At 39.2% G+C, this 72,089-nt stretch overlaps 1 protein-coding gene across 1 annotated transcript; it reads left to right on the top strand.

Annotated features, from left to right (window-relative positions):
- Window positions 1–24,763: 24,763 nt before the first annotated feature.
- Window positions 24,764–49,179, top strand: LOC129766226 (uncharacterized). Its single transcript, XM_055766743.1, has 3 exons — window positions 24,764–25,246; window positions 45,515–46,353; window positions 46,410–49,179. Exons 1-3 carry the CDS (start codon window positions 24,764–24,766, stop codon window positions 49,177–49,179), a joined length of 4,092 nt encoding a protein of 1,363 aa, XP_055622718.1.
- The last annotated feature ends 22,910 nt before the right edge of the window (window positions 49,180–72,089 follow it).

The following is a 72,089-nucleotide window of genomic DNA, read 5'->3' on the forward strand; positions in this document are numbered from 1 at the left end:
GGTACCTTGATTTATAACAAAGTTGGACGCAACGCAACGAGATGACTTTTGTTGGAGGCAGTTATTAAGCGAAATTTTGAGCGATTTGAAGAGTTTAAAGTATTTGTTCCAAGTTATGTATGACCATAATCAATTTGCCGATCGTATATTGATTCATTTAAACGACCCTATGAATAAACCGATTATACTGTTCCTAAACTTTGTTCTACCGCTCATCAATAATGTCAATCACTCCTTTCAATCAGAAAGTTCTCAATTTTGCGGACTTTATAATGAGAGGAGCCTGTTATTATTGATCATGTTGGGTAAATTATGCTTGGAGAGCTACGTGCAACGATTTGTTGATGCTGACCTTGATGTGAAAGATTTTGAAGACTTTCTGAAGAAGCCTGAGGATGTTTGCGTTGATATCGATGCAGAAGAAGCTGAAAAAGGATTGGATGCAGCTAGGAAGTTGATATTTAAATTGTTTTGTCGTGACTTCTATATTGGACTGGTGAAACATAGTTGCAGCCTTGATAAACCCTCAAAATTTCGTCAAGCTACCAAACCTTAATGATTTGATGCTACAATTTCCTCAATTCATTGAAACAGGTAATAAAAAATGCTTGGGTTACGAATTTAGGCTACTCAAGTCGAATATAAATAATTCCATGAGGCAAAAATTGAGTGACTCGGATATAACTTGGTCCCAGCTGTTGGATATCAAAAGGCCTGATGGGAAATTTTTGTATTCATTGATAGGGTCGTTTGTAAGAGATTTTTTGCGGCTCCCCAAAGCTTATGCCTTACAAATAAATTAACAAAAAAAGACATTTGGTGGCATTCATCGGCAAATGTTGAGCGAATATTTTTGCTTTACAGTGCCAACAAGACAAAGTCCGTTAATCGGTTGGTTCACACAATTATGGACTCTATTTTGAGAGCGAGGAACCATGTATCGACTCAAGGAGGAGCGTCAAAGATGAAGTTGAAGGAATCTTTGAAGGCAAAGTACAACAAAACCATGTAAAAACATCGTACAATTTAAAGGCGAAAAACTATCCTATGATTTATTTTGTTGTAATGACATGACTTTAACAACCCATAAATAAGAAAAATAAGTTCAAAGTGAAAATAAACTTTTATTTTCATTTTTTTTCCTCTAACTTCCTAATACAGATATTTTATACAGATTTTTTGGCTAAAAATACAGATGTACAGATGTACAGACCCTGGTCGCAAAGCAGGGAAACAGAAGGAAAATGAACGGTGAACGGCGTGGATTTGAGTTATTTTCTTGGGGGAAACTTTGTTTATGCGTTCCCCATCTACCGCACAAAAAAAGGTTTTTTTCAAAATGTGTACCGAACACGATTTTTTAAAGCTACTGGTGAAGTCTTGCACGATTTTTTATGCGGTCCCTATCCCTCGCACAAAAAATGGTTTGCCAGTATTTTCAAGTGGTTGGAAAGTCTTGAACGAGAATTGTGTCTGAGAATAATCTGATATTATAATGATGAGTTTTGGTAGAAGTACTACGATTTTTTTAGTAAAAGGTAAATTGAACGGGGTTGATTACAAGATTAATCAATGAACAGTGAGATTGGACTCATGAACTTGCGCTTAGTAAAAAAAACTGAATACTTTAAGTTATTGATAACAAAAAACAAATTTTGGGCGGGACAAAGTTTGCCGGGTCAGCTAGTATAAAATAAAAACAACAATGAAATATTTTCCAATTGTCAATTTATTAGCTGAAATCAGAACCTACTCATTGAGACTTCTGTTGACTGTCGGGATGCAATTTCACCTCGATCTTTCGTTCGCATTTGTCCCTCTCAACAGCCTGGTCCTGATTTGCGCCACCGAATGGTTTCTCACTAGCCCGTGTAGTCACACTGAGTCCCTCGCGTGTAACGCGGATTTTTTCCTCCAACTTCTTAAGAGCATCGTCGATTAGTGTTGCCATCTGGAAGTAACGTTTCTGGCAGAAGAAGTCCTTCACTGACAACAGGAATCGGCCACAACATTGGAAGAGTAGGTTAACTTTCTCCGCTACTCTGTGCTCCTCGGCCAGTGCCAGCGTCTTATCACGCACGATTACAATTTGGTTGAAAATCGATTGCGATTGAATAACATTCGATGAGTTTAAAACTTTCCCTGGTGCGCTGGAGGTAGCTCCTGTCCTGAATCGTTCGAGCTTTGGTTGAATTGAGGTCCACAATTGCTTGTAGAACCATTTCTTCTCCGGAGGAGGCACGGGAGGCATCAGAGATTTTCGGTCGCTAAAACAACGATATGTACCTCTGCGGATGATTAGTTGTAATGCCGCTGAACGCCCCCACTGAACTGCTGACATTCCGTTTTTTCCTGTCACTTACTGATTTGGGGTGATGATAGTTTGACGACCGCTTCAGTTTAGCGCAGGTTGCTGTGTTTGATGTTCCATAAAAAGTGTGTTTTGTATTAATCTGATTTATCCTTTAGTGTTTATCCACATCTTTTTCATATTGCTACCAAAAATATTAACACACACACTAAGGTGCCAATGAATGTATGGGAAAAAATGGACCCTAAAATTTCAAAAAGTTACACCATACAAAATGTTTACCATCTCGAAAAAACGTCCTATGCAACATTTCAGCTGAATCGGACTTAACGGAGAGTGGCGTAAAGCGGTCAAAGTTTGAGTTTTTTGAAAATCAAAAAATCACCCAAGGCGGGAGTAAAGGAAATCGGGGTTTAGCAAAAAATTATGCCAAATGTCTTAAAATTGCATAAAACGTCGAGATATACTGTCATCTCAAGAAATTTTCTTTTTTTCGTCGAAAATCGACACTCTGAGATTTTTTTCGGAGTGCGAGGCAAAACTTATGGTTTAGGGTGCCAAAAAAATAGTTATCTCGATTTTTTATTCGGAACTTTCTGCGGAATGTTGGTTTGCACGATAATATACTCAATGCAAACTATTAGCTCAGTCTGACTTCATTTTTTAGGGTCACATACGTTAAAATATGAGAGATTTTTTTTATTTTAGTGCCAAATGTCTCAAAATTTCATGGCACGTCAAGATTTACAGTTATCTAAAAAAATTGTCAAAAAAGGACCGAAAGCCAAAAAAAATTTTTTTACATTTTTTTACAAACAATAAAAAAATTGACGTTTCAGAAAAAAAATTGAAATCCCCGGTGATTTTTCGGTTTTTAAGAAACTCAAATTTTAGCATCTGTGACACTAAAAAATGAAGTCAGATTGAGCTAATAGTTTGCATTGAGTATATTATCGTGCAAACCAACATTCCGCAGCAAATTCCGAATGAAAAATAGAGATAACTATTTTTATTGGCACTCTAAACCATAAGCTTTGCCTCGCATTCCGAAAAATCGACTAAATTCCAGAGAGTCGATTTTTGACGAAATAAAAATTTTTCGAGATGACAGTACATCTCAACGTTTCATGCAATTTTGAGACATTTGATATAATTTTTTTTAATATCCCAATTTCCTTTACCTTCCCCTTTGGTGATTTTTCGATTTTCGAAAAATTCAAACATTGACCTTTGCGCCACTCTCTTAAGTCCGATTGAGCTGATATTTTGCACAAGGCGCCTAGAAGCAGGTATGGGCAAAATCGCATCGAAATTCGTTCAACAACACTCATCCACAGATAAAACTCACCATTCTATTCTCCGTTTATGTCTCACTTTATTTGAGACAGAAACCATTCACCTATCATCTTCGCGGAGTTTATTCTCGATTTGAACGGAAAAATACTGTCTCGATTCCATCTATTCTCAGAGAATTTTGCATTCCCTCATTTGCCTCTCGGAATGACGTTAGATGGTGATAGAATCAAATTGGAAACTGTTGCTTGAGTCAGCGAGTGTCTTTGTAAAATCATTCGTTTATCACTCAAAGAGCAATCATTGAGCCTCGATCGCGGCAGTATTGCAATAACATTTTTCTGTTTATAGTATGGAACGATCTAAGCCAACGCAAAAGAGCATATTAACGCAAGTTATTGGTGAGCGGGAAGGTGGATTCATGTACACTTGAATGCTGACAAGGGAAAGAGTACAAGGGAAAATAAAATCATACATACACGCAGCTTCAGTCTATTTTGACTCATTCGTTATTTTGTTTCGTGCGATCCTTCCTTGAATGTTTTTTCCACTCTTTGTTTTGTTATGTTCACTCTCAGTCCCGAAAGAAGATGGTCGGGGAGTGTAAAATGATTCATCGTGCAATCTCACGATTGCTTGCTGCATTCTTTTCGCCATGATTATTCCAAGCAGACACAAGAGTGACTTATAATAAGGTGTGGAGAAATGAGCGAATAAACTTTTCCATACTTGCCTAGAAGTATATGCTAAGGTGGGTCAACTTGCTAGAACCACTCATCAGCCATCTTGGAAGTCTACCGTGTTTTGTCTGTAAACAAAACATAATACGCTTGTGCCCAAGCTCGTTCGTGATCAGTCTGCCTCTTTCAAGCTTCAAGTAAATAATTCTCCTTCTGCTTTCCGTACTGTTTTCATTTAGCGCTCCCTTAACCAACTTAGTGACGCAACGGCCTCACCTTAGGATATACTTCTAGGCGCCTTGATTTTGCAAAGGGTCCTTTTTCGAGGTGGTGAACATTTTTTATGAGGTAACTTTTTGAAGTTTGAGATTTTCATTAGCACCCTAACACACGCACACACACACGTTTTGTCTGTATTGGTTGGACGAGTTGTACTTTAGTTACTAACATATGGGGGTAGCAATAAATTCATAGGTAATTGAACGCGAACAGTCATGTACTACACTCAAAGTATCACTAGCCAGTGAACATTCGTTTCCGTGAATTTGAAGAAAGTCGTTCAAAAAACGGTGCACATATCGTCACACTATATTCCATTGCGTCCCCGAACACGAAGCCACCGATTCCACCTGCGATAAGGGTGCTCCTGAACAGGGCTACTTAGATACATTGGTTTCAATATCACCAGTGCGCACGCGAAAAAAGCATTTTGGGAGCCCCTTTTAACCTCGTAACAGTCATGTCTCCAGCCTCGTCAAACTACCAACGTTATCCATCCTGCCGAAGTCGTTCTGGTCCTGTTTACGGCGGCTTGGAAGGGCTCTTCCAGCCTGCACTCCCAGGCAAGTATGCGTGTATTAAGGAATATTCTGTCTCTGATCGTTTTCAAATTGTAACTCCTCGTCAAGCGACAGACCACAAATTTGCCCTGTTGCTTTCAAATTCAGTCAGCGCCTTTCTGAAGACGTGAGGTATTCAAGCTCCCCAGCTGAACTCAGTAACACCAGGACGCAATGTGTACAGTGCTTCGGAAGCCCTGGAGCCACCCGACCCAGTCGCGCTGTTAGCTGTTTCCTGCAATCGAAGTCGTCGTGGCCCTGTGGTCGGGGTTGGTGATAGGGTTTCCCAGCCTGTGTTGACAGGCAAGTACCATATCATTCGTGATGTTCCTTCTCCTGATGCTTCGTCAAGTTGCAACGGGATACCGCAGATTATTCGCGGAGCTTCTATGTCCGACGTCACCAATGCCATCAATTCATCTGTCCTTCTCGTGTATTATCAAAACCTTTGCGGAGTGAACACCTCGTTAGCAAAGTACGCGATTGCATGCAGTGACGACTGCTACGACATCTACGCGTTTACGGAAACGTGGCTCAACACTATTTCAAGCCAGCTCTTCGATAGTAACTACGCCGTTTTTCGACAAGATCGATCAGCATCCAACAGCAACAAAAGTTCTGGTGGCGGAGTTTTGTTGGCTATTCGATTTCGCTATAAGTCGCGGTTACTGTCTCCCGAAAGCTCGTCGGTTGAAACATTGTGGGTGTCGGTTAACGCGGGCGACTCAACGCTCTTTATTTGCGTGGTATACATTCGTCCGGATCGTGTGAACGATAATACTCTCATCGAGAAGCACTTGCAGTTGCTTGACTGGGTTGTTTCTCTAATGGACGCAAAGGACAATTTTATGATCCTGGATGACTTCAACCTTCGCAACGTTAGATGGGAGCTGAACACCCACGGCTTTTATTTTCCCTCACACGACTCGTCGATTGGACTCGTATCTCGCAATCTATTGGACGCATATCGCACTTCAAGACTCGGACAGAAGAATGGAGTTATCAACCGTAGCAATCGAATGCTAGACCTCTACTTTGTAAGTGAGGAAATGTGCTACAGTTGCTCAGTAATACCAGCTCCAACTGCGCTCGTCAAACGTGGCGTGCATCACCCACCTTTGTTGGTCAGTCGAATTCTTCTGAATCTATAAACATGGCATATGACCTCACAAGACACATTGACTGGAAAAAATATGCGGACGCGATTACTCTAGCCATCAATTCCAGAGATGGTTTACCTCCATTGGAGGAGTATAACTTCCTTTCTCGTTTGATCCATGACAGCGCGGTTCGCGCTCAAACGAAACCCATCCCAGGTTCCACCATTCACCGAAGGCCTCCAATCCATGGTGGGATAGCCAATGTTCAAAGCTTTATGTAGAAAAATCGATTGCATTTAAAGCTTTTCGGAAACGAGGAACCATTGACAATTTTCAAACGTATTTAGACCTTGAAAATTAATTTAAAAACTTGATCAAAGGTAAAAAACGTGCTTATTGGCGAAATTTCGTGGGAGGTTTGTCACGAGAAACGTCAATGAAAAAATTATGGAAAGTGGCTCGAAACATGAGACATCGCTCTTCATCGAATGAAAGCGAGGAACATTCACATCGATGGATTTTTAATTTTGCGCGAAAGGTTTGTTCCGATTTCGCTCCCGTGCAAAGAATTGTTCGAGATATACCACAAGATAGGTGCGATCTTGATTCCGATTTTTCGATGGTAGAATTCTCTCTTGCTCTCCTTTCAAGTAACAATTCGGCTCCAGGATCGGATAGAATTAAGTTCAACTTGTTGAAAAACCTCCCCGATGTGGCCAAACATCGCTTGTTGATTTTATTCAATAAGTTTCTGGAGCATAATGTTGTTCCGGATGATTGGAGACAAGTACGAGTTATAGCTATTCAAAAACCCGGAAAACCCGCGTTCGACTTCAATTCGTACCGCCCAATAGCAATGCTGTCTTGTATACGGAAATTGTTGGAGAAAATGATCTTGTTTCGCCTTGATCGTTGGGTTGAAACGAATGCCTTACTCTTAGATACACAATATGGGTTCCGCAGGGGCAAGGGGACGAATGATTGTATTGCGTTGCTTTCTTCAGAAATTCAAATGGCTTACGCCGAAAAAAACAAATGGCTTCAGTATTCTTGGACATGAAGGAGGCCTTCGATTCTGTTTCAATAGAGGTTTTGTCAGACAAATTACACTCTCGGGGTCTCCCGCTCTATTGAATAATATGTTATATAACTTGCTTTGTGAGAAGCATTTGAACTTTTCTCACGGAGATTCGGCAGTAAGTCGGGTCTCTTACATGGGCTTCCCCAAGGGCTCATGTTTAAGCCCCCTTTTGTTCAACTTCTATGTAAGCGACATCGACAATTGCCTTACACAAAATTGCAGCCTAAGACAACTTGCAGATGATGGAGTGGTCTCTGTCGTAGGATCAACAGAATCCGACCTACAAGAACCCTTACAAGATACTTTGAACAATTTTTCAACCTGGGCCATTGGGCTAGGGATCGAATTCTCCACGGAGAAAACAGAGATGGTGGTTTTTTCTAGGAAGCATAGACCAGCAAAACCAAAGCTTCAACTTTTGGGTAAACCGATCACTCATGCTATGTCATTCAAGTATCTTGGGGTCTGGTTCGACTCCAAATGTACTTGGGGGGCCCATATTAGGTATCTGAGTAAAAAATGCCAACAAAGAATAAACTTTCTCCGTACAATTACCGGCACCTGGTGGGGAGCCCATCCCGAAGATCTTATAGTGTTGTATCGAACAACTATTCTCTCAGTGATGGAGTATGGCAGTTTCTGTTTTCAATCAGCTGCCAAAACACACCTTATTAAACTCGAACGAATTCAGTATCTTTGTCTCCGTATTGCTTAGGGATGTATGCCCTCAACGCATACCATGAGTCTCGAGGATTTGGCAGGCCTACTCCCACTAAAAGATCGCTTCTATTTATTATCTCTTCGGTTCCTCATCCGGTGTAAGGTTATGAACCCATTGGTGATCGGAAATTTTGAGCAGCTGATCGAGCTAAATTTTCATTCTGGATTCATGAGCTCATATCATGAATTCATATCCATGCAGGTTGATCCTTCTTCGTATATTCCCAACCGTGTTTGTTTTCCTGACTACATCAATTCCTCTGTGCATTTTGATCTGTCCATGAAGCAGGATATCCATGGATATTCAGATTATCAACGATCGAGGATCGCTCCAACGATCTTCGATGAAAAGTATGGGGGTATCAATTTTGAAAATATGTACTTTACTGATGGGTCCTCTATGAATGAGTCCACAGGATTTGGAGTGTTCAACGAAATTTTTAGCACCTCCCACAGTCTTCAGAATCCTTGCTCAGTGTATGTTGCTGAATTGACAGCGATATACTGGGCACTGGACAGCGTCGCCTCACGACCTGTTGAACACTATTACATTGTAACGGATAGTCTTAGCTCTATCGAAGCTATCCGTTCAGTGAGGCCGGAAAAGCACTCGCCGTACTTCCTTGAGAGAATACGAGAAATTTTGAGTGCTTTAACCAGACGCTGTTATGTCATTACCTTTGTCTGGGTCCCTTCTCATTGCTCAATTCCGGGTAATGAGAGGGCTGACTCATTAACAAAGATAGGTGCGATTGAAGGCGACATTTACCAGCGTCAAATCGCCTTCAATGAATTTTTTTCTTTAGTCCGTAAAATACCATCGCTAACTGGCAACGCAAATGGAACGAAGATGAATTGGGCCGGTGGTTTCACTCGATTATCCCTAAGGTTAGCCTCAAACCGTGGTTCAAAAGTCTGGACTTGAGTCGGGACTTTATTCGCACCTTCTCCCGACTCATGTCCAATCACTGTTCGTTAGATGCGCTACTCTTTCGTTTCAATCTCGCCAGCAACAATCTCTGCGTCTGTGGTCAAGGTTATCACGACATCGAGCATGTTGTTTGGTCGTGCGAGGTGTATCTTGTCGCCAGATCGAATTTAGAAAACTCCCTTCGGGCCCGAGTAGACAGCCCAATGTGCCGGTGAGAGATGTGTTCGCTCGGTTAGACCTTGATTACATGACCCAAATATATGTTTTCCTTAAAGCTATCGATCTTCGTGTGTGATTGTACCTATGTCCTTATACCCTCCTTTTCATCCATTGCGAGCGATTGGCCCCCTTGGTATGAACAGTAAAATAAGTTGAAATGTAAATATACAATAGATATATGAATAGATTTAAGAATCGAGTGTGATCATCAACATTGTAACAATTCCCTTATATCCCATCCCTTTCCTGAAAGAATATGTCACCCTCTAAACTCGAGTAAACCGCGAGTAATCGGTTTTTCACCTTACTAACCATAGTGTTAGGAAAATTATATATGTATAGTTTTAAAACATATATTTAAGAATTCGGCTCCTTTAAACTAATGTAACTGAGCCTGTAAAAATAAACGATTCATATAAAAACAAAAAAATTGCTTTGGCTAAATACGATTAGGCGTTCGTAACAATCTGCTTGCCTGGCTATCCTCTTATCTAACTGGTCGAAATATGTCTGTTAAAATTGGAGACTATGTTTCTTCTCCTTTCACCGTGACATCCAGCGTTTCTCAAGGCAGCTATCTCGGACCATTTCTGTTTCTGTTATACATGAAATATGTTTACAATATTCTGAAATGCCTTAAGTTGTCGTAAGTTGATGACCTAAAACTGTATTTTGTGATACGGAAATCAGGCGATGCTAGTTTCCAACAGGATCAATTGGAAGCCTTCGCCAAGTGGTGACATCTGAACCGCATGGCACTCAATGTTTCTAAATGCTCCGTAATATCATTCGGCAGAAATCGTGCATTGATTCATCATAACTATGTTCTATCGGGCACTAGCTTGCAACGGGAATCAACTTGTTAAGGATTTGGGAATACTCATTGATTCTAAGCTCACATTCAAGAACCATGTCGCTTACGTGGTATCAAAAGCTTCCTCTCGTCTCGGCTTCATATTTCGCTTCGCTAAAACTCTCAAAAATGTATATTGCTTGGAAGCCTTGCATTGCTCATTGGTGCGGCCTATTCTGGAATACTCGGCTGTAGTGTGGTGTCCATACTACCAAAACGAGACGAATTGCATCGAAGCTATTCAACGGAAGTTTATTCGTTTCGCTCTGAGGCATCTTCCGTGGAATGACACCAACAATTTGCCCAGCTATGAAAGCCGTTGTATGCTTCTACATCTGGAACTACTGGTTGTAAAATTCTAAAACAATCAGAACATAATTATTACTGTACAACTATAACTTTGAAGTCGCTACTCAAACAACACTAACCACGTGCTATTATAGAAACACAATTACGATCGAATAACGTAATTAATACAACATCAGGAAGTTCCTTTAGGAACGTTGGTGCTATTGAATGAAGAAGCAAAATTTGGTCTAACAAAATCATAGCAAAATTGCAAACGCGTCTACGACCCAAACAAACGAGCCAATAAATATAAGCCACAATTACAGTGCAAACAAAAAATTAACCGGAGAACTGCTCCTCCACACACAGCCCGACAACCTTAATGAGCGTGAAAAACGAAAACGAACTGCTCCAGAGGGATAAAAAACCAAAAAAAATTAAGAAAGATTAATAAACCGGCGAAGGTGTACCGACGGGAGTGTATGTGGCTGACCGTGGCTCGAAGCTCGTACCTCAGGAAACAAAATTTCGAAAGGTTCTCTAATTCGTTACGTTTCCGGACTTATCAAGATTCAAATGAATCAAGTGCGAGAGTGATTTGTCAATTAGTTGATCGGGGGAGCCGGGCCACAGTTTGGGAGTGAGCGCTCTGGTGAAGATGACCCACGCTGTCGAAGATGAGTGAAGCGAATGAAACGTAAATATAATGCCCAATTTTTCATCATCTCGGTGTCCGAAATTTTGAGAGGCAAGACAAACACGGAAAAAATGGGAAAGAAGCCAGTTCTATACGGGCGCTATTTGACGGGTTAACTAGACGATTAATGGTTCAGTGAAAAAAAAAACAACGAGCGAAGTGAGAGTTGGAGAAAACTTTGGAAGATCGCTTGAAACTATTTAATTCACATATTCAATTTTCAAGTCATTTTGTGGCTTTTGAGGGGGGAAACTGTGGTCAATCTGTAATACCACCGCTAGTTTCCCCGAATCGATTAGCGTTTTCAGTGAGTAGAATTGGATCCTCCTCCGCGGTCGAGAACGTTCGTCTCCCGATGACGGACCCGATTCGATGACCAAGATAAGAACCGTAACACAAAATATGAGACGTGATGAAAAGACGAACAAATACTTAGAGTCAGACCACATTAAGATATAAATAACGATTTATGTTTGATTGGATTGATGGAATCAGATTTCTGATGTCTGATTATTATTCTATTTCGTGCAGTCGGATCATTTTTGTTGGTTCTAAATCAAACAATCATTTCCCCTCCCCCCCATCCTCCGGGATTCGTCTCTTCTTGTTTATCGCACAAGTAATCAGGAGAGAATAGAAGAAGAACCGCGCTTCAGAGATGACCCGCGTCTACGGGGATCAACGATGGGTTTTGATTGTTCCCAGGCAGGACCACTAGCAGTCCCTGGGGGACACCGAACTCGCAACCAATTTTCGGTGTCACAAAAGTTATTCACAGTGAATTAAAACTGTTGATTTATGGTCGCACACTTGAATTCGAACATTTATTGCTTCTCTTTTATCACCTCGTACCTCGTCCAGACCTGACGATACCTCTTGGCCGCGGATGACGACCATCGTTGAGACTGTCGCGTTTGACAGCCGAACGTTTTTCTCTGCATTTTATGTGGTGTGTGTGTGTGTGTGTGTGTGTATGTGCCCTCGCAGGGAAGGGAAAGACGAGAAACCAACCGAACGCTGAACAATCCCACTCCGCGGTACAATGCCGCGGGACAGATAGAACCGACGATAATTTGCGCCGCAAAATCGGTGCTTGTCCGCTTCACACTTGTCAATTTGATAAATATTAATTTGCAATAGTTTGTTTAAACTTAATTTTATGCGTTCCAGGGACGGAGGAAATTTGCTAATTGGTGTCCGACGAAACGAGCGCACTCCGGGCGTGGCAAGTGTTTATGACAAATATTTGAAATGATAATTACTTAGTGTTTAGATTCATCTACCTTGCTTCATCTCTCAGTGAGTACAGTTCCGTAGAAATGTCAATGATTGAATATGAGTCTATATTGAAATAATGCTACAATTTCCATCTGACAATTACTTGATTTTATTAAAATAAGTAATTTATCTTGAACTAGATCCAAAGTACTGAATGTTGAACGTTATATTTCCGTTATGTTCTGCCTTACTGAAGAATCATAGTGATGTTTCTGCCAATTGATATTAGTATTGTGTCAAGTACATCATACATTGATTATGAAGCCTTTAATTACTTCGAGGGGGCCTTAGGTCAAGTAGGCGTAAGTAAGGCGTCCTTAGGTTTAGTTGTTTCAGGTGCTGTAGAAGCAGTCTTCGGAATGCAACGCGGGGCTGATGAGCAACTTTTTTCTTGCACCCAGTAGAACTCTCACTCTTTGCGCGAATCAACGCGTACCGAAATAAAGTTGAAATGTTTTGTTGTCAACACCGTTCGCTTCAACCCTTTGCGGTCGTATTAAAGTTGGGCATGGGTGTCGTACTGGTCGGAATTATTTTTCCTTGAAAAAAAGTGATATATGCAAGACTACGAAAAATAAACATTTAAAAAATTTTGTTTTGTGAACTATATATTAGGCTGTCAAAAAAGTCCTGCGGTATTTTTTTTTAATTTTCATTTGTTCATAAAATTAGTTACAATCATCTGTTTTAAGTCAAATATGCGCCGTTTTGTTCGATGACTCGTTCCCAACGAGATGCCAACTTCATAATACCCCTGTTATAGAAGCTCGCTTCCTTATTGGCAAAAAACTCGGATAGCCAATTTTCACAGGTCTCTTTTGTGGCTAACTTCTGACTACCTAGCTCGTTCGCTATGGACAAAAACAGGTGGTAGTCACTTGGTGCAAGGTCCGGACTATACGGCGGATGCAAAAGAACCTCCCATCCGAGCTCCCGGAGCTTCTGGCGCGTCACTAAAGAAGTGTGTGGCCTGGCGTTGTCCTGATGGAAGACAATGCGGCCTCTGTTTATCAAAGATGGCCTCTTCTTCATGAGTGCTACCTTCAAGCGGTCCAGTTGTTGGCAGTACAGGTCCGAATTGAGCGTTTGGCCATAGGGAAGCTGCTCATAATAGATTATTCCTCAACAATCCCACCAAACACACAGCAGAACCTTCCTGGCCGTAAATGAGGGCTTGGCCACCGTCTGAGCCGCTTCAGCGGGCTTCAACCACGACCGTTTGCGCTTCACGTTGTCGTAAGTGACCCACTTTTCATCACCAGTCACCATCCGCTTCAGAAATGGGTCGATTTTGTTGCGATTCAGCAGCGATTCACATGCGTCGATACGGTCGAAGATGTTTTTTTGCGTCAACATGTGTGGCACCCATACATCGAGCTTCTTTGTGAATCCAAGCTTCTTCAAAAGGTTAATAACTGTTTGATGACTTATCCCCAGCTCTTGGTCGATGCTACGGCTGCTACTATGCCGGTCTTCCTCGGCTAATTCAGCGATTTTGTCGCAATTTTCGACGACAGGTCTTCCGGAGCGTGGCGCATCTTCGACGACCTCTACACCAGAACGAAAACGTTGAAACCATCGTTGTGCGGTGGAAATGAAACTGTATCGGGTCCATAAACTGCACAAATTTTATTGGCAGCTTGAGATGCATTTTTGCCTTTGTCATAGTAGTACTGTAAAATATGTCGGATTTTCTCTTTATTTTGCTCCATATTTGCGACACTATAACTCACGAACGACTTAACCAAACAAAACACTCTCAAGGACTATATTATAGCGCGCAAAAATACCTTTCCAACAAGCTATAGTATGACTCGATACAGTGAATACAACTAGAACTACGCGCTTACAACGACACCTCGCGGAAATACCGCAGAACTTTTTTGACAGCCTAATATGTAAAAACTTAACAATGTATTTTAATCTGATGTTTTTATATAAAAATATATATTTTATAATTCGTCTTCGAGTGAAATCTTTCGAAATAGTCTCCAAGAGTAAATCATATGAGGATAATCAATACATAGTTTTATTTTTATTATCCATTGAAAATGAGACACTTTTTCCATTGATACAATAAATGTGTAATCAATGCAGCAGCACTTTTCACTTTTAACAAACAAAGATTTTTTTACATGAGATTGTTCAGAGGACATAAGACACTTCTGCGAACAATTATTCTGTTCTTTAAAAACAACTACTTCAATATAATTCAAACCAGAAGTTACTCAAACAATGATTTCTGCGTATCATTTCGGATCAAAACTTTTCACTTTAGATGGACAAAGATTTTGTCGCTTGAGACACTAATGAGATTATTCAAATAACATGATACATTTATGCAGACAGTAGTTCTGATATTTATGAACAATCTTTTCCATCAAACCAAAGTGTTACAATGGCTATGATTTTTGTCCCACATTCCAATGAAGACAACGCACTGTGCGTTGTCTTTTGTGGGTGACTGCTTTGTTTGATACTGAGTACAGTTATCTATTACTCATAGGAGCACCGTATTGATCCGTGAACAGGTTCACTAAACATCAAGCTTCGTTTATGAATAGCATAAACTTACACCGGTGTATATACCAAATTTTAAACTGCGCTTGAATCTGGTTTGTCTGCTTTGATTTTTCGGTTGAGGCGGTTGGTATGGGGGCGCGCTGTTGTTTTTATGCTTAGCTTAGAATGAGCGAAGACAAAACGGGCGCTAGAGTTTGATGTGTATGTGTATGTGTGTATAAAATAAGGCATCAAACAAGTGAGAAGGGATGTTTAGCATCTGAATTCTACGCCGTGCTGATTTCGGAATTACTTGTTTCTGAGTTCGGTGCACTCCGTACCAAGAGAGAATACGTGTTTATTATGAACGCGTAGTTCTATCGACTGAAAATTAAACTCGAGCGCAGCGCAGCGTATGTTTTCTGAAGATAGCGTAGAAGAGCATTGAACCGACGAGCTTCGGGTCTGCTCAACGGTATAAAATCAGTATACTACCTCCTCGAAGTAATTAACGGTTTCATCATACAGGAACTGCCAATATGTCTGAGGAAATAACTGATTTAAACTAACGTTCAATTAAAGTTTATGGATACCTGTAACTTAAGTATTGTCGCATCCGTAATTCAATCATCGTACGATTTATTTCTGCAGGTCAATACTCTAGACGAATAATCTGTAAACATTTCCAAGGAACTGTTCTTGGTTAGAAGACACATATGTACTGTTAACACTTAATTACTATGATTTTTGGCATTTTTGGCATAGGATTGCTGATACAAGTATATTCTTCTAAGTTCTATGTTTAATATCCCATTTATTACCCTGAAAGTAGATTCATCTCAGAGGTTTAAAGTGTGTTTCATTTAGAATATGGTCGCTTATTTTTTTCCGCTGCAGCGCCCCTTGTTGTCCCATCGAGAAGCTATTGGCAGCATTCAGAGCTATTGAAAAACCAGTTCAAAGGGAAAAGTGGTGGAACAAGATAGGAAATACGGTTACTAGCAGTACTATGCTGAAAATGAGTGGTGGATTCGAAAAAAATATTGGGTGGATTTGGGGAAAATTTTCATGTTTTTCCCTTAAAGCTCATTAAAACGCCTACAAAATGACATCCTTGCCATTTTGTACGTTATTTCTATCCTGTGAAATATCGTACTTTATGCGAACAAATTCAAACTGAAACATGTTTTTAAACTCTGCTCTGGTTTTTTTCAGGTTCTTTTCCGGACATGCTACTATAGACATCTGTCATTTACAGGATGAGTTCACACGATCTTCAGAAGATAAATCAAAACAGAAGATAAATTGCTCGCTAATGTCGCATCTAAATTAGTTTATTGCAATGTAATGCAGTTTAATTTTCGGACCATTATCCAATCCGTTTGTTCTATGAACTAAGTTGAACTTCAAACGTGTTATAAGAGTTATAGTGGCAGCAAAAATCCGAAACTATTAATTAATAACACTTTCTATTTTGAATAGTAAACTCATGAAAAAAATCAAATAGATATTCCAACATAATAACGAAAAACTCGACACTCTCCTGTTTTCTTGTATCGATGTTCATCTTCTTCTTCTTTAATGGCACTAACGTTCCTAGAGGAACTTCGCCGTCTCAACGTAGTATTACTTGCGTCATTTTTATTAGTACTTAGTTGAGATTTCTATGCCAGATAACACACCGTGAATGCATTCTGAGTGGCAAGCTCTAGAATACGCGTGATTCACAGTGCAAGTCGGAGGAAATTTCTTTGACGAAAAATTCCCCCGACCAGAACGGGAATCGAACCCGAACACCCGGCATGTTAGTTATGACGCTAACCACTCGGCCAAGGGAGCACCCCATCGATGTTCATAACAGTACATAAATAGTTTTATTGATAAACCCGTCCCTACAAGAATATTAATGAATCGGTAGCTTCTATTCTTTCGCTTTTTAATTTGGCTGAATACAATAAGAAGCCATCATTTCACAGAGTATTCTTGAACTTAAGTTCAAATAGCTTACTTGTCTCGGTGATATTATGTTTATCTGAAACATTGTGCAGGGGGTTGGGTCGTTGTGTAGGTACGCATCATGTGTATTCTGTGTATTGGTATTGGTGTCAGCTTTAGCTTCATATATAGGCTAACCGACGCGCACGGTGTCGACTTGCTGTCATTTGTTGTTTGTTGAAGAAGTACCGCGACGTTGTAGTAAAGTTGTTAGCGAGAGGTGAGCGACCCGGCGACATATTCCTGCGGTTGACATCCCACGGGCTGAAACGGAATTCATCTACTTGAGCATCCGTCGGTAGCGGGAGACGGACTCGGCCAAGGACAGTGCGAGATCCGAGCGGCCGCGTTCGGCGAGAACGCCAGCAGCTATTAAAGTGTGGGTTCGTCGAAAAATGAACTGCTCGATCCGGACGACCGTGGCTGACCTGGATGTGTCGTTCGGGACTGCCCTAACCATCATGACCTGTGGTGCAAGCCATACGAGAACCGCAAGGTTCACGTGGTAACGAAGGCTACAATGAAGAAGAGGTTGGACAGAGACAAACTGATACTTTCGCGGCACGCAGGTCAGAAGTTCGTGTTTCCTGATGAAAAACCCTTTTTCTTGAAACAGTTGCACAATGTTTAAAATGATCAGCTGTGGGCTACAACGCTGACCAGCAACCCCGTCCCACATAAACATCCTGCGGTTCCAGAGCGCGCATCGGTGATGGTTTGGGGGGCCGTATCCAGGCGTGGGAAGCTCCCACTGCACAATGGTCCAGAAGATGCATTTATGTGGAAATTAGCATATAGAGCTTGACAGTTATTCTCTAAACAAAAACTGTCTTAGACAAAGTTGTTACTCATGATAGAGTGCTCGTTTTTATGTTGTCAAAATAGGGAGACCAAAATTGTCGATGAAATGAAAAATCTAACTTTCTTATCTTTATAGATAGAGGTAAACATAGTTCGACTATGTTGTAGCTCCATTTATTTGAGACATCTTTGTAAAACAAAGTTTTTCTCTATCTCTTAAAATAACCGATATAGCGTCTTTTTTTCTAAGTAACGTTAGGGTCACCATGAAAAAAATTGTTTTTTGCTCTAACTTTAATATTTCAAATTTTACATGCAAACTGTCTTGGAAAGACTTTTAGAGCTTTTTTTTCCTGTTCGGTACATTTTCCACTACGACCAGTTATGTGGCGGGCCCCTATTTGTTATAAGCCTTATCAGGGTGTCGTATCGCTATTAGTTGGAGTGATTTCCACTTGCTGACTGTAGGCATGATCCCAGAAAGGTATTATAGCACGAATGAACTTAATTGCGCCTTCTATGAAAAAGTGCTTCGCAATTACATAATAAATGTTCCGAGCTTTCACTTTCTAGGTTACAGAAACGACAGGTATCATCTTCTAATTTACCTAGTTTCTTTAGGTGGTATTTGCTTGGACAATGTCCTGTCACTAGGCCACTGAAAGTGCATAGGTCTATTTTGTTAGACTGAGAAGCCTTTCAGTTACTTTTTTACTTGGTGATATAAATGATTTAGCCTGTCGAGCTACTGTACTATGTGTCCAGATGCCATCAATCTTTGATTTTCCCATTTCTTTAATTCCATTTTGAGGGTACATTCAGGGGCCCCACAAAATGGTTCTGGTCCTAATAATGGTTTCGATGATCCACATCTAGCTAACAAATCTGCGTTTTCATTACCTTGAACTCCACAGTGCCCTGGAACCCAGAATAGGTTCACTGCACTTTTTTTAGCTACCTCTTGAAGAAGTTGAATACACTCCTGAATAACTGAATTCAATGCTTTCAATTCAGCTTGACTGTCAGAAAAAATGCATATGTTTGCATGTCTATAATTGCGCCTTAGATTGTTGCACATTCAATAATTGCCTGCACTTCTGCCTTAAATACAGTTGGCCAGAGCTTACTACATTAGAGCTTACTAATACAAACATTTTTCGATGCAGAACTTGTCAATATCTCAACTTTACTCAAAGTTATTGATATTTCTTCCCAAAAAACACGTTATTTTCATTACTTTGTCATTCTTTCTGGGGCAAACATAAAAAATTTTTGTTTACGAAATTTGAAATAACAGATTTTACTCTATATAATATGTGATTTTCAAAACTATGTTATTTTTTGTGTTTGAGTAAATTAAAATTGAAATCATGAGTTTTTGGATGAAGACCCATCAATAACTTTGAGCAGGATTAAGATATTGACATTTTCTGCATCGATGTTGGTATTGATAAGCTCTAAAAGTCGTCCGAAGATCATTTTGATGTAGAATTTTAAATATAAATGTTAGAGTAAAAAAACCCGTTTTTTCATAGTTACCCTAATGCAACTCAGATAGAAGGCGCTCAAAACAACTTTGTGGGAGATATTTATTGTTTAGACAAAAACTGTCTTAGACAAAGTTGTTACATATGAGAGAGCGCTCATTTTTATGTTATCAAAAATAGGGTGACCAAAATTGTCGATGAAATGAAAAATCTAACTTTCTTATCTTTATAGATAGAGATAAACATAGTTGAACAATGTTGTAGCCCCAATTATTTTAAATAACTTTGTAGAACAAAGCTTTTTTCTATCTTTTAAAATAATCGATTTAACGCTTTTTTCTAAGTTGCATTAGGGTGACCATGAAAAAACGTGTTTTTTCTGCTTTAACTTTTATATTTCAAATGCTACATCAAAATTGTCTTGGTACAACTTTTAGAGCTTATCGATACCAACATTTTGCGATACAGAACATGTTTATATCTCATTCCTACTCAAAGTTATTGATGGTTATCTACCCAAAAACTCATGATTTCAATTTTAATTTACTCAAACACAAAAAATAACAGCGTTGAAAATCACACATCATGTAGAGTAAAATATGCTCTTTCAAATGTCGCCAATAAACATTGTTTACGTTTTCCCCAGAAAGAATGACAAACAAATGAAAAGAGCATGTTCTTTGGAAAGAAATATCAATGACGGATTTCACGCCAACTCGTCTTAGGAGTTGGCAGCACCATTTCAGATTGCGATGAAACGTTTTGGGTGTGAAGATATTGGTCATTTAAGCAACTTTGCATACTTGAAATATTCCAAAAATAATTGGACCACTTTTTGAAAAGGGCCAGTTTTTTTAAATTTTTTTTTCAAAAATTTCCATCTCAAAAACTATAAGACTTACAAAATTTTGATCAAAGAAGAAATTGTAGGAAATTGTTCAAATTTTCATAAAAAAATATTTAAAAATCTATTGTTTTTAATTTACACCAAAATTTTTTTTTCAAAAACTCAAATTCCATTTTTTTAAAAAGGTATTTTTTTAAAATTCTCAAAAAAATTGTGTCAATAGCCCGTACAATTATCAACAAGTCGTCTATACATCCAAAGATAGGCACTTTTTCAGGAAAAAAGTTTTTCTAACAACAACTTTTTCATGTTTAAAAAAAACACACAACGAATCCTAATTTTGTTTGAAGTCAAGATATCGATATAGTATGTTCGACAAAGTTTTAGATAATTTTGAAATTTGAACTTTTGTCGAAGACTTCAACTTTCTATCTTTTATAATTTCTTGAATATACAGCATTGTTTCCTGATGACTATTGAAAAACTAATGTTTCTAGCTAATGGAAATGTAGAGTGAAACCTTAGTAGTAGCTTTTTAAAGGAATAAAAAGTTAGAAAAACTCTTTTCCTATAGAAGTGCCCTTCTTTCGATGTTTAGATGAATTGTTGGTTATAATATAAGCTGTTCAGATGATTTTTCTTTATAATTAAAAAAACTTTTTCGAGAAAAATTAATTTTATTTTTTTATACTTTTCTCCAGCGTAATTTAAAAAAAAGTTATTTTTAATGAAAAATTCAGCAATTTCCTATATTTCTTTGGCCACTATATTTGGTCTTTGGACACAATTTTAAAGTTTTTTGATTTTTTTTGTAACAGTTTAAGGAAGAAAATTTGGCCCTTTTCAAAAAGTCACCTAGATTTAACAAGAAGATTTCAATGGAAAGATGCTTTAATGGCCAATGTTTTTACACCCACAAAATTTCATTGCAATCTGGGATGGTGTTTCCAACCATTTCCTCATTTATTAAAACACATTTTCGGTGAATATAATAACTAGAAAATTTATTCAACATCATATAAAAGCTATACATATAATGCTATAGAATAACTATACATATTATTTTCTGGCTTTTCCTAACAATGTGAAAATTTGTTGAGTTTCCTTCGATTTCGAATATCTTTTAGCAGTTATTAGCAGTTATTTGTTCATCATTAATAGGTATAAAACAATTAAATTTCTGGGTTCCTGAAATTGTCTTTGCGTTGTTAAATATTTTTTCGAGTTTCTCCGGCATTTTTTTATATTCTTCAGTCGTTATGTAACTGAAATTCAGTTTAGTTATTCCTATATCTGCTTGTTGTTCTGCCCATTCGTAGAGCTCTCGTGGAGTATTAATAGTATTTCTGTATTCTTGAGCAAGACTTGCTCTCTTTGCCATTCGTTTAAGTGTTCCACCAATAGCATCACAAGGCCCTTTCCCAAGCGATGTCGCGAAAAAATGCCATTCAGCTTCTAAATTATACTCTGATTTAAACCTACACAGACTGGCAAAAATTTTTTTGTTTTTATAATGACCAGCTGCTCCATCTGACATAAATGTAATTTTTGTTAAATCAGTAAACTGTTTCATAAATCCTATTAATCTTGAAATGAACAACTGAACTATGCTATTGAATCGTGGGCTAGTACCTCTGATATAATAATGAATCTAACATTTTCTAATTTTGTACTACTTCTGTAGTATACTTCAAACGGGTGAATTGTTGCTTGCGAATTATTCCACTGATAACCATGAGCAGCGTTTTGGATTATAAATGAACAGTTTTCTGAAAAGTCGCAAATTGCAAGTAATTCGGGATTTTATTTATTTACCATCTTTGGTCACAGACCACACAGACTATTTAGACATTCTTAATTCTATCTTTAAAAACTAGTCTACTTATGTTGAAATCAAAAATATCGTGCACATCGTTAAAAAGCCTACATCTATCTAGCGGATTGTTATATCCGTATGTAGTACGGTGCCCTTGAACTCTGAGAAAGGAAGTGCTTCGGAGTTGGCGGTTCGGAACGTGAATATTAATATTTTGCAGTATGCTGCCGCAGTCGATGTTGTTGCTTAGTACGTCGTAGATGAACAGCCTTTGCAGAAAACTACGCCGGCTCGACAGAGTTTGGAGTCCGATGAGCGCGCATCGATGTTCGTAAGGCGGTAGATTGTCGGGATTTGTCCATGGGAGCCGCCGTAATGCACTTCTTATAAAACGTTTCTGGATTTTTTCGATACGTGTTACGTGCACACTGTGATACGGGGCCCAGATCTGCACTCCATACTCTAATACGCTGCGAACCAGAGAACAGTACAGTGACTTCATGGCATGTACGTCGTCAAATTGCGCTGTATTTCTTCTCAGGAAGCCAAGCATGGAGTTTGCTTTAGTGACTGTCATCGATATGTGCTCGTTGAATCTCAATTTCCTGTCTAAAAGTAGCCCAAGGTCCTTGATAGAGCATACTCTCACAAGCGGTGACTCATTCATCGAATATTCGAACGTGACCGGTGTTCGACTTCGGCTGAAGGTGATGATTTTGCATTTGGCTGGGTTTGCCAACATTCCGTTCATCTTACACCACGATGACAAGCGTTCAATATCAGCTTGCAGAGCCAGGCAACCAACCGTCGTCTTGATAATGCGGTAGAGTTTTAGGTCATCTGCATACAGGAGCTTGCAGCAGCTTAGGTGGTCGCATACATCGTTTAAAAAAAGTATAAAGATGAGAGGACCAAGGTGACTACCCTGAGGAACCCCGGACGGTAGTTGAAACGCATTCGATGTGGCATCGTGAACCTTCACGAAAGCTTTCCTGGACGAAAGGTACGATTCTATCCAGCGAACAATCCACGAAGGAAGACCGAGGCGGCTCAGTTTTGTGATAGCGAGACCATGCGGAACTTTGTCGAACGCCTTGGAGAAATCGATATACACGGCATCAACTTGACGACGCTTCTCGATGGCACCAACCAGAGTGTTAGTGAAGGTCATCAGATTGGTAATGGTGGAGCGTTTCTTCATAAACCCGTGCTGAAATTCCGAGATTAACGATCGGACTGCCGTGTACAGCTTATCGTGTAGCAGTCTTTCCAGGACTTTCGCCAAACAGTCCAGTATCGAGATTGGACGGTAGTTTTCCACGCTGTGAATGTTTCCAGATTTGAAGATCGGGGTTATGGATGCTAGCTTCCATGACTCAGGAAAGACGCCGTCAAGAAGTGATCGATTGAAAATAAACTTCACAGGGATGGTCAATGATGCAGCACAATTCCTAATGAAGGAAGGTGGAATTCGATCCGGACCAGGACCTTTCGAGGCGTCAACAGAAGAGAGGGCTTTGAAAATATCGTCGTGGCTGAAGGTGATTTGCTGTAGACGAATATCAAAACTCGGCAAGTTATCGATGTATTCCTGCGGAGTCGGAGCCTGATCGACTTCGTAAACGGTTCGGAAGAATTCCGCAAAGAGATTAGCAGAGCTAGCAGCGTCAGAGGAGCTTTGACTACAGTATGTAACGTCCACTGGAATACGTGCAGAGCCTTTTCGGGAATTTACGAAATTCCAGAAAGATAATGGATTTATTTTGAAACTACTCTGCAAATTGTCAATGTACTGCCGAAAGCTAAGTTCATGTAAACCACTATACTCGGCTTCAGCCGACTGTACAGCAGTTTTATTAGCAGCTGTTTTGGAGCGGAAATAACGTTTCCGAGCTTTTCGCAGACGGTTACGCAGATTACGGAGTTCGGAATTCCACCATGGTTGTGTGAAATTTAGGGAAGGCTTACATCTTTTAACAGGAACGGTGTCTTGAATTATTTGATATATGTTGTCGTAGAAGGCAGAGACGGCTGCATCAATGTCAGAGAGGTCAAGAAGCTCTGTCCAATTCAACGAGCCGATTCGCTCGTTGATAGCGTTAAAGTCACACCGTGCAAAGTCATACTCACTGCGAGCTGCTGGAACACCGGGCGGGCGGATCTGGCCAGGCGAATGGACGTCAAGTTTTAAAAGTAACGGCTTATGATGATCGTCGATTTTTAAAATAGCAGATGGTGGATCAAACAGCTCAATACCGTCTGAATCGCTAACGAATACCAGGTCAAGTAACTTGCCATTCACATTGACTAGATCGTTGATTTGCTTGAGTCCAACGGACAAAATGGACTCGACAAGAGCAAGTTCTTGTTCAGACGATGCATAATTCACCATGCTTTAAAGATTCTTTTTTGTTTCTTAGGAAAGATGACTGTTCTTTACAAATAAAAGCATGAGTAATCAACATATCAATCTTATCAACAGAATATTAGAAATACTACATCAAATCTCATGAGCTACGTTTCTCTGCTGATTGACAAAATTGAGAAAAGGCAGCAGGTTGACGCCATTTACGTGGACTTTTCGGAAGCTTTCCTTTCGACCGCGTTCCTCACGCCATTGCTGTGAAAAACTGAAGCGATACGGGTTTCCACTTTGGTTAACCAATTGGATTAATTCGTATCTGACTGATCGTAGTGCACACGTACGGATTGGCTCGTCAGTTTCATCGCCCTTTTCTGTCACCTCTGGCGTGCCGCAGGGCAGTCACGTGGGTCCTCTGCTCTTCGTACTCTTTATTCACGATATTTGCGCTATTCTCAAATCGCCCGCCTAAGTTGATGTATGCAGACGATCTGAAATTGTTTCGTGTAGTAACATCAAGTATGGACTGCTGTGCTCTTCAAATGGATGTATTTAGATACTCTGTTGGGATGGTGTTCAATAAATGGCATGGAGGTGAATATTAGCAAATGTCATGCGATAACATTTTCGCGACTTCGCTCATCAATCACATTTGAATATACGATGGGGTCGACCAAAGTGGAAAGAGTTGCAGCCGTCAAAGACCTGGGTATCGTGCTCGACAACAAGCTAAAATTTACGCAGCATATTGCAACGGTCACCGCTAAGGCTTTCACCGTTCTTGGGTTCATTAGACGCCACACTCAGGCATTTAGAGATGTCTATTGCCTCAAATCATTGTATGTGTCGCTCGTACGCAGTATATTGGAATACGGTGTTACTGTTTGGGCCCCATACAACGCTGTTCACATCGCTCGTCTGGAACGTGTGCAGAAAAGTTTTATCCGATATGCTCTTCGTCATCTCCCCTGGCGCAACGACCAACATCTGACCACATATGAAAAACGCTGCGCACTGATTCACTTACCGACTTTGCAAAAACGACGAGAATTTCCCCAGAGACTGCTGATTTTCGACCTTCTTAACAACAATCTAACAATCTTGACTGCGCTGAAGTTTTGGGCAAGCTTCGAATCAACACTCCAGGTAGAACAACCAGACAATTTGTTTTCTTCCGGCAAGCAGCACATCGTACTCTATACGGACAGAATAATCCCTTGGATGTTTGTTGCCAACGGTTCAATGAAGTGTTTCATTTGTTTGAATTCGATATGTCTAGAAATGTGTTTGTTATAAGGAAACAATAATTGAATTTTAGTCTGTCCGACAATTTCTTGGCGAAGACTGAATAAATAAATATGAAACAAACTCATCTACCGGCTTCATAATGTTTTCTAAATTACAACGATCAGTTGTCAACCATTGTTGAAAAACAAGGTGTTCTATCTCGTTTTCCTCTAATAGCATTTCAAGTTCCTCTTTTACTTCTTCCTTTAATGCACTTTCCTTACAAGCACGAAAAAAAACATTCTATCGTTCTTACATATGTATTACAAAGAAATTTACTAGTGATTTCTTCTTGGGATACGATTCTTAAACTATTAGCCATTAATTTCACATTTTCATGGATTGTGCATACACACACATTATGAATTCCTGTACTATCGAGTAGCCTACAATGTTTAGGTCTTAGCATGGTAAACGAGGTGAAACCGATGTTCAAATTTTGATTCCGTTTTTCGAAAATCATAAATGCCTCTATAAGAGACATCATCAAAAGACGCTTTTGAACTCTTCTTTTTGGCCATTTTTGAGTTCAGAAACGTAGTCATTCATTTCTGGCATAGGTCTGCTTATATCATCACTGTCGTAGAATTTTTTTTTTCCAAAATATATATTTTTATCAAGGCTCATATGGCGTTATATGGCGTCACTGGGCCGGGAGCCCAATACTTTGACAATTTTTCTTATTATCTATGTTAGTAATATGTAACCGATTACTCGCGGTTGGCATGGAATGTTGTTGTCTCCAATGCTCTGTACGTGTGCCCGACACGGGATACTTCCTATTGGGATGCAGCTGACCATTAATCAGCAACGCCCCCCTAGTCTGTAACCCATATCTAGCGTGGTGCATTTTTCTCGACTCGAGGAATCCAGGATAGAATGGTCACTAGCCAGCGCAATCATCAGTTCGTGTAGAGTTGTCATGAGCGGTACAACCTTTGGCTCTTGTTGAATGTTCAGTGTACTGCACAACCTTTGGCCCGTGTATCTGTAAAGAGTGTGTGTATGTATTGCCGCGACTAAGTAAAAGTTTATCGATCGGATAGGAGGGATATGAAACGGGGACACAACGAAGGAAACATCATTAAACGTTGACATCGGCGTTTCTGAGGAACAGGTATAGATGAAGCAGAAGATCAGGATCACGGCTACCTAAGATATCCCGGACGGGGATATCCGATTGTCTGCCTTGTGCTCTCAGTGCTCTAGAGAGCTGAGAGCGAGCAGCATGGAACCGGATACACGACCAGACAACATGCTCGATGTCGTGGTAGCCATCGCCACAATCACAAAGATTGTTTGCTGCGAGCCCAATGCGATAGAGATGCGCGTTTAGGTTGTAGTGATTGGACATAAGCCGAGATATCACGCGAATGAAATCACGGCCTACATTCAATCCCTTGAACCATGCACTCGTCGAAACCTTAGGGATAATCGTGTGTAACCAGCGACCGAACTCATCTTCACTCCACATGCGCTGCCAACTTACGAGTGTGTGCTGACGTGAAAAAATTCGTTATAAGCAATTTGCATTTCAAAAAGTGAGCCTTCTGAAGCACCCACCTTAGCTAGCGAGTCCGCCTTCTCATTCCCCGGAATCGAGCAATGAGAGGGAACCCATGCTAAGGTAATCTTGAATAATTTTTCGACCAAAACACTCAATAGTTGTCTTATTCTTGTTAGGAAATAAGATGAGCGTTTATCAACTTTCATTGAGCGGATTGCCTCTATTGAGCTGAGACGTAGAAATTTGTTACAAAGGCTTCTTCGGGTTCGCTGATTCCATGGCCACTTCTGGTCTTGGTGGTACAAAGGATTCCCTGCTTATAAACTAATTTTTCCATTTGTTTAACCATGTATTCCGGTGCATCAAACTCTCCTACGATCTTGGTTATAGGCCAAGATTTGGGTAATACTGATAATATTTTTATCTGCTCGCTTCTGTCGTTAGCAGATGATTTAAACTTTTCTTTCAATTGCATAACCATCTCGTCAAAATCATCTGATTTGTTTTTGTCCACTGGATCCAGTGCGAACAGATGTTGCCGCACTGCTTGCGCAGTGAGTGGAGCCGATCTGGCGTGGAGGTAACATCCATACTTCTCACGCTCAAGATCACGAGTTCAATTCTCACTCCCGACATTCTTCCAAAATGGAAGGTAAAAGTGACGAACCAGCCAGAAGCGTTGAAAGTCACTATAATACAGAAAAAAAAACGGCTTGCGCAATTTCTTCCGATTTTTTAATACGGTGGTCTAAGCTCCTCATATTTCTCATTGAAATTTGTGAAATTTTCAACATTTGAACGATGCTGTTAAATGCTTCCACTTTATACGTCACCTGCAAGTCATCCACGGAAGAAACTGATGCCAATGATGCAGTTGACGGTACTGTAAATTATTCAAATTTATTGAAAGGAAAATAAGACAAAAAAAGAATGAATACAAATAATTTACAAATAATAACCGTACATATATCTTATCATTGACGTTTGAATTTTTGAATTTGCTACCTATGCGAACATCCCCAATTCATAAACAAAAATGAAATGTGCTTGCATCACACTGATCAACTAGATATTGTTTTTACCTTCTATATCTTGAACCACTAGTTTTCCACTTGTTGAAGGCTGCGTAGGGTCGACGAATGAGAATATTTTTTTGTTCATTTCAAACTGCTGTGATTCTCTCGGTGGACATCTATTGTGAACCACAACGGCACGACATGATTCACAAATCCGAATATTTTCATCCAGATGGTGATTATATCCCATAGTATATATTTTTTTAATCAATTCCGGCGTTAAGAAACGTAGCTTGTTTCTATTACACTTTGAGTTCGAAATACCAGCACGACAATTGAGCGTATTAAACTTATTCATTTCGACAGAGCTGTGAGGAACCAGTATCTAGCTCTTCACTAGGTTGAATAGTGCACAATACTAGCACATGAAATATTATCGTCATCAGCAGCTACTTGGATGAAGTGTGCATGCACGGTGTTACAGTCACCCCCAATTATGAAAAATATGCGATGCTATCAAAAAATTTGAAAAAAATTATAATTTTTCAGGAGTCCTCAGGGAAAAATGATATATATTCAAGAAATTATTAATGATAGAAAGCTAAAGTCTTCGACAAAAGTTCATATTTTAATATTATCTAAAACTTTGTCGAACACACTACATCGATATCGTGACTTCAAACAACATTAGGATTCGTGGTTTTTTTTCAAAATAAACATGGAAAAGTTGTTGTGAGAAGAACTTTTTTCCTGTAAAAATGCCCATCTTCGGATGTATGGACGACTTGTTGATAATTGTACGGGCTATTCACACAATTTTTTTGAGAATTTAAAAAAAATACGTTTTTGAGAAAATTGAATTTTAGTTTCTGAAAAAAAAACTCTAGTGTAAATTAAAAACAATAAATTTTTAAATATTTTGTTATAAAAATTTGAACGATTTCCTATAATTTATTCTTTGACCAAAATATTGTAAGTCTTATAGTTTTTAAGATATAAATTTTTGAAGAAAAAATAAAAAAAAACTTTGGCTCTTTTTAAAAAGTAGTCTAATTATTTTTGGATTATTTCAAGTATGCAAAGTTGCTTAAATGACCAATATCTTTACACCCAAAACGTTTCATTGCAATCTGAAATGGTGCTGCCAACTCCTAAGACGAGTTGGCGTGAAATTCGTCCAATAACTTTGAGTAAAGTTGAGACTTTGACAAGTTCTGCATCGAAAAAAGTTTTTATTAGTTAGCTCTAAAAGTCTTTCCAAGACAGTTTGCATGTAAAATTTGAAATATAAAAGTTAGAGCAAAAAACAGTTTTTTTTTTCATGGTGACCCTAACGTAACTTAGGAAAAAAGGCGCTATATCGGTTATTTCAAGAGATAGAGAAAAACTTTGTTCTACAAAGATGTCTCAAATAATTGGAGCTACAACATTGTCGAACTATGTTTACCTCTATCTATAAAGATAAGAAAGTTAGATTTTTTATTTCATCGACAATTTTGGTCTCCCTATTTTTGACAACATAAAAACGAGCACTCTATCATGAGTAACAACTTTGTCTAAGACAGTTTTTGTCTACAGAATAACTGTGAAGCTCTAAATGCTAATTTCCACTTTAATGCATCTCCTGGATCATTGTGCACTAGTGTTTATCGAGAAACAACTAATATCTGCGAGGAATCTTGCGTTGTTTCAATGTCCAATGCTATTAAATTTGAAGATCATTTGAAAAGCGGCAAGAATTTTTAGAATAGCAGCAGAGAAACTATCAGAATAATGGACACCGAAAAGCTGATCATTTTTAGGGATATTTGTCGCAGTTTTCTCGTGGAGCTGATAAAGCAGATGAAAAAGATTCGATTTTGATGATCCGACGCCCGTGAAGATAAAATTGCTCCGTAAGGAAATCACAGTTTCAGAAAACAACATGTGTAGGATTGGTGGACAAACTTTGGATGTCTGAAAAGAATTGACACTTGCATTTTCGGCGCTTCGATGTCTTGTTTGTTACGTTCTCACTATGCTTCACTATGCTTCACAACTGTCGAACGATTTTTTTTTTCTGTATATAATCAGAACAAAAATAAGCTTCGAAATCGGCTCAGCAACGATACGATGAACGCTATTTTAACATATTAAGGACCGCACGTTTTGGGGCGAACTTGTACGCTTCATTTGTTCGGATGCTACGCATGAGATCGTTTCCCTCGGTATGGATGAGTCGAAGGCGAAACGCGAAACACGAGAAATCTCGTGAGCGGTCCGTAAAGTGTTAAGTTTAAAATATTTGATTAAACATCGTGGTGGTAGCACGAAAATTTTAATAAATGATGGTATGTAATCTTAATTCAGAAAAAAACTATGTATGAGCATCATGAGACACACGAATGACTTGCAAATGTAAATGTATTAGTAGTAAATAAACGAGTATTTTTTTATGTTAATAAACTAGTTTTTTTCTGTACAACGAATATTTTCGATGGTACAGGTTTTTGGAAAAAAAGTACAGATGAGAAAGATTTTTAACCCCTCTGGTAAAGATTAAAATGTGACAACACTGCTAACAATGTACCGACAGGTTCGAAGAACAGACCAAAAAAATATTTTAGATATTCAATAACTGGATACATGCTTGTCGTGTTTTGTATCGAATATATTTGATCAGTACACGTTGATCAAATTTTATCTGTCATAAAGAGTCAAATATTTGGCTTTTGTCAAACAGTGTAAGAGCACCCTTAGTCACATCTTGCATCTTGCCAGGACGAGCGAAGAGTTTCATTTAGGGAAAGTGTGGGAGATATGGATATGTTAATAAAAAACATCGATTGTGTTTTCGGAAACTTTCCATTTCACCCCACAGGTACAATTATTTCAATAACTCAAATTTACGAATACATTTATTTATTTTCGATTTGAAGACATTTGGCATCAATCTTTGGAGACCTTGATTTCAAGTAATTACTGCGTTAGAGTTAAGAAAACCACGACGGCAGGATCTTATGAAATATAAAAAGTTGCTATTCATCATAGATTTTTTCAGAGAAAAATCGTCAAAAATACATATGACGTGACATTTTCACTTTTCGAATGAAAAATAATAAGCTCAATGCGATGTAATCGAGTATATATTTCAATCTAACAGACTTCAAAAATTCAACTTTCATTCTTATTTCTCAATTACATTAATATTTATCACCAATCGTTAATCTTGAGTGTTCAAAATATTAATAACAAGTCCTCGACCACATTCGCGCTATCAATTTAAATTCTTGCGACTTGTTCGGATTAGATATAAAAGAGCAGAAAACGAATTTGTTCGGCTGTCTTGTGGACCATAAAAATTACAAACGTCCGAGGGACAAAAATACAAACAATTAAGAAACCATTATTTATTTTATTTGCATACCTTTGTTGCTGCTTTTGGCACCCAATTCAACTGTCGCCCTGAGATGAAAAATATGCTCTCACAAATGTTTGAAAGCGAAAGAAAACAAAAAATAGAAGACACAAAAAATCAAATCCGCGAAGAAAACACACCGTGGTCAGCGGAATATGTAAATTAAAAATAAATTTCACGCTCGCCTTATGCAGAAGATCTACCAAGACGGAGAGGAACAACATTCGCTACAGTTTAGCCACCCAAAGGAATAATAACGTAGACAACGGCGTCGACACAGAAAATGCTAGTAAATCTTTTATAATTTAAAGACTACATCGTAGTTAGCGATGGAGATAACAGACGAAAAGAATCTGTGAATAAACAAAACACACTCACAAAAAAAGTGATTAATTATAAAATGTTGCTGTGCGCTTAAGAGTTTTTCATTTTGGTTCACTTTGGAAGTCGCTCCCTTCGGATCCTCCACTTTCCCGGCGAAAGAGTGCGAAACAAAAGAAACGCGAACGAAATACAACTTAATTGAAAACTGACGATGGGAACCGACGATTCGTCCCGCTAATAACACCACTCGGAAGAAGTCAATCATATCGGTTAAGCCGACTGGTTTTACTAATCGATTCTTGAATGCTGAAATCTGAAATGAGTGATATGTTCATTCTTGATTCGAACTTAGAACCGTCTTCTGCTGTGAGGCTAATACGACCTTCCGGAAGCATTCTTGTTGATGTAAACACATTATCCGCCAACTTTCTGTCCCTGTTTCTCGAAACCATTGGAGGGAGGGGGGGGGGGGGCTGGAATTCACCATACACATGAATAATTATTTTTTTTTTTTTTTTTTTTTTTTTTTTTTTATAATCAAGCCGTATCTTGCACCTCCTTTCCCGTGACGCCGAATAACTCCCCCGCCGAACTGAGGATTTTTAATTGACCAAGTATATAAACGCCGTAAAATGGTCCTATCGCTCTTCTTTCGATGTCTTGTTCGCGTTTGCTTCGATTGGATGATTAATGAACAGTAAAATGGCTTAAGAAGACGCAACTTGCAAGAGCAGCAACAGCCTGAGCAACACTTAGGGGAAGGAAGTTCCGATGGGCCTCGGTTGAAGAAGATGTTGTTCCGCCCGAGCTACGGAGTTAAGTGATTTCGATTTGTGCACTAATTGGAGCGACGGGATTTCATCACGCGAAAAACGGATGAATCGCATCGGGTAGTTGATTTATTTTGACGGGGAATCATTGCTATGGCTTTGTTCGAGGGCTTCCGATGAAAGTCAAAACGGGTAATGATAATTGATAGTCACTGGTATGGAGAGACTTCCTTTCGGATTGTACCTACGATTCTAAACATTTGACCTGTACCTCCACGAATCAACGCAATATTTCGATCATTTGTGTTAGCTCTCCGGATATGAATTTCAATCGAAGTTAATTACATCACAGTTTCAATGGTTGAACAAATCGACTATTCAAGTCTGTGTAGCTTTAGTGGTAATTATCTGTTCCATTCGTAGTCACTGGGTGTCTTATAAAGTTCCATATAAAGAGTTGCAGAATGACGCAAGAAGCAGAGTGAAAATAGATAAGAATCTTCCTTTCCTTACTGATCAGAAGCATCGCAGTTATTTTACGACAGTAAAATATTTTTTTTTTGTTTCAGATGGCCACAAGGGCTGGAATTGTGTACGCCGTGACACAACTTTTTTTGTGAACATCCTTACTGTACCAGCTTGTAACTATTTTAATTATGAATATTTTTGTCCGTTCAATTTTCATTTGATTGTAAGATGATTGATAAATAAATAATGAAACAATGAATATGAATATGAATTGAAAATAGAGTTATACTTCTGATCAGAGATGCCAACCTTCCTGATTTTTCAGGATTTCCCAGACTTTTTATCACTTTCCCTGATATCCTGACAAACACTCAATTTTGCCTGATTTTTTAGGAATTAATCCTGATTTCTTCTGATTTTTATACTCAAATTTTTAGTTAAAAAAGTCCAATTTTTTCTGGTTGGAAATGAGAACTGTCATTATAGGTCTCTGATCCGCACATGTATTATGCTTACATTAACCCTCTAAGACCCAATGTTTTTATTTGTCTAAAAAAAACCATTCCACTTTTATCCCGAATTTCCATCTTTCAAAATACTCCTTGCAGAAAGCTGCCAGCATAAAACCAATGTGTATGTGTGATAGATGAAAATATTCTAAAGACGTTCTAGTGGGGGTGAACATTGAAAATAATGTCTGAATAATATGAAAAGAAAATCCGTGAAGTCCGTCTGAAGACGGGGTTGGGTTGTAGAGGGTTAAATTAAATTCTTCTGATACAAAGCTGTAGCAAACTTTTTTTTTATCAATATGTATGATCGTTTTAAATCGACTGAATAAGCTTTCCCAGAGTGAAAATCTCGAAATATTTCCACTACCGCAAAGTTATTGATGAAGGAATACGTTTCAGAGTGTTATATTACTCAAGACAAACTTTTGGAATTTCAAGTCAATAAAATTCATAATTTTCTATACCATTTGCTCGTCAGATTCAAAGTAGAGTTTACTTAAATGGTGAAACTATACGAAATATATCTATAATCGAATCAAATAACTTCAAAATTAAAAAAAAATATTCTACAATTCATCTACTGCTGATATGGTTTCCTCATTCAATGAGTAAAGATCCATTCCAAAGTTTCGACGATAAATTCAAAGAAATTTTGGATATTGATTTCTCTGCAATTCAATGTAGGGATGCTATAGGTTTTTGGGAAAAAGGTATAAACGATCAAAAGATCCTTACAAAATACTCTAAATTGTATAATCCTAAATCTATGGCCAGCACAAAAATACGAGAAAACAAACATATTTTGGGGGATATAATTTGGAGGCTGTATGGAAGATGACGATAAATTGTAGAATAAAATTGAATATGTGTGGGTTTGTCTATGGAAATGATGCTTTTGTTCTAACAAAAATCAGCACGAACTTTCCGGACAACCCAATATGAGCTATCCTCATCTGTTTCTGATTTTTTTTTCATTCTTCCTGATTTTTGAAAATACAAGTTGACAACTCTGCTTCTAATAGCTGACCAGAATGTGTAATTCGGTGTATTTAAGTCTAGACAAGTCGCTGGTCGATCATTAGGGTGCCAACGAATGTATGGGAAAAATCGACCCTGAAATTTCAAAAAGTTACCCTATACAAAATGTTCACCACCTCGACAAAACACCCTATGCCAAATTTTAGCTCAATCGGACTTAAGGGAGAGTGGCGCAAAGCGGTCAAAGTTTGAGTTTTTGAAAATCGAAAAATCACCCAAGGGGGGAGTAAAGGAAATCGTGGTTTTCGAAAAAAAAAATGTTGGTGCCAAATGTCTTAGAATGGCATGAACGTCGAGATCTAGTGTCATCTCGAATTTTTTTTTATCAAAAATCGGCACTCGGGGACTTTTTTTTTCGGCATGTAAAACAAAAAGTATGGTTTAGGGTGATAATACAAATAGCTATATCGATTTTTCATTCGGAACTTGCTACGAAATGTTGATTTGCATATTTCTAATACCTCGATTTCCTTTACTCCCCCTTGTGTGATTTTTCGATTTTCAAAAAACTCAAACTTTGACCGCTTTGCGCCACTCTCCCTTAAGTCCGATTGAGCTGATATTTTGCATAGGGTGTTTTTTCGAGGTGGTGAACATTTTTTATGGGGCTCGCCGGTGTCACTATTTCGCGTGGTGAAGTTTTTAAACGATTTTTTTTGACTCATTATGTTTCTTGAAGCATTGTTAACGGAGAATCTCAATTTGTCATCAGTTTCAAAATTCGGTTGGTTGTAGTATATGTTAACTCCACAGAAAATAAGTACTATTTTGGGAGTTTAATTTTGCTTCGGATGGACTTATAAAACTCGCACCGCATTTCCCCGCAAAACTTTTTTAATGAAAGTGTTCCTCACAGTGTCTTTTATCACTCAGCACTAGAATTTTTTATCCCCTTTAGGATTTTTCTCAATATTAACCCGAAATCGGCCATTCCATGCCAAACCGATATAGGGGTTCTCATATTATCGTAAAAAGTGGTAGTTTTGTTCTTCATCGCAAAACATTAGACCCGTATTTTTTTTTTCAGTAGGGTGACCATTTCCATTTTAGGGTTGTCCGAAAAATCAACTTTTTTCTATTTTCCAAATATGATTGTTTCAAAAATTCAAAACTTTTGAACTAAAAAACCGATTCAGATGATCGATATTTCAAATTGAAGCCAATCACATGGTCTTTTTGAAAAAAAACACTACGTGTGCAGAAAATTCGGAATCTGTTCTCGTTATTATTGATTGTATCCGTTTTTTATTGTTTTCATAGTCTCGGGACCAAGGGCGCTATATTTTTTCATATTTTTTTTTCTGGAAAGCTGAGGATTTTTCACATAATATATGTCGAAACCAGAGAGCTTTTTTTTTGTTTTTGAGTTATGAGTTAACCGATGGTTCGAAAAATCAATTTTTTCCGTTTTTTTTTTGGTTTCTTGGTGAAACAGCGTTGAAAAATGAACTCTGCGTATCCGAAAATACACATTCTGATACCAAACACGATAAAAACTGAAAATTTTGAACTTTGCCCCCCTTGTCCCACCCCTCTTTTGGTTTTTTGGTGAAACAGAGTTGAAAAATGAACTCAGCGTATCCGAAAACCCCAGTCTAACAAAAATTGGGATTTTAGCTAAAAAATCTGAGTTTTGGCCGCCTAAATTTTCTCAGGGACTACTGTGGGGCGTACAGAATTTTTTTATATCGCACAACGCTCAAAAAACTCTGAAGAAAATAACGCATATAAAAAACTCATGCGAACATATTTAAATAAAATTCGAGCAAATAAATGGTTGCTTGTTTTATTTTTTTTTCAAATTACGAAATTTAAAAAAAATACATTTTTTGTACTTTGCAATGCTCTTAAAATTCTGAAAAAAGAAATTATATATATATATATATATATATATATATATATATATATATATATATATATATATATATATATATATATATATATATATATATATATATATATATATCTGAAAAACACCTATTAAAATATTTGAATAAAAATTAGTGTAATGCTGCATCTCAAAATTCTAAGAAAAGATCAAAATGTCGAGATACAAAAGAAAATACAATTTTTAAATTCATTCTAGAGATAGCTTTGCACTCAAAAACTTTGAGAACACCGCACACGGTATATTCAGTTAATTTAAAGATATTGCGATTTTCGGACCTGACCAAGGATTTTCGACATTAATTTTCAAAATCAATTTTCTTTTCTCGGCTTCCATAACGCACAACTTTTGAAAAACAAAACAAGTCGTATCAACATTTTCACCACTAAAAGAGGAAAACTTGAAGAACAAAGCTCAGCAACCCTAGCCGGACTGACGCTATCCGAAAGGTCTCTTTAGTCTATTTATCCGCGAGCGACGCTTGTTATATGGTTGAACTTGATGATTTCAGTTCAGTTTAGGTTGTATCATTGCGACCTGGTACTGATGTAGTTAGTTTATTCGCCATATTTTGGTTGATATTTTGGACATCAGAAAACTCGCAGCACGATCAGTGCCAAAAGAGCTCAATTTTTTTTAGAAATAACACCGTAATCGAGAGGTTGAAGGCATGCTTGAACGATCAAATTTTGATCCCACATTCATCCAACGCGTAATTACTGGCGATGAGACATGAGTGTACGAGTGTGACATTTCTAGCCTACTTGTGACATTACACTTTTTCTACGGAATTGTTTATGTTGCTCTTGTTTTCTGGGGCGATTTCTTCCGGTCACGGTAGTAAACATCACTATCTACTCTTAATCTTTCGAATGAAGTTATTGTCACTTCATTCAGTCGACAAAGAGGTATTTACGATCAAAATTTCGTATCTCAAACGTAACGCTCTCGTGTCGGAAACTTTGGACTACAGATAAAACGTTATATCCGTACCTCTCACGCTAAAGGTCACGAGTTCAATTTTCACTCCCGACAATCTTCCAAAAATGGAAGTGAAGCGACGAAGTCACTATAATACAAAAAAACTATGGGTGGGTTATACCTATGATATAACCGCAAAGTTGACGTAGGACTACCGTTGGATTAGTAATCATTTGAGTGTGTTGATTAAATTACTGATTAAACCAGTGATTGAATGAAATAATTTACGAATTGAATTGCGAACAAATCCCAGGTTAGGGCGATTAATGAATTATGATAGGTTACGTTCTCGCAAGGCATGATGCTTTGTTCATTTCATTCATCTATCGTGGACTTCCAAAATATGTGAATGGAAGAATCGCTAAACGATCAATGTATTTTACATTTACCTCTGAAGTAATTGCATCTCCCAAGTGTACATACTTCTCGCACCACAAATTTGCTTGTTTTGATGAACTTCAGGCACTCAGTTTTGATTTTGACATGTAAGTTGAACGCATATTGTTCAATCGACGTTATCGCAGCAAATTATCATCAACATTTTGCCAAAAGGTATACGTAGAAGTTCGATGTTCTGAAGTAACGAAGGGATATCTTCCAATGCAGTCTTGAATAACCGAGCCAAAGCGTTGTGTTCATACCGCTTTTGAAGTCTACAGTTAATAACTTTCGGACTAAATTATGTAAAAAAATTATTTCGGAGTGAAGCTCCTTTTTTATTCACTATTTGAATGATCACATAGAACTGTTCTTCACAATGATTATCCCTGCCTTTTTATACTGAATGAAATAGTTTACAATATTTAATCTTATTCTAATTCAGCATTTTTGGTGGGAACGATCTGGGTGGCATGATGTTTATGTTTATAGTCTGGATGATTGTTGATGTGGTGTGTTTATGTTTATTTATCGATCGCTCGCTTGGCTTGATCGATATTATGATGACTCGCATTTTGTTTATCGCGAGTAGCTGACTGGTGTTGCACTAACTCTACACACATTCCGGAGTGTAAAAATGCATGCGGGTACAAAAGTACCCACACCTTGCATCTATTTTGCAATACCGATTTCCCCAGACTCCTTGGATTTGAAGTCTTTGTTGGGAAAACTCATTTCGGTCTGCAGAAATTCATTGGGTTTGAAGTCTGTGTTAGGGAAACAAATAGATTCTAGCGATCGTACATCAACCGCTGCGCAATTGTAACTGAGTGAATTTCCGAGCGGGCATACGTTTATATACAGATTTGTGTGATTTCAATAGCCTGTTTTCAAAGCAATTTTTAAGCTATCGAAACAAGTATTCGGGTCCATAATTAACAATCATAACTCTTGGACAATTTGTCTTTTGTATGAAGTCTAGGACACGACCGTATATTTTCGACGTAGAACTACGCAATTATATTATGCAATCCACTTGTTTACCACTTCGAATATTATTTTAAAATGCATCGAAATTTGTGTAACAGATTATGTTCTCCGTTACAAATAAATTTGATGAACGTCCTTTTACGTTTGATATGATGCCTAGGACTACCAAATATGTGAACGGAAGAATTGTCAAACGATCATTGTGTTTTACATTTACATTTACATTTTTGACGTAGGATTACGTCTTTCGGGAACATATTGGGGTACAAATTGAAAATCGAAAATCGAGCACATCGTGAAAATTGTCCGATTTCAAACGTATTGCTCAGTCATTTCATTGTGGATTGATGAAATTTTTGCGTCAATCGATTTCGGTTAGTTTCATGAAACTAACTATCGAACAATTGAAAAATCTCAACCCCTATACTAACGGAAATATCCACTTCTGATTGGTCGAAACAGACAACACATGCGGCGGGTCCTTAACAGAGACATCAAAACCAAGCGAATTTCCACAGGTGCATCGATTTTGAGGTGTGTGTTGGGGAAACCGAAAATCGGGCCAATAAAAACAGTTAGGGCGATTAGATAACACTTAACATTTTACAGTTATTCAATTGTTCATCTCATAAAGAATAACATTTTATTAATTGTGATAGACGCGTAGAAATATTTCCTATCAATTGATGCAAACATCTTTCCGATCTGTTATGAAATGTTCGAGTTAAAAGCATTCGAAATACGGGTAGGGAATTTCCGATCCGATTGGTATGCAAATCATGAGAATTCGTTCACAGTGAAAATAGTTACTAACGTTAAGTTTATTTCATGAAAACGTGACCTGTTTTCTGATTTGGCACCCTTACTGAAAGACGTAGTTCTACGTCAAAAAACAGCAGTTTGCTGGTGACAACCGATTTCACTTTTTTTCGCACACCACGCCAAAGCTGTCTTTTGCGTGTATACAGCCTTTCAATGTAAATATTACAGCAAGGAGCAGAAACATATAATCTAGCAAACTTCGTCAGTTGCGAGTATTTACTACTTAGAGTACCGCCAACTAATGATCGTGATGATGATCGATTCGAAATGTTTCCTCATAACCAGTGATGGTAAAAAATCACATTCAACGATCAATGAATAAACATATCTCGTTAGGCGGATGTTTTTAAATCACCCCCAGCAGGCGATGCTATTTTATTCTTCATATGTACACAGAGAGAATTGGAACGATGAGCTACCAAGATCTCAAAAAAGCAATATGAAAGAGGAATCCCCACTGCATGCACTCTTGGAGCATTACTTCTACTACTCAAGGTTTATCGTGAGTGCAAGCCACAAACGAATAATCCCATTCCATAGAGCGGATGATAAGTTCTTGATCGGAAAGTGTACAAGAGACGATCAACTGAAATCTTACGACACTTGTCGAGGGATTTTTAATTCTCTATTGCACTGACCGCAGTGAGTGGCTGACTCAGTCTCGTGTCGATTTTATTTTGCTGTTGTCTCCCGTCCGACAACCAGCAGACGGGTAATCGATGCAATTGATTAATTTTATTACCAGCAGATTTGGGCGAATCTAATTCCGTCCAAAATCGTTTTTTAGATTCCAATAATTCTGAACATCCACATTTCTCTTCAAATAGTTTTTCTAATAATAATTCAATTAGTGATTTCACGAAACACTTTTCGAATTCAATGGAATTTAAGATCCTTTTTTGTTTTGTAGATAAAACGGATCACATATTTGATTAATTCAATTCTGTGTGGTTACGTTTTTCGTTGCAAATAAATGTAATGAATTATGAATGTAATTGAACGACCAATGTTTTTTTTTTTCATATCTCTTCAAACTTGTTGCATCTCTTGAGTGTACATACAGCTTTGGCCGCAGATTTGCTTGGTTGAATCTGGTTAATTTCAGGTATTCAATCTCCATATTGTCGAATGAATACTGTTGGAACAATTGGTATCGCAGAAAATGAATAAAAAATATCCTTGAAGTAAGCCTACGGTTTTAGTAGCAGTGCAATATGGTGAGCCAGTCTCAGGATAAGAAAACATTTTTAAATAATGCCTTTTTTTAATGAATAAGTAGTAAAACAAAACGTCAAAGAATTTTTCAGCTTTGTGATAGCAGATAATCATTACCCATTAGAGTTGTATGAGTATTCTCCCCACAAACTGTGGATAGTCTATCTGCAAATTATGTAGAGTTCCACAATCCTAAAATTTTATGAGTACGAGGAAGGAAAGTAACTCAATTATTCGAACTAGTTTCAGTCTAGCAATGCTTTGGTCGACTCAGAGTTGCCAAGAGAAAAACATTTGGTTTTGATGGGAGAGGATTAATCGTTAGTTGCAGTTTGTACTGATCGCGATCTGTACACGAATGTAAAACCATTTTCAGAAAAAAAAACTGATCCTGGTTTCATGTAGAAAACTTGATACACGTATATACAGATGAAAAATTTATTCTAAACGGAAAAATAATATTCGTTCATAATTTTTATTCGAAAATGTGTTTATTTCTTTCTAAAATTGAACGGACAAGAGTAGATTGATTGATGAAGAGCATAAACGAGAGCGATGCGAGCGCAAATGGGAGATGGATTCTGAGAGGTAATTCTTTTGCAAGAATTTGGGAAATAGAAAGATAAATTGCGAAAAATTCAAATCACGGAAGGCAGATAAGAAAAAGAAAGCATGGAAATGAAGTGACAGAAAGTAAGTACAGTGGAACCTCGATTATCCGCGAGCGGATGATCCGCGAAAGTGAGTTCCATAATAATTCTATAGAGCTTCCTAAAACTTGTCAGTGAAACGATGGCGCTTGCTCTTTTGTTTTGGTCACAGTTTTTATACTATCTAACCACTGGTGAACTCGACGTTACAGATGGATAGTTCAATAAATTCTGCATTTATAAAACATAATTTACATGCTGAAATATCTTTACTTCGCGTATACACCTCATTTTTAGTCGCATATCGCGTTATCCGCGATTTTCGTTATTCGCGTTGGCCTAGCCAGACTATTTCGCGGATAATCGGGGTTCTACTGTAATGTAGTTTTTGTTTGCTTCGATGGTTCTAGAACAATGTGTTTCATTTCCAATCACCGTGATTCATTTAATCACTTGGACGAAACTATTCTTGAAGCTGTTTTGGATTGCCAACTGCATGAAGACACAATCAAAATATCGGGGATCTGAAGAAACTGTCGTATTGGATGGTGATATTGTTCATTGTACTGTTCGGTGGAAGTGGTGAAAAAGTTTCCAGAAGCCGAGTGGTGATGCAGTTGTTAAGCTTAAAGGCGACTTTTTGTGGTATTGCAATATAAGGACTCTGCATCTTTGATAACTTCGATTAGCGAGTGCATTCACGCCTAGAATTGTCGTAGACACTATGACGCAATTATTAAGCTAATGAATATGAGCCAAGGAATGCACATGAAGGAATGTAACTGCTAGGAGACTTGAGAGTTGTCTAAGATGCATAGAAACCCGTTCCGAAAATGTCCCAATCTGAGACGTCGGAGATGAACATGAACAACTATCTCAAAACTAGTTTTTTAACTTAAGTTATACCTAAAATACATTATATCAACTCAACATGTTCCACAAAGTTTTAGATAACATGAAAATACATAACTTTGCTGAAGACACTATTTATGTTAAATGACACCATTGCGATGTACAGTGGTTACAAAGCAAAAATATGTCACTTTTATTCATTAAATTATTCAAAAATGTGCACCTCTGTGCATCAATACTCAACGTCATTTTGTTCGTCAGGGCTTGGAGTATTCGATAAACTACTATTCGAACTCGGGAACATCTCTTTTTAAACCAATTTTTACAGCGCAATATACTCAATTTTGCTCTGATTTCTTCATATTTTATCTACTATTGATGTTTATTTGCATTATATGAATTTATTAATCAATTTCTGATTCTATCTCCCTATCAGAGGTCAAATTAGGATTATTTTGCAGTAGTTTTATTGCAGTTGGTGATAGCAATTGGACCTTTTTCTATTTTCGTTTTCGCAAGCTGCTTATCAGAGGGTCGAATGTCATAAGCAATCTTACAAAAACATCCTGATTGCAGACCTCTCTGCAAGTTGAATTTTGAAGGTTTAGAGTGTGTATCTAAGCCTTTTCTTGATTCTAATCAGTCCACCTCCGAAAATCAGAGTTATCAAGAGTATTGCCACTATACACATCAATCTGCACAGAACGATGAAATGACGCTAAATGCCTGAAAAACAGTGCAAGGAAGCAAGGAAGGTTATTGACACGTTGAGCTCCGAATTTTCCTTGCCACGCCTTCCATTCAGCCCGCATCAAGACCGTTTGCACAATATCAGTGGTGGCCCAAACTCCCAAAGACAATATTTGTATAAATGAAAAATTGTCAAAAATTCGACTAGAGAGTAGTCACATTTCGTAAAACATCCGAAAACACACCGCATATATTTTTATTTTTCTACTAACTGACCCGGCAAACTTTGTCCCATCTAAAATTTATTTTTTGTTATCAATACTTTCAAACATTCACGTTTTCTTACTAAGCACACGTTCATGTGTCCCCCTTAGAAAGGGTGGAGGTGTATCGAACCACCATAGAAACGTTTATCGATCCCTAAAACCTCTATATGTGAAGTTTTATTCCATTTACTTGATTAGTTCTCGAGTAATTCAGCCCAACTCCTCTTTAGAGAGCGGGAAGGATTGGCAAACCACATAGAAACAATTATTGCCCCCTAAATCCTTCACATGCCAAATTTGGTTCCGTTTGGTTGATTAGTTCTAGGGTTATACACATATTTTTTTTTCATTTGTACGGCAGATATATGGCAGCGCTTTCCTACTGAAAAGATCAACGTCGACCCCTAGGGACCGACGCAGGGCTCAACGTGGAGGAACTGATTCAATTGATAATTTAATCGCGGAGTGAAACATCCAAGAATAATTAAACTCCTGTTTTGATTCCAGTAGACCTGTTAGAATTGATACTCAATCAAAAGCAATCGTAGTCCATATTAGAAGATTACAATTTTTAACATATATGATTTATAACAAACTTAGACTTGTTTATGATTCTATTGTTATCATAATTTAAGTAGTTATTCAAATCGTAGTCATCCGGGTTACTTGGGCGTTATAAACGCAGTTTGAGTTTGAGTGCAAAAATATTTAAGACCTTCATGAAACTATTGAAACCATGTTCTCATTTTGTAACCGTCTTTTTTGGTTTGGAATAGGGTGTTTTAGAGGCATAGAATAGAATTGACGCGCTTTATTCGAAACATAATTCTTTGCCATTTTATTTGATATAACCTTCAACACATGGCTGCCTCAATTTTTGACCGAGAATCTCAATTTGTGATCAATTTTGCGAGAAAGGAGACCAGTAGCAGTCATTATTAATTGTTACGTTTAGGTCGGCATCATATTCAAATATAAACAGACCAATGTTTCCATTGGCCTATAAGGCGCAACAGGCGTCGCCACGCATTGTGCGACGTCTATGGTGTTGGGTGTTATCCTGTAGTATAACAGTGGTGTGCAAACTGTGCGAAACTGAGCACAAAATAAGGGACAACTGTCAAAATAGCGCACAAAGTGTTGCCATCTTGAAGTTATACGACTCTGTGAAACATCAAATATATTCTTGTCATAGAATTTAAAACAGGGATATGACTATAACGTCAAATCCCTCATATTGCCAGTGTACCCAATATTGCTGCGGTTCACTGACATTTTGGTTCTGTCAATTACTGTTGTTTCCAACTCGGTCCGCTTATATAGTCGAATAGTGACTAACTTTAAACTCCATGTTAAATGTGAACACCTCCATGTAAAACCGAAATATGAAAATCGCTCATGCAGTTAGAAATAAAGCATCCGTGATCTCAAGGATTTCAATCCTCGCAAATGATATGTTGGTAAACAAATGACGCCATATTGATTTTGATTTTGGGTAGCCTATATTCAATTGATGTCTAACCCCTGATTTAAAACTCAAGCTCATACTACTTGACGATTACAGATCGCAGCTCAGGTGTAATATACCAATTACAGTTTCAGATTCAGTTTCAAATTCAATGTTCGAAACTCTAGAATATCAAACCAAAACACAGTGTTAGGTAGCTTGATACGCTCCATCCGAGCGCCCCCCGTGTAGCATAAAATTCTCAGTTGTACTCTCATTTTAGTTTGCTACACGGGGCCTTAGCTGACTATTTAAGTCGGATCAGCTGGTCACTACTCTCTCTTAGACAATAAAACGCCAGATCAGTCGGTCACTAGTTTATCTCATTTCGAGCAATAAAACAATAGATTCTATTTCGTATCGCGAGTTTTACTAGAAATTTATATATTTTTCAACGGTAAAAATATACGGAAAACATACGTGCTACAAAGGTGTTCAAAGTGCGTAGGATAGGGTCCGAACATTGGTGCCGTGACCAGGATTGGTCTGGTCGACGCGGGACGCATTACTTTGGATACCATTGTTCATCGCTATTTCAGCGCCAAGGCGCCATCGTTCACCGATTGCTTCGCTTGAGAAAGGTGAAAAGGACAATCACCAAATTGCTGCTAGTTCTTTTGTTTGCTGTTTGCTGGACGATCACAATACGTTTGATCGATTGACCATCCATTGGGCGACGGATTCGATCGAGGATCTGGAACTGGGCTTTAGGACCTAAGTGGTGGTTCTACGAACCCGTAATAGTTACCGGAGGCGCGTATGTACATACGATTTAATCAATAATTCTGTTTCTACTACGATCGGTTCACGTATTATGGACTATTCGATACCAATGAAGTTTTTGGTTATCAAAAAGGTTACGGAAGATCAACCGTCGACAACGATTCCGATTGGTAGTTGGAATCTTCCTTCAGATATGACTTTGGCGGATCCAGGTTTTCATAAGCGAGCTCCGATTGATCTTCTTCTGGGTCTAGAGTATTTCTATGAATTCTTGTTACTCAATACTGGTCGGGTGCAAATTCAGCGCGTGGGAGAAGGACTTCCACTTTTTGTCAACACCGTTTTTGGGTGGATTGCAGCGGGCAAGGCGGATTTGGGAAGCATGAACCCAGTCCCTTGCTGCCACGCGGTGGTCCATAATACCACTCTGGAGGAAAAAATTGAGCGATTTTGGACAATCGAAGAACTGCAAGATGTGCCGAAGCTGACGCAAGAAGAACTTGACTGTGAAGAACACTTTCGAACCACTTTCTCTCGTGATGCAACGGGACGATACGTGGTGCGTCTGCCGAAGCGGATGGGGTTCGAGCAGATGATCGGTGAATCGAAAGAAACAGCGTTGCGGAGACTTATGCAGCTCGAACGGCGGTTCAACAAAGACCCTGAGTTGCGTAGGCGGTACAACGAAGAGATACGCGCCTATCTAGATCAGAACCACATGAAGCTTGTTCCAGAACAAGAGCTGAAACGCGATAAACGGATCGCTTTCTACCTCCCTCATCATCCTGTCTTCAAGGAATTGAGCTCCACCACGAAGATTCGGCCCGTATTTGATGGCTCATCCAAGACGTCATCCAACTACTCGCTAAACGATGGGCTAATGACAGGTCCGGTAATCCAGGACACCCTCTTTGATCTGCTACTTCGCTTCCGCAAATATTTTGTGGCTCTCGTTGCTGACATCGAAAAGATGTACCTTCAGGTAATGGTACATCCAGACGATACTGTTTGTTACGTATTCTGTATAGATTCTCGCCCTCGGAACCAATTGCAACATACGAGATGTCTAGAGTCACTTTTGGTTTGGCTCCATCATCGTTCCTTGCTACGCGATGTTTGCAGCAACTAGCACTCGACGATGGTGATCAACACCCAAGAGCAAAAGCGGCGCTCGTTAACGATTTTTATGTCGACGATTTTATCGGAGGAGCGAACTCCGAAGAAGAGGCTATTTTGCTACGGCATGAATTGGAGCAGTTGCTGTCAAAGGGTGGCTTCAGACTGCGAAAATGGGTGTCAAATTTGGAAACTGTGTTGACAGGACTACCTCTTGGTGAACTGGGAACATCATCTACGCTAAATTTTGATCAGGAGCGCGTGAAAACGCTAGGAGTAAACTGGCAACCAGGGCCAGATTTACTTAGCATCGACGTATCAGGTTTCGCTGTAAGCGGACAGTGGACTAGACGCAAGGTTTATTCTGTCATCGCACAATTGTTCGATCCCACCGGTATCACAGCACCCGTAATTACATGGGCTAAGATTCGGATGCAGTTACTATGGGTTGCCACTCAAGGATGGGATGATTCATTGTCACCAGACTTGGAGGAACAATGGGCAGATTTTTATCAGCAGCTCCCGTTACTTTCCAACATCAAGGTGGACCGATATGCGTTTACCGATCATCCGGCATTGACACAGTTTCACGTATTTTCGGATGCGTCCGAAGCTGCCTACGGCGCGTGCATCTACGCTCGTTCTATCAGTCGGTTTGGGCGGATCAAAGTAGAGTTGTTGGCAGCGAAATCTCGCCCAGCAAGCCTGAAGAAAATCACACTAGCAAGGTTAGAGCTATGCGGTGCCCTCGTTGCGGCTAGACTTTACCGTATGACTGTTCACGCCCTGAAAATGGAGGAAATTGAGGCTTGGTTCTGGTCTGATTCAACCATCGTTCTTTCGTGGCTGAAGCTGCCACCTTACGTGTGGCCTACATTCGTCGCAAACCGGGTCTCACACATCCAAGAGCTTACGAAGGGACACCGATGGAACCACGTAAAGGGGACGGAGAATCCTGCTGATCTGGTGTCGCGAGGTGTTATGCCAAAGGATCTAGCAGATTTGTCGCATTGGTTCCATGGTCCGCCGTGGTTGTCACTATTCGACCAACATTGGAACACCAGAGAACATTTGAAATACGAGAAGCCATCGGAGGAATCATTGCAGATGAAGAAAAGCGTCCTCGTGGTAGCAGACTCCTCCCAACCTCATCCTTTTCTGGGTCACTTTTCGTGTTATTGGAAGCTATTGCGGATTACAGCCTATTGTATGAGATTCATCCGGAATTGTAAACGTCACAGCTCGTCCCCCACCATCCCAATTCTCAGCGTCAACGATCTTAAAGAAGCCAAGTACGCACTGGTACGGTGTGTTCAGCTGGAGTCATTCTCTGTGGAAATCAAGGCACTCGCAAACCATCGTATTATTCCAGCTCACTCGTCGTTAAAACTGCTCAACCCTTTCCTGGATCAGCAGGGTATACTTCGTGTAGGTGGCCGGCTCAAACTTGCTGGAGAATCGTACTCTGTTCGGCATCCCATGATTATCCCCGGCAATCATTCTTTCTCGCGACAGATGGCAGTCGCTTACCACGTAATGGCACTTCATTCTGGTCCCCGCATGACACTCGCTCAAATTCGGCAAGAATTCTGGCCTTTAAATGGTAGGGTACTGGCAACCTTTACTTTCCGGAACTGCATTCGCTGCTTCCGAAGCAACCCTGTTCCTATATCTCAACCTCCTGGTCAACTTCCTAAGCCACGTACAACTCCCACTCGTGCATTCGCTTTTACCGGTGTAGACTACTGTGGTCCAGTCTACTTGAAGCCCGTGCACCGTCGCGCTGCTGCTCAAAAGGCTTACATCGCCGTTTTTGTGTGCTTCAGCACGAAAGCGGTCCATCTCGAGCTGGTAGGCGATCTCACAACGGCCGCCTTTCTGGCTGCCCTGCGTCGCTTCGTGTCCCGTAGAGGCCTACCCGCCGAGATTCACTCGGACAATGGTCTCAACTTCCAGGGTGCCAGTAACCATCTTCGAGAGCTGTACGACTTACTGCATGATCCGACGGTGGCAGCTAAAATCACTAGCCAAACCTCCCAGCGAGGCATTATTTGGAAATTTATCCCGCCACGAGCACCCAATTTCGGCGGGCTTTGGGAGGCAGCAGTGAAGTCTGCGAAGCTGTCGCTCATCCGAGTTCTTGGCAAACGACAACTTTCCTTCGAGGACATGACGACGATCCTCACTCAGGTCGAGGCGGTAATGAATGCTCGACCACTCACTCCGCTGTCGGAAGATCCCGACGAATTGGACGTGCTCACTCCTGGGCATTTCCTGACAGGAACCTCCCTATTAGCATTACCTGATCCGGATTACACTGATGTTGCAACGAACCGGCTACAACACTACCAGCAATTGCAGCAACTAGTACAGCAGCATTGGAAGCGGTGGAGGCGAGAATACATCTCGCAACTTCACAACCAGAATCAGCGATTTCCTCAAGCGACAAAGCTAAAGATCGGACAAATGGTTGTGCTCAAGGAGGACAACAACGCGGCTATCGAGTGGCCTCTAGCTCGTATCATCGAAGTCTACCCTGGCCCCGACGATGTAGTCAGAGTAGTGAAACTACGAACACCGAGTGGAGCCGTCTACAAACGTCAGGCTTCACGTGTTTGTCTATTACCATTCGAGAAGATAGCTGCCAACCCACTACTCACTAGTGCAACTCCGGAGCACTAGGAGCACTGAATTCAAAATAATAATGAATTCATGATTGTAATATGTTTAAGTCAAATGAATTCGTAATTGATTTTTTGTAAATTCCTTAACAGAATTTAGGTGGCCGGCATGTTAGGTAGCTTGATACGCTCCATCCGAGCGCCCCCCGTGTAGCATAAAATTCTCAGTTGTACTCTCATTTTAGTTTGCTACACGGGGCCTTAGCTGACTATTTAAGTCGGATCAGCTGGTCACTACTCTCTCTTAGACAATAAAACGCCAGATCAGTCGGTCACTAGTTTATCTCATTTCGAGCAATAAAACAATAGATTCTATTTCGTATCGCGAGTTTTACTAGAAATTTATATATTTTTCAACGGTAAAAATATACGGAAAACATACGTGCTACAAAGGTGTTCAAAGTGCGTAGGATAGGGTCCGAACACACAGATTGTTTGTTTATGGTAACTACTGTTAGAATAACCTCATAGGTCAGAACGCATGCAATGGCCGCACGCACACGGTGTGGACTGAAAACGTCAATAAGAATAATCTGATTCTAACGATCGGTTTCCTGGAAAATCTCAAAACTGTACAATTTAAAATAGCGCACGTATTTCTCACCCATGGCGACAAACTCATCATGGACCATCATCATCATCACTCATCTCCCACGGGACAGTTTTTCCCACCGCAGAGGAGCAGGACAAACGGTCCGGGGCCACGAAAATGACCGCCAAGCGCGAGTCCGTTCGCTGTCAAAGTGTCAAGTATTGTGTCATCAGCTCTTCAGCAATCTTTCTTCTGCTCCATTCCACTCATATTACAAAAATACGGAGACGACGGCTCTTACGCGCGTTGACATTCTGATTGCAGCATCATGTTTCCCCACCCCTGCGCGAGTGATTATCGTCTAGAGAGCACTACTTGGGATATCTTCGAAAGGTCACTTGTGGTTCGAGCGGAAAGAAAGTGTGAATTTCACTCCGGGCATCGATCGGCGAAATACGAACCGACAGTTAGAGCTTGTTTTCGAATGCACAGCAGGCAAAACAATTGCCGTTATGTTGCCCATGCTGGGAAAACAGAAAACCAGCCAACAGCGCAGCGGAGGATATTCAAATTGAATCGTTAAACCTACCAATGCCGAGTTCGCTGGAATTATGCAGCCAAGAAACCTCCAGGCGGAAGAATGGAATATTTTGATTGGATGCTGACGCGGGAGCAAGTTCACATCGCCGAGAACAAGTTGCAATGACAACCAAAGGGTTGGTAAGAATAATGTATGTTTTGATACTATGTTAAACACTTGATGCCATACATAAATATATGCTGATATATTTACATACCACCGTTGGCAGTGCATTCACATAATCGGATTCTTCGATTAGTCTCTGTCACTTTGATCAGATTGGGATTTCGCGCAGCTTCATTGAGGCTGTCTCTGTTTGCGTCCGGAGTGGAACAGTTGGACTGAACTTCTCGGTTGAGGTAAAAATAGCATACAAAGATTCTTTGTAACATTTGTTTTTTTTCGCTCTCATTAGTGAATGAAATACGAAGCCAAAAACCAACAAGAGTTCTTTTGAGTTGAAATGTATTCAGAGTGTGAACAACAAAATTGAACATCAGAGCATTCAGATTTTAAGAATGAATGAAACTCTTTGTTTGTCCCGTTGTCTGGTCTGTTTAATTCATCCCGGAATATGTTTATATTAGGCACAAACAAATCGAATTGAACACTGTTGTTCTCAGCCGTGTCAGGATTCGTGTTGCTTACATGTTTCTCATTATTTGTTGTTCAAGGATTTCATGTGCTCGCCAATTCTTTGAACCTTTAAATATTATGCTACACTCACCCTCTTCTCCATTATCACCCGTAATACCGACATCTTGTTGATAATGTTACTCAGCATGGATTCACACTCAGTTACTAAATTCTATACCTTCCGATCAGATCCAACAAAACAACTTACTCTCGGGGGGCGTTTCGCCAGATGTGCTCCAAATCTTGCAGTCGAACGTGGTCCTCATGTACGGCAACATACGTTCCGAGCACGGTTAGCTATTGGTTGCGGGTCGAATCGGTTTTTGTCCATGGCGCCCGTCCTGTTTAGCCATACTCTTAGCACCAAGTACGCAAGCAGGAAAGAGCGGTACACTTGTCTGGTGAAGCAGTGGCTGAGACGGGAACAGCATCAGTATCAGGTTAGGTAAATGGTTAATATGTGTATACAAATCCGTGTACAGTTTACTCTTTATTTATAGATATGTTCGTTTATTTGCTCGCACGTCGATTCATAGTTCGGTGTTTATTTGTACAACATTTATGCTTTCCCACTTGGGAGATTCTGAAAGCACTGAAAGCACAAAGCAAAGGAAGCACTGAAAAAATCATACGTAATTCTGCAAATTGGTATTTGATGTTATTGGAACGCATGAATCCCCCATAAGTAAAATCACTAATATTTTAATGCGTGCTTGTCATCTAGTTTCTTTGACAATAAAAACCTATTTAGTAGTATTGATTGATTCATGACGTTTTCTACAGTGCTTCTCCGAAAGCTTTCGGCAAGTGTATAACCGATTAGAACTGAATTGTGTAGATTTGCAGAAAAACTATATTCCTTTCGAGGAATCAGTGCTGCCAATTTGAAGCAATGGGTTGAAAAGTGGTCTGGTTTTTGATTCCTAACGCATGCTACCCAAGATAGAAAAAATATTAGAAAATTTTTACATGTTCAAACAGTCTTAACTCTTTGATGAAAAATAGTTATTTAGATACAACAATACATTCGAGGGGGGAATTTATATAGTTTCTTCACGAACTTTGAACTTCGGAGTAGCCACCGCACATCCGGAACGTACCAGTAACTGAGGCGGTAGACACAGTTATAGATTGCATGGATCAGAATTTCTTTTCGTTCAGAGATTTTTTTAAGCAAACGTTCGGTCTCAACATAAGTAGTAAGCTATCGATACTCTTGGTGGAGGTTCTCATGGTCATCTTTAACACTCAACATACCACACCCGGTTTATGACCGGTTCTGAACTGAAAATGAGCATTGACAATTTACAACTTTTGTTGATTTTTTATAATGTATTTTTTTAATTTTCGTCCTATATATATGTGACTAGCTCACCCGGCAAACTTTGTCCCGCCCAAAATTTGTTTTTTGTTATCAATACCTTCAAACATTCACCTTTTCTTACTAAGCACAAGTTTATGAGTCCAATCGCAGAACTGTTCATTAATTGATCTTTTAATCGACCCCGTTGAATTTAACTTTTACTAAAAAAATCCTAGTACTTTTACAAAAACTCATCATTATAAAATCAGATTATTTTCAGACACAATTCTCGTTCAAGATTTTTCAACCACTTGAAAATAAAATGTTTCTCCGTTACATGGAATAAATGTTCGATACAGAAAATATGATAGAATAAACACATCCGTCCCCTCTTCTCCCCTTAGAGAGGGGGGAGGAGTGTCTATTCACAATACAAACGTTTCGTGCTCCCTAAAATCTTCACATGTCAAATTTGGCTCAATTTTTTGGCGAATCCTCAAGGATACGGTAAAAAGCAGAGAGCTCTACGTAAATCGGAGCTCTCTGACCGGGATAAGCGGGAAATAGCTAGAACAGCTTCGAATACCTCAATATCGCTTATGCAAATAAAGCAATATTTCAATTAAAACGTTACTCGGGTGACAAATCGTCAAGTTTTGGTAAAAAAAATCCTCACATAAAGATAGCTATAGATGTTAAAGCTACTCATCTTACGCCTTCTCACATTGGAAGACGTCTGAGTTTTGTCAAAGCTCACATGAACCGACAGTGGGACATGATATGTTGTGACAAAGAATGTTTCCGAAAGAATACATTTTGCTATTTACCATAACGAAAAGTTCTTCAATGTATAGGTTATCTTCACTGAAATAAAAAAGATCAATTTGGATGCTCATGATGGTTTCAACGGGTACTGGGGTGATTTACGGAAGAAGGAGCAGTATTTTTCAACCACGAGTTTTCGTGGAGGCTCGTGCATGGTTTGGGCGGGATTCTGTGAAACCGGAAAGCTCAAGATAGCTTTCACATCATTCAAGGATTACATACATGTTCTGAAATCCTCTCTCCTACCGTTTTAGCGTAGATATCGACACAAAAAATATCACATTCCAGCAAAACAATGCTACTATTCATACCAGCAAGGAAACTAAGCAATGGATTAAGGACCAAAAACTTAATTTTTTGGACTAGCCGGCTCGCTCTCCAGACTTTTGGACGTAAGATTACGTCTTTCGGGAACATATTGGGGTACAAATTGAAAATCAAAAATCGAGCACATCATGAAAACTGTCCAATTTCAAAGTCATTTTATGATGGATTGATGAAATTTTTGCGTCAATCGATTTCGGCACTCCATAACAATTTTTTATATTGAAGAAAATAATTTATTTCATGGAACTAACTATCGAACAATTGAAAAATCTCAACCCCTATCCTAACGGTCATACCCACTTCTGATTGGTCGGAATTGACGACACATGCGGCGGGTCCCTAACAAAGACATCAAAACCAAGCTTTCGGGGAGAAATCGGCATTGCAAATATATGCAAGTCGGGGGCATTTTTATATTTATTTTTATAAATAAAATTTAAATACGGCACTTTAATGTTGGTTGCTTCGTGCAATTTCATATAAATGACCGATCGTGTATTGTGGAAAATTTAGCACAAGTGTAAGTGTAAAATTGTATATGGTAGCAGTTGTGTTAAAAATGACTTGATATATGAAATGATTTATTTCAATTTTCATAAATGAAAACCAACGTGTTGTTCCGCTCGAAAACGGGTCGTTTGGTTGAAGCTGTCTGTTTTGTTGTGTTCATTTTCACCCAAGGAAAGTTTATACGGCGCGAAAAATTGGAAAAGTGAAGAAATATAAGAAAAAAGTGATATCTCATATGCTCTACATATAGTATTAGGTGTTGTTAATCCAATTAGAATTTACATCGGGTTGAATAAACACTCAGAAAGTAAAAATTTTAAAAGAAAATCAGCTTTTCCATTTCAAATATGTTTTCTCTATATTGAAGTAACATGTTTTTATCGATGAGAAACATTGATAAATGTGTTCGGTATTGGAAATTGCCTTATATTACATTCGTGAGTTTTTTTTTTCTTTATTTCATCCATACATAATACAGAAGGCATCTCGTCTAGGATCACAGAGGGCGGTTTTCATCATATCTCGTTCCATTTCGGTATGTTATGTCTGATATGTACCACCCAATGACTGTTTACCATCCTTCTGTCATCATCACTCGGTAAACATTGGTGGAGTTAACAAACCATACCCAACAACAAAACAAAACGGCCTTTTTCAGAGCCACCAAATCATTATCAAAGAGTTCAACGATGTAATTCATCAAACATATCCAAAATCAACAGATAGCCTAACGGAATCCTACGTCAACTATGCGGTCGTGTCTCGGACACAACCCTCCTGTGACTTTTTTTTATCCCTTTTGTTTATTTTAGGCTCATTAGCATTTTAGCTGTAACAGAGCCAAATTTTAATCGTGTACATGTCACATGTTTATCATATTTATAATTAGCACATTACAAAGTTGCCATTTTTCGGCGTGTTAGAGTATTCCGTTCTGTATAATTACATATGGTACACATTTACAGAGTAGCCATTTAGGCGTAAGAGTTTTTCTTCTGTTCTTCCATTATCCACAGTTAGACCGGACAGTGGAGACAGTTGATTGATCATTGTTGAGTTATTTATAGAACAGCAGCCCGATATGTCTTGCAGAGCAGAGCAGTTGTATGGATGAATCGATCTTATTTCAACCGTGGATCGATCTCCATCGCTGATGATTGTTGCGTGGACGTAGTTATTCTGTAACAACACAAAGATGGCCAATGTGGGCCCTGAGTTTTGAACTCACGCGCGACTTCAATCCTGTTGAAAATCTTAGGGGGATCCTTGTACGCAGAATCTGCATGATAAATATGTGACATGTACACGATTAAAATTCGGCTCTGTTACAGCTAAAATGCTAATGAGCCTACAATAAACAAAAGGGATAAAAAAAAAGAATTTCCAGGTTATTAGCAGAAATAGCGAGGTTGCCAATTATTGATATGTAAATCATCCGATCGTTTTGAATTTTTCATTGATAATACTTATGAAATTTCAAATGGTTTAATAGAAAAAAAATTATCATATTTCAGCACAATAAATAAACAAACAACTCTTTTGAACGAAATTGACGTTAAATATATTTTATTCTGAGCATTCTACAATATATGAATGTATCTTGTTGAAAATCTATCTGTTTGTGTTGCAACGAAATAAATCATGGTATAAATAATTTTTCCAAGTTTTTCCAGTGTGTAGTAGTAGCTCGTTATAGCCCAAATCGTTCAGTCGATGTTGATGCTTCACCTGGACTAATTTTTGATGACTCAAAATAATAAATTTCGGCAACTATTCAATGCGATTCTGTGGTAGATTTCTCCAAATGGTAGCAGAAAATTATTGCTGATAGCAAATCGTACTTTTCATACACAAATATCGACACATTAATGGTCTACGAATCTATGCTGCTTAATAAAACTTGTTTTGTTGTGAGTTGAAAATCTATACGATTTACAAGTATACTTTATTGGTAAACTCAGATTTTATATTTACTGATCTGGTGAGATAATTATTACTTTCCAGCCAATATGAGATGATTTTTTTGTAGTTTTCGAAATATTCAGATTTCAAAGATGTCTCAAGAATGTACTATCGAATTTATATTTTGATAATTAATACTACTTAAGAAATCCACAATTTTTACGAACAATCATGATTTTAATCGAAAAATTACCGGAAACATGCCAACCCTGCCTCTGGCAAGACCACCGGTGGAGAACAGCAAAACACAGTAGCAAAAAAGCTATTCCAGAAGGAAGCGTACATTTACACTCAGAGAATGTCGGGCACCCGTTACCGAGTGCAGGCATAAATATCCACATTTTATGTGTCTAGGGCACATGCACTGCTTGCGGATGCTAAAGCACGAGACCCATCCGGAGTGACCAGTCATCCGGACCAGGGGCAGTAAGCAATAGCGCACAAAAGGGTTATCTACGAACATATACATTTCACTTGCCTCTAGACCACCCCAAGTTGACTGCTGCGGGGTGCTGGAAGGGGGAACCTGGAAGAGGATATGATGATTAAGAGCCTTGCACCGAGCCGGGGTCGCCATCGACACACCCGTCAAGTTCTCGATTGGGGAGGCAAGTCCTGGTTTTGGGAGATTCCCAAGGTGGAGACCAAATGGTCTGCAGAAAATAAGTATAACTAACGAGAATGGATTTTGCATTTATCGACGCGAGGCTGTGTGTTTGTTTTGTTTTGCGGGGATGTGCACCCAAGGGAGAATATCTGCCGAGTGTTTATTTGTGGATATTGGCGAGAGAAACATTCATATTCCGAGGAGGATGGCCTCAGCCGGACTGGTACACTGATTAGTTGATTTACATTCAGCAGAGTTCAGATAATTGACTTTTGCCATTATTCAAATAGAAATAAATTGGTCCAGATGTGTGGTTAAATGGTGGAGGGGGAATACTGGAACGAAAGGAGTAAAGTGCTGAGCTCGTGTGGGAGAATGAGTGTGGTTTATGCTAAAGTGAAGTCAATTGATATGTGGATTTCAATGTTTGATTCCAGGATCTTGATTTCAAGAGTTCTTATAATACTTAATGTAAACATGTGATGACTCTTGAAGATGGAGTGTTCCAAACCCTGGTGAGATGGAAAATCTATATATATATAAAAATGGATTTCTGTCTGTCTGTCTGTCTGCCTAATTCTTATGGACTCGGAAACTACTGAACCGATCGACATGAGAATTGGTATGTAGTGGTTTTCGGGGCCGGGGAAGGTTTTCATAATAGTTTGAGACCCCTCCCCCTCTCTAATGGGGGCTGTCATACAAATGAAACACAAATTTCGGCATTACTCGAGAATTAATCAAGAAAATGCAACCAAATTAGTACACATTAGTAGTGTGAGCATTTATTGCATAGTTCATCCTGTTTACACAGAGTGCCTGGAATGCGTTGTATCAACTTCAAACAAGTCGGCATGTTATTTATGTTGTTCAATGATTTCTTGATATATCCATTCTAGGAAACATCAAACACCTTCAATTTCATGCTTTCCCTTGGTACCTGACAAATGGAAAGCGAGAAGTGATAATCGAAAAAGGAGCCACCATCCTCCCGGTGATTCTGACACCAAGAATCTGTCTGCTTTTCCCGGGAACCTTCGAAACACCATGAAGCCAATTTGGTCTCCCCGCTAATGATCCCTCAATTCTGTCCGGAATCGATCCCAATATACCATTCCTTTTAGGGGAGAACCAAGCAAAAAAGTCAACTGCAACTACAATCATTTTTCTGTTCGGCAGCGGCAAACATCAAGAATCCATTATGTAGCATCGAAAGCCCCTGCTCTCCTCCAGCGGTACATATGTGGAAACATCGCTCCGATGTCAACGCTGATAAGCCACAATGTAACGGGCGAAATTGCCACCGGTATTACCAATCGTAATTCGCAGCAGAATCCGCTCCGAACACGGGAGTGAATCCCGGACTGCAGCCAGCGTCCAATTATTGCTGTGATCTGAGCCGCGCTGTTTTGCAGATCTGCTGGATATGATCTGACTCCCCGCAGGACGGTTGTCTCTGCCCTTCTAGCTCTCCTCGCCAGTCACCGATTGGGTGCTTCGATACTTTTTTAATCGTGTCTACTTATGTGGTAATCGCCGCGTGCGGTTGGTCTTAACGAGGCTTTATCACGATTTTGCGCTATCCGATTCCCCCGCTATCGACGGAGGCTGCTGTTCTCTGTTGGCTTTGATTCCTCTCGGATCGATACGGATGATTGGGGATAGAGACTAACGAAGCCGCAGCAGCGGCAGCAGCAACCACCATCGTTTTATGTAATGTTGATTTTTAATCTTGTTCATGTTTCACAAGAACATATTCGACCTGTTCCTTCATCCGGTTCCTACCCAAAAACCGCGCTTGTGTTCTATGCAAAGGTATGATTTTAATCAGAACAATCCCGTTTTCCGGAAACATCATACTTTCGATACCCGGAATTTATTCGATTTTTCTTCTGCTCTATTTTATGTAGATCGAGGTCATGGTTTCTCATACTATTCGATAACTTCCCCAAATAAAATATTTGAGGCAACCAGAAAATCAGACCATTGCAATATTTTTTATCGAAAAAACACAACTGTCGCGGTTTAAAAACGTACCACCATCGACAAAAACGACTGTAACAAATCGTGATCATGCCAGAGATCAGCTAGGATATCCAGAACCCCATAGCAGACATGATCGCCCTTTGGTAAGGCAGTTGTTTACCGGCAGTACCATCCGTCAAGTACATAAAGAACAAATCGAGCGAACAGAACCAAAAAAATAAACCGAGAGGTACTCATCAAGAGGAGGCAAGCGGCAATGTACCAGGCAATTGGTGGCTCATAAATGGGCCCGAGTAGGGTATACACTGTCCAGCTAAATGATTTGATCCATATTTTACTTTTAATGAAACACATTAGTTTTGTTTTTATTTACATTCGCTTTTTTATTCCTATGGGTTGGCGTGCGATCTTCCCTTTCGTTGGCTGCGGATGAGCCAGCCAGCGGTTGCAGGAGATTTCGTTTTACGTCGTTCCCATATTTATTCTACGGGACGCATCTCTGGAATGATACGGCTGAATGGGACTTGGTGTAGGGGAAGATATTTCGGCGTTCGGATGAATGAATTTATCCATGAAGCGATGTTTTTAGTGTGGATTTTTTATTTCTTTCATAACACCAGCAAACCTCAGTGTATGTGTGGATGCATTGAAAATAAAATGTGCTCAAAAACCACATTCCCTTAACCTTCTGGTCACATAATACATGCCCTTAACCTTCTGGTCACATGCCTCTTTGGCATAAAGACGGCATGTGATCAGAAGCTTGCGGTCGATGTTGATGGTGCGCTCCACGATTTTGCGCTTGGTTTCTCAAAATAAACCAACTTTTCAAACCCAGTAACAAAACGATGTAACTTGTACCGTGAGAGCAAAATTTCACATGTTTGGGTCTCTCCATCTGCCCTAACAATCTCCTCAAAACGGTCGCTTCATCATTTATCGTGTGTGATTGGGAAAGGCTTGTTGACTAATGTTCAATCACGTTGTGAGTATTTTTCTTATTTTTAGATCAGCGTTCAATAATGCATCATCTTGGTTTCTTTAAGGGTGATTTTTTATGTGCCTTGTCTGCAAAATGAATATTATCACTCTTGAAATAACGAAACTATCGTTCAAACGTATCTTTCGATGGATAAGATTCACCATTAGCTTCTCGAAATATTCGATATGAATCAGTAGCTGTTTTCTTCAAATGAAAACAAAAAAAATAATACTTTCCGAGAACTTCTCGGCATTCAATTTCGATATATTGTACAAAACATCAAATCACTATGCAAAGCAAAATCTATTCGCCTTCATTAGTTTACAGTTTACATAAAATGGTATTTTCGTAATAATATTTTTGATGCCAAATGTCTTAAAATTGTATGAAACGTCGAGATTTGCAGTTATCTCAAAAAAGTTGTTTTTGTGAAAAATCGAACTTTCAGAATTTTTGTCATCGATTTTTTTTAAACCCCGATTTCTTTTTCTCCTCCCTTGGGTGATTTTTCGGTTTTAAAAAAACTCAAATTGTAACGTCTGCGTCACTAGTAGATGAAGTCCGATTGAGCTCATATTTTGCATTGGGTATTTTATCCTGCACCCAAAATTGATTTTTAGCTCATGTTTTATCATCCCGATAAATGAGTCTAAACATAACAGAAAAGGTCTCAACTACTGGTGAGCATTTGTATAATATATATGGTACAGCAATATAAGATTAACACGAGCGAGCGAAACAAAAGACAAATAAGCTCTCCGCATACTTTGCCACATACACGGCCCTGACCGAATTAGATATTGCTCTCCTGCATGCTCTAATTTGTACTCTTAGAAAACATTTTCCAACTTCATTTTATAATCAGGGCAATATAATCACGCATTTACTCAACAGCATCATTAGCTATGTTGATAGCGTGGTCGTGTAGAATAGCCTCGCATTCCAGCCGTCCTTGGTTCGATCCCCGTTGACGTCATTTGGTCTTTTTTTGGGTAAAATCCCAAAACGATGAAAAAAGAAAAAAGAAAGAGATGTCTGCTTCCATACATACAAACATTTTAAAGCGTTGGGGGACAGACGATTTTATTTGCCCATTTGACGCTCCAAGGCACGAAATGGCATGGTTTCGGTTTAAAGCAATTCGCGGAGCAATGTTTCGGTCTTCAGCTTCGTTTTCCTCGAGTTGACATAAATGTTACATTGAGCCTTTTAAAAAGTTACGCGTGATTTCATTATTCGATTATTTGATATTTTTTTCATAAAATAGCGGCCGTTTGAAAGAAGAAATTACTTTTTAACACGTGTAGGAGAAGTGTGTAATACGCACCCCCTAAGAGAGGATGGATTTATCTTGACCGTGCTCCTTGAATTTAAGGTAATAACTAAGTCAGTAAGTAGTTTAGTTAACGCTCAGTCATCTGTAATCGTTCTGTATTTTAGATACTGAATAACAAAGGTGCTACGAATTTTATTTTGTAAGGCGCCCAAATTTTAAATTTCCAATCACACGGTGCCCATGAGTTGTTTCTCTCAGAAACTATCAAGCTCAGAGAAACAGCTTGTATGAATGAGAGATTCCATCTATCTATTCCTATCATGCCGTTTCTCCGGTGAGCGTGTTCTCCCAGTATTCGTGCATTAATTCTCCAGTCCGCGCTCATGTTTTCCTGCATTCTCTGAGCACATAATATAGATGCCAGATGTGAAGACATGTTTTCGTTTTGAAGACAATTAATTTTTTGAGAACATAGTGAGCTCATTTCAAAGTATGTGAAAACAATTGTTTGTGTGATTTATCGAACATGATTTTGAAATATCGTGATGGTTTGCTCATTTTTGTTCATTATGATTACATTTGAAGACTTTTCGTGCCATGCAGAGATATTTGAAAAAATCATCTGGCATCCCTCACATACAAGCTATTCCTCTCGTGAGAATGTTACCCGGCCGAAAGCGAGCAAATTTCCTCGATCGAGGGTATGCCATACTGTCCGAAGGTAATCTGATGCGGGAAATATCAAATTGAGAAGGATATGAATCCTTTCTTACCTTTTTCTTCATATGAGATATGCACTGGGAACTCGACTCAATAAATATAACCCACAGTTATCGCCTCTCAATCGGGTTCAATCAACAAAAACCTTTTAGGAATGATGTAGAAAATTACATCGGTAATCGCTTCCAAAGAAAATTATTTTTCTTATTTTTTTAAAGCATGTTACAAATGTAAAAACTGCATGGTAGGATTCTATCATTGACTAGCACGATTGCCTATATCCATTGCATTTCTATTCTTACAGGTTTACGAGAAAATCAGGCGGGTCAAATTGCCCGGCAGGCGCGTTTTAGGCACATCTCCTCTACTTTATGACAATTTTAATTTTTTTTAAATAGTATAATAAAAATATATTTTTATTGTTTAATGCAATAGAGAGATGTATAAGATTAATTCACATCAAATTTGGAATAAATCGGTTGAGTACAACTTATTTCGTGTACACTTGTTTGAAAAAACTAGTTTCGAAAAAAAAAGCCTTTGAAGTTTTGTGTCAGGGTCATGCTATAATAGATATACCTCACTAAAATGGTTACAACTCGTTGAATAATGGGATTATCGAAAAGTTGTATACTCTTGAATATCTAAACTTCGGAAGACAGAAGAAACAAACTTTTCATTGTTTTCAAATTCCTAGACTAGAGTAGCAAATTAGAGTTCTGCGGCAAACAAAAACAAAGGCAAGACGAATCTGTTCGGATTTGGTGGAAGCCTTTTACGTTTTACATAAACAATCTAAACGCTTTGTCCATTGGGCTCTCAAAAATATACCGTTTGAACAAGTGAACATGCATATTACATCTAATGAGAATACATGTGATTGGTCATTTCTTAGTGTAGGCGTAGACTTTTCACTTCAACTATGAACAACAATCACAAAACGCATACAAAAATCATAGAGTGCAGCTACGCATTTTACAGACAATCCGTCTGGGTGTTAAGCATTTGTCTTTAATTCGTTCCTCCTCACGATAGCATTTTCTTACCCTAGGATTCCCTCCGATATGCAATCGATTTGTATTAGTCTTCAATCCTTCGCGCGCTTTCGACGGACCTACCCTCCGCCCCGTCAACGCTCCGAATCACAAAGAAACAACGACGTCGACGGGAGATGAGAACGGCTGTTTCGGGATACTTTACGATCGCACAGGCAAGACACTTATGTATGCAGTAATGTTTGATTTTTCCCTCGTTTGTTTTGCTTTCTGATCTACCTGTGGTATGCTTCTTTTAGTTAAACCGTATTTTTTTTTTGTTTGTTCACTGTTGATGCCAAAGATGCACGTTGCGCCACAGATCCTTTAAGCACAAACGCAAAAAAGGGTTGATTTGTAGCAGCGAGCGCGCCTCACGTCCCGCCACGTAATCCTCCTTGACTGAGATGGCCGATGGCATAGCTTAGCCAGCAGCTTGTCGGATTTTCGAAAGAATGGTGTCTGCGAGCCGAAACCCAAGGTGTGGACGGGAAGTAGGATTGAATGCGGTGCGAACCTGGTGCCTCCCTACTTCTAGCGGGCTAAGCAGCAAGCGGAAGAAAAATGGGCTGGCAATGTATGCAAAATTGCAAACATTGAAATAAATAAAACAGGACATGTTTATTGAATGTTTTTATGTGTTTTCGTTTCCGCCCGTTGCATAGCGTTTATCTGTAAATTTTTATTTATGAGTATCTTCATTTGCTGTCGGCCGGAGCCAACAATGAGCGTTCACAGTAACTACGCGGAGCTCTGAAGAGAGGCGACCCAATCGGTTTGGAAACGTAACGCTGATTATTATTATTGGAAGTAAATTTGGATTCCACTGGTTGTTATTCTTTCAGATTTCGTATTCATTCATTCGTCAAACGTTCCCGACAACGGAATGCGTCTCGGGGAAATAAGAACGACAAACGGGTCACAGGGCCGAAGGTAAAAAAAAGCCCTCCAATTGCTGCCTTATCGCGGGAATTGACATTGATTGATTTCTCCTAGGCGATGTGATTCTGCCGAGGGATGCATTTCCAAGTCATTGTAAAATGAAGAGAGAGGAAAACAATCGAATTCTTCGCCGTTTGACTTACTCACGTTTTTTTTTTTACTATAGTCATCGCCTTTTAGACCGATGGAAGAAAGTCTTTCTCGGAGGTGAATGAATGACGTAACTTTTGAACCTATCAGGTGTCGAATTAAAACATAGTTTGGTGGTGAGACTTATTTCGATGCGTGTCATCATGTCAGAACCAATGCGTTATGAATGATGGAAGAGGATGAAAGGATGATATCTAACGCTCTGCTCAATATCATATTCGACATGAGAAGGCTTAAGTATCTCGACGATGTGGAACCATAATGGTGGATGGGAAGGATTCTCGCAGAACTGACTATTTTAGATTACTTTTTCACCAAGGAATACACCATCAAAGTAATTCAAAATTATTTGCTGCCGTTTTGGCACCAGAACCTTTGTGACCATGGCATGACTCACTGAAAAGGGAAGCTTCAATGGGACGACTCAAAAGCATTCAATTTTCTGGGTCGAAAACATCATCGTAACACTTACTTTCACAATAAACGGAAACCAAATCGACAATCCAATTTCTAAATTATAATATCGACATTAGTTAACACGTGGAGCCCTGAATTGTTATTGCTGCGCTTCTCATTCATCCCGCATCAAGAGCGTTTGCACAATATCAGTGTCGGTCCCAGCTCCCGAAGATACTTATTGTAAAACTAGGAAATAATCTGAATTCCGACTAGAAAGTAGTTACATTTTGTAAAACATCCGAAAACAAACCATACCTATTTTCATTTTCTTACTATCTGACCCGGCAAACTTCGTACCGCTCAAAATTTATTTTTCGTTATCACATTCACGTTTTCTTACTAAGCGCTATTCATGGGTCCAATAGCAAAACTGTTCATTGATTGATCTTCCAATCTACCCTTGAAAATTACCTGTCACTATAAAATTCCTAGTACTTCTACCAAAACTCGTCATTATAAAATCAGATTATTTTCAGACACAATTCTCGTTCAAGATTTTTCAACCACTTGCAAATAACATATTTCTCCGTTACATGGAATAAATGTTTGATACAGAAAATATGATATAATAAAGACAGCGGACTAAATCGGACAATTCCTCTCTCGAGTTTTGCTCTTATCGACACATTCGGCGATCCATTTTTTATTATTATTGTTATTATTATTATTATTTATTTATTATTATTATTTATTTCTTTGTTCATCTGACAAATGTCACAATGAATATAAACATTAAAAACAAAACAAAACATTAAAAAACACGAATGCGACCAATCCTATGACGAAATCTGGTAGATGACTCTCCAAACTCGAACAGATCTTCTACTATCGAGAAAGCACGAATCATTCCCGTTACGGGTTCATTATGACCAAAACTAGAACGGTGTGTCGCGGGCTGTAAAAGGCTTGTTGAGCGAAGAACTCTGGATGGCGCACGCATATTGATGCGGGAAAGCAGCACGGGTAAGTCAATTTCATCGTTGAGTATCTTGGCGACGAGCGTACATTGTTGATGTTTCCGTCTTCGCTCAAGAGTATCCAACCCTAGCAAGAGACATCTGTCAGGATAAGGCGGAAGATTCTGAGGACAGCGCCATGGCAGGGAGCTGAGATCACCACGAATAAACATTTTCTGTACTCGTAGTTTATAATAGAAGTACTCGTATATAAATAGAAGACGATATATGAGTGCGTTTTATTAGCCTGTCGAAAAAGTCCTGCGGTATTTCCGCGAAGTGTCGTTGTAAGCGCGTAGTTCTAGTTGTATTCATTGTCCTTGACAGTGTTTTGTTTGGTTAAGTCGTTCGTGAGTTATAGTGTCGCAAATATGGAGCAAAATAAAGAGAAAATCCGACATATTTTACAGTACTACTATGACAAAGGCAAAAATGCATCTCAAGCTGCCAATAAAATTTGTGCAGTTTATGGACCCGATACAGTTTCCATTTCCACCGCACAACGATGGTTTCAACGTTTTCGTTCTGGTGTAGAAGTCGTCGAAGATGCGCCACGCTCCGGAAGGCCTGTCGTCGAAAATTGCGACAAAATCGCTGAATTAACCGAGAAAGACCGGCATAGTAGCAGCCGTAGCATCGGCCAAGAGCTGGGGATAAGTCATCAAACCGTTATTAACCATTTGAAGAAGCTTGGATTCACAAAGAAGCTCGATGTATGGGTGCCACACACGTTGACGCAAAAAAAAACATCTTTGACCGTATCGACGCATGTGAATCGCTGCTGAATCGCAACAAAATCGACCCGTTTCTGAAGCGGATGGTGACTGGCGATGAAAAGTGGGTCACTTACGACAACGTGAAGCGCAAACGGTCGTGGTCGAAGCCCGCTGAAGCGGCTCAGACGGTGGCCATGCCCTCATTAACGGCCAGGAAGGTTCTGCTGTGTGTTTGGTGGGATTGTCAAGGAATAATCTATTATGAGCTGCTTCCCTATGGCCAAACGCTCAATTCGGACCTGTACTGCCAACAACTGGACCGCTTGAAGGTAGCACTCATGAAGAAGAGGCCATCTTTGATAAACAGAGGCCGCATTGTCTTCCATCAGGACAACGCCAGGCCACACACTTCTTTGGTGACGCGCCAGAAGCTCCGGGAGCTCGGATGGGAGGTTCTTTTGCATCCGCCGTATAGTCCGGACCTTGCACCAAGTGACTACCATCTGTTTTTGTCCATGGAGAACGAGCTAGGTAGTCAGAAGTTAGCCACAAAAGAGGCCTGTGAAAATTGGCTATCCAAGTTTTTTGCCAATAAGGAAGCGAGTTTCTATAACAGGGGTATTATGAAGTTGGCATCTCGTTGGGAACAAGTCATCGAACAAAACGGCACATATTTGACTTAAAACAGATGATTGTAACTAATTTTATAAACAAATGAAAATTCAAAAAAAAAATACCGCAGGACTTTTTTGACAGCCTAATATCACAATGAAATCTATTTCCACTTTCGAACGAAGATCAATTTCGTTAGCGCAAACATCAAATGAACTAAAAACGCTTGTCAATATGTAATTGTAGAACATGCAGAAGTTTTTGTTTCATTTGTATGGCAGTTCCCTTGTGTCAAAACAACATAGAAACATCTATTGCCTCCTAAAACCTCCATATATCAAATTTGGTTCCTTTTGCTTGATAATTTCTTAAGTTATGGAGAAATTTGTGTTTCATTTGTATGGCAGCCCCCTACTTATAGGGAAGGGAAGTGATATCCAATCACTGTACAAATGTTTCGTGCCCCCTAAAACTTCCACATGGCAAATTTGGCTCGTGTTGCTTGATTAGTTCTCGAGTTATTCAGCAACCCCCCTCCCCTCTCCTCCTCTCCTGTAGAGAAGGAGTGGAGTGTCAAACCACCATAGAATCATTTATTCCTCCTAAAACCTCCATATACCAAATTTGGTTCCGTTTGCTTGATTAGTTCTTGAGATACGCAGAAATTTGTGTTTCATTTTTATTACAGCCGCCCTTAGAGAGGGGGAGGAGTGTCTATTTACCATAGCAACTTTTCTTGCCGCCTAAAACCTTCATATGCTAAATTTGGCTCTATTTTCTTGATTAGTTCTTGAGTAATGCAGAAATGTGTATGACAGCCCCCCCCCCCCCCCCTTAGAGAGGGGGGAGGAGTGTAAAAGCAGAGAAGAAATCATCTCGAGTTAATAAAGCATAGTTCATCTTAAATCTGGACGCACTGTATATTATACCACAGCGCTCCTAGTGGTCGGATCTAGAATATTTTGACAGCACTTTGTTTTAGAATGTTTCCTCTATCAATGCTGAAAATTTCATTACGATTCGTTTTGTTTTAAAAAAGTTACACGTGATGGAAGTCGCGAAACGAAAATTAATTTTGGACACCCACGTCAAAAACCCGACGTGGTCAGGTTCAAAAATCGCGAAATCGTTGAAAATGGCCAAATCGACCGTGTGCAGCGTTCTCAAACGTTTCCGTGAGATGCATACTATCGATCGGCAGGTTCATATCAAGCGTCATAGTGGAACTAAGGATCGGAAACTGCATTTGAAGGTGTTGAGAACGATCAAGGCAAACCCAGGGCAGTCGGACTATGACATCGCCAAAAAATTCAATGCCGACCGGTGCACCGTCAGAAGGATTCGTCTGCGCGAAGGAATACGATCTTATCGGGCCAGTAACAACCAAACCGGACATTGAAGCAGAATGTAGTAGCCAAAGAACGTGCCTGGAAGTTATACAACAAGGTTCTAATGAAGTACGGCGGATGCATCCTTATGATGACGAAACGTACGTGAAGATGGATTTTGGGCAGCTTCCAGGCCAAAAATTTTATAAAGCCACTGGTCGGGGTGATGTCCCCGGCAAGTTCAAATTCGTTTTTGCCGATAAGTTTGCAAGAAAGTGTTTGATCTGGCAAGGTATTTGCAGCTGCGGACGAAAAACCCCGGTTTTTGTGACGAATAAGACCATGGACTCCAAAATGTAAAAGGAGGAGTGCCTGAGAAACGTATTCTTCCGTACATTAGATCTCACAAAGGACCAGTAAAGTTTTGGCTAGATTTGGCAAGCTGCCACTACAGCAAAGAGGTACTACAGTAGTATCGAGACAACGGGGTGGATTTTGTCGAAAAGGACATCAACCCACCCAACTGCCCTCAATTCCGCTCTATCGAAAAATATTGGGCAATTGTCAAGCAGAAAATGAAGAAGAATGGTAGGACGACTCGGGATGCAACAGAGATGAAGAGATGGTGGAACAAAATGGCCGCTGAGGTCAGCGAACAGGGTGTCCAAACTATGATGTGTGGTATTCGCCGAAAAGTTCGAGATTTCATCAAAACCACATCGGAATATTTTTTTTTGTTATTTTGCATTAACTAGCGTCATTCATTAATACTTAGTTGAGATTTCTTAAGCCAAATAACACGCCTTGAATGTAAACCGAGAGGCAAGCTCTAGAATACGCGTGACCACAGTGCAAGTCGAAGGAAATTTCTCTGACGAAAAATCCCCTCGGCCAGAACGGGAATCGAACCCGAACTCCCGGCATGATAATGTGAGACACTAACCACTCGGACACGGGTGCACTTTAACGGAACTAGGACACAACACTTAAGGTGGCCGTACACTGTTTGCCCGGAGGTCAAATATTTGATATTTTTTGACAGATAAGGTTTGATTTGATATTTGTACAAACACTATTTTGTTTGCCACTCTTCAATTTTCAACAGTGGTAAACAGTTTCAAACACCGAACATGGAAAAAATCCGCTGAAATATTCAAGGTAACCTAACCATGTACCGACAGGTTCGAAGAACAAACTGAAAAAATATTTTAGACATCCAATAATTCAATATTTGCTTGTCGTGTTTTGTGTAGAATATATTTGATCAGTACACGTTGACCAAATTTTATTTGTCAAAAAGAGTCAAATATTTGGCTTCTGTCAAACAGTGTATGCGCACCCTTATAATCCTTACAAACAAACAAAGAGGAGCTTCAGGAGCGTCACATTCAAGGAATGGCGAAGAAATGAATTGAAAATGCGATGGTATTGTGGTGTTTCCGAAGAGTTTAGTGGGAATCCTCGTGAAATTCCTGCGGGAATATCTGGACATGGACATGTTTGTAAGGATTATAAGTGTTGTGTCCTAGTTCTGTCACGTTTCGTAGGTGAATAGTGATAAATGCCCTTACGTTAGGACAACATTTAAATGAAGCAATATTAAGGTACATGACGACTTTGACGCCGCAGTATTGCTTGGTGCTCTGATCATAAAAGCATTTACAACGCAATCATTTCAGTTTCATAACGACGAAATTCGATGTGTTAGAGGCGTTTCCAGGGTTCTACGATGGGAATATACAAGTTCTGAAGAATGCATTTCGTACCCTAAGGGTAAAATTACTCCGTAAGAAAATCACAGCTTCAGAAAACAAGCATTTACATGTCTCAAAAGAATTGACGGTTCGCTCGCATTTCGGGCGCTCCGATACTTTGTTTGTAACGTACTCACTATGTCTCACTTCTCGGCAACTGTCGAGTGATTTTTTTCCTGAATATAATCAGAACAAAAACAAGCTTCGAAATCGGCTCTGCAACGATACGATGAATGCTATTTTGAGATCAAAAGATTTGATTAAACACCGTGGCGGCAACTCGAAAATTTAAAAAATGATAGTATGCAATTTAGATTTAAAACAACTATGTATAAGCATCATCAAACACACGTTTGACTTGAAAATTATAAATGTAGTATTTGTAGTAAATAAATGAGTATTTTTTTAATGCTAATAAATTATTTTTTTCTCAACAAGGAATATTTTCGATGGTACAGATTTTTGAAAAAAAGACACAGATTAGAAAGATTTTTGACCCCTTTGCTGCCGTTCTACGCATAGTTGTCCCATGTTCCAAAATCAGCAACTGAGAAAAACGCAATCAAACTTTTCTCGCATAAATATTTGTCTACCGAAAGCTTTAAGCATTTCAATTTAGCAATACACCGGGTTTTTTATGAGCACTACACTATTGTTTAATGAAATGTGATGAGATCCCCTCACTGAATCAATCATGCTTGATTACGGGTTTAAAAATTCATGGTGGGACTGTTATTCCTAGAATATCAACATGGGACAATTGAACTTGATGTTGTTTTTTTATATACAATATTTTTTTTGTGTTTTTCCGAAAGATTATGCATAGTAACATCGTTTTATGAAGAAATGAGTGATCTGCAACACCTTCGCAGAATATAAATTTCATTGTTATTAGACATTCGCTAACAAGGTGTACATGGGTTCTGGTAATTTTTTTCTTATTTGTTTGAGAATTAGTTCTCTCTTCCAAACCAGAAATGATTGCATTAGCCCAGCTGAAAGAGTGACATGAAATTCTTATACTTGAACCGATTTATTTGATATGGATCTGCAAACAGAGCCATACATCTATTTCCATACATCCCGAAATATGAGAAACAAATCGACTCATGCAACCTCAGTTAAGACTACGTTAAGAAATTATGTAGCTCAAGCTTGTTCTTTAGGGTTCAATGTCAACATGTTGATAGAAACGGTTAAATATAATCAAATAAATTAGGCACATGAATGAATCGCTCGGAATGTAAATACTAGTCGTTCTACGTTCTAACATCTGGAATTCAGTTTTGCATGGCTAGCTAGTATATACCGGTGCAAGTCGGAAGATCGTCAAAAAAGGCGAAAAGTTCCCCAGAATGTTAATCACACCCAACATTCTCATCCGGATATGTATGTTTTAATTTACCGTGACCCGTCGCGAAAAAATCCACTTGAACCATTATCATATCAATACGCGTCCACATTATGCCGAATGATGCCGATCGGCCTGTACCAGGCGACATTTTCGGTTCGTTATGTAATGTGGACGCCCCATCGGGTGCACGAAGCCGAAGCCCTATCGGATGCACGAAGCCGTCACGAACACACGAAGCACAATGTCGTCAACGCTAATTTACTTCGTTTTGCTTTGGTTCGACTTTCTCGAACCGGACCCACTTGTTTCGGGTTGGGTTCGGTTTGATTCGAGTCGGTTTTTGGCACGTCGACAAGCCCGGGCGGTACGACCACATTTAGTCGGCTTTACCGGGCGGCCAAGGCCGATTGACGTGATGTAGACGCGTCTTCATAAGACTTGAATGATACATTTTTGTGAGATGAGGGTGTAAGGTATATACACAGAGTTAAAAACAACAATGTAGTCAATTTATGAGTTTACGAATTGTGAAGCAAATTAGTAAAATATATCCATAAAACAACATGACATGAAAAAGAATTCACTTCAAACATCCATAACAAAAAAAAACGTTGTGATGATGCAGTTTTAAGATCCTCAGTATGGAATATGACCAACGTCAATCACTTTCTGAAGACGCTTGGACATGCTTTTCACCAATGATGCTGTAAAGTACGTGTTCTTGTTCGTTTCGCTAGTTTTGTCCACATTATTGTCCAGAACAGCCCATATATAATTGATAAGGCTCAAATCTAGACTTTGATCTGGCCATTCCACTTAGACTTTCAAAAAGCATTCGTTTTTTTGTCAGTATGTTTAGGATTATTGTGCTGTTAGAAAATTGAGTCTTTGCCTACACCGGTTTCCGGATTCACGAAGATTTTAAATGATAGTGTCTGAGGTATAACTGAATCTATGTTAATCACAGTAGTTCAGTATATATATATATATATATATATATATATATATATATATATATATATATATACTGAACTACTGAACCGATCAACATTAAAATTGGGTTTTTGGACCCGGGGAAGGTTTTCCTGATAGTTTGAGATAGGGGTGGGGGGTTGCTTCCATACAAATTAAACACAAATTTTTACATTACTCAGGAATTAATCAAGCAAATGAAACCAAATTATACATATTGAGGTTTTAGGGTGCAAGAAATGTTTCTATGATGGTTAGACTCACCACCCCCTCTCTAAGGGGGAGCTGTCATACAAATGGAACACAAATTTCTGAATTACTCGAGAATTAATCAAGCAAACGAAACCAAATTTGGCATGTGGAGGATGTAGGATTCAATAAATATTTC

The sequence above is a fragment of the Toxorhynchites rutilus genome, chromosome 2 (genome assembly GCF_029784135.1).
Source record: "Toxorhynchites rutilus septentrionalis strain SRP chromosome 2, ASM2978413v1, whole genome shotgun sequence".
In the NCBI taxonomy this organism is placed as follows: Eukaryota; Metazoa; Arthropoda; class Insecta; order Diptera; family Culicidae; genus Toxorhynchites; species Toxorhynchites rutilus.

Excerpts from the sequence above, each read along its gene's own strand:
- LOC129766226 (XM_055766743.1), top strand. The coding sequence starts at position 24,764 with ATGGGGTCGACCAAAGTGGAAAGAGTTGCAGCCGTCAAAGACCTGGGT. Across the intron at positions 25,247-45,514 it reads GCTTCGAATCAACACTCCAG|GTTACGGAAGATCAACCGTC; the intron begins GTAGAACAACCA and ends GTTATCAAAAAG. Across the intron at positions 46,354-46,409 it reads GTTGCTGACATCGAAAAGAT|ATTCTCGCCCTCGGAACCAA; the intron begins GTACCTTCAGGT and ends TATTCTGTATAG.